This window comes from Zingiber officinale, chromosome 11B (genome assembly GCF_018446385.1).
Source record: "Zingiber officinale cultivar Zhangliang chromosome 11B, Zo_v1.1, whole genome shotgun sequence".
Taxonomy (NCBI): domain Eukaryota; kingdom Viridiplantae; phylum Streptophyta; class Magnoliopsida; order Zingiberales; family Zingiberaceae; genus Zingiber; species Zingiber officinale.
The window spans coordinates 69,272,360-69,344,448 of record NC_056007.1 but is presented as its reverse complement, the minus strand read 5'-3'; the positions used below and the strand labels follow the sequence as shown (position 1 = coordinate 69,344,448).

At 38.4% G+C, this 72,089-nt stretch overlaps 3 protein-coding genes across 4 annotated transcripts; 1 reads left to right on the top strand and 2 right to left on the bottom strand.

Annotated features, from left to right (window-relative positions):
• Positions 1 to 13,987: 13,987 nt before the first annotated feature.
• Positions 13,988 to 25,224, top strand: LOC122034368 (coiled-coil domain-containing protein SCD2-like). Of its 2 annotated transcripts, none has more exons than XM_042593598.1 (17): positions 13,988 to 14,376; positions 16,051 to 16,220; positions 16,455 to 16,533; positions 16,704 to 16,745; positions 16,824 to 16,886; positions 19,474 to 19,523; positions 19,604 to 19,631; positions 20,278 to 20,352; positions 20,464 to 20,574; positions 20,659 to 20,719; positions 21,993 to 22,109; positions 22,194 to 22,315; positions 22,484 to 22,553; positions 22,980 to 23,021; positions 23,754 to 23,794; positions 23,967 to 24,093; positions 24,719 to 25,224. In XM_042593598.1, the coding sequence occupies exons 1-17, from the start codon at positions 14,059 to 14,061 to the stop codon at positions 24,835 to 24,837; spliced, it is 1,635 nt and encodes a 544-aa protein (XP_042449532.1). In that variant the 5' UTR covers positions 13,988 to 14,058; the 3' UTR covers positions 24,838 to 25,224. The 2 variants fall into 2 exon arrangements, with proteins under 2 accessions (XP_042449532.1, XP_042449531.1); XM_042593597.1 differs by lacking the exon at positions 13,988 to 14,376 and adding an exon at positions 14,656 to 15,268.
• A 453-nt stretch (positions 25,225 to 25,677) lies between these two features.
• On the bottom strand, positions 25,678 to 27,910 carry LOC122034369 (B3 domain-containing protein Os06g0194400-like). The gene is made up of 7 exons (XM_042593601.1): positions 27,642 to 27,910; positions 27,365 to 27,463; positions 27,173 to 27,204; positions 26,933 to 27,095; positions 26,616 to 26,822; positions 26,330 to 26,422; positions 25,678 to 25,853 (listed from the first exon to the last, which is right to left on the bottom strand). Exons 1-6 carry the CDS (start codon positions 27,780 to 27,782, stop codon positions 26,384 to 26,386), a joined length of 681 nt encoding a protein of 226 aa, XP_042449535.1. The 5' UTR covers positions 27,783 to 27,910; the 3' UTR covers positions 25,678 to 25,853; positions 26,330 to 26,383.
• Positions 27,911 to 31,944: 4,034 nt separating this feature from the next.
• Positions 31,945 to 34,839, bottom strand: LOC122034367 (G-type lectin S-receptor-like serine/threonine-protein kinase At5g35370). Its single transcript, XM_042593596.1, has one exon. It carries the CDS (start codon positions 34,743 to 34,745, stop codon positions 32,130 to 32,132), a length of 2,616 nt encoding a protein of 871 aa, XP_042449530.1. The 5' UTR covers positions 34,746 to 34,839; the 3' UTR covers positions 31,945 to 32,129.
• Positions 34,840 to 72,089: the final 37,250 nt, after the last annotated feature.

Below are 72,089 nucleotides of genomic sequence, written 5' to 3'. Positions count from 1 at the left end.
ACAACTACCTTGTGCTGACTGGGAATGTAGAAGTAATATCCCTTAGTTTCCTTGGGATATCCAATAAAGTAGCACTTGTCGGATTTGGGTCCTAACTTGTCTGAGACTTGACGTCGAACGTAAGCCTCACAACCCCAAATTCTCATGAAAGACACCTGGGCATCTCTCCCAGTCCATATCCTATATGGTGTCTTTATCATGGCCTTGGATGGAACTCGGTTGAGTATAAAAGTTGTCGTGTCTAGAGCATAACCCCAAAGGTATGTCGGAAGATCTGTGTGACTCATCATAGATCGCACCATATCTAATAGGGTACGATTCCTCCTTTCAGATACACCATTCCACTGTGGTGTTCCAGGAGGAGTGAGTTGGGATAGAATCCCACACTCAGCTAGATAGTCATGAAACTCATGGCTAAGGTATTCTCCACCTCGATCGGATCGAAGTATCTTAATACTCTTGCCAAGCTGGTTCTGTACTTCATTCTTGAATTCTTTGAACTTTTCAAAGGATTCAGACTTATGTGTCATCAAGTACACATAACCATATCTACTGAAGTCATCAGTAAATGTGATGAAGTACCTATAACCGCCTCTAGCAGCAACATTGAAAGGGCCACATACATCACTATGTATGAGTCCTAATAAATCAGTCACTCTCTCGCTGTGCCCACTAAAGGGAGTCTTGGTCATCTTGCCTCGTAGGCATGACTCGCATACCTCATATGATTCAAAATCAAATGAGTCCAGCATACCATCCTTATGGAGCTGGGATAAGCGCTTGTCATTTATATGACCTAAGCGACAGTGCCAGAGGTAAGTTTAGTTCATGTCATTTGACTTGAACCTCTTGGTATTTATGTTATAGATAGGGCTCTCGAGGTCTAGAATATAGAGTCCGTTTATCAGAGGTGCACTACAATAGAACATATCGTTTAAATAGACGGAACAACATTTGTTCTTTATAGTAAACGAGAAACCTTTCTTGTCCAAACAAGAAACTGATATGATGTTCTTAGTTAATGCAGGCACATAACAACAATCGTCTAACTCTAGTACAAGCCCAGAGGGCAGAGATAGAAAGTAAGTCCCTACAGCAACAGCAGCAACCCGTGCTCCATTGCCTACTCGTAGGTCCACCTCGCCCTTTGTCAATGCCCTGCTATTTCTCAGCGCCTGCACATCAGAGAAACACATCCAAGATCTAATACCCATGATGTAGAAATAGATAGATTGACTTCTATAACATATATACCTGAAGTGGAAGTCTCACTTCGCTTCTTCTTAAGATCCTCCAAGTATACCTTGCAGTTCCTCTTCCAGTGCCCGGTCTGACCGCAGTGGAAGCAGGTAGCATCCTTGGCGACCCCTCCTTTAGGCTTGCCTTGCCTTTGCCCTTGGCTTGGGACTTTCCTTGCCTTTGGGCTTGCCCTTGCCCTTATGTTTCGAACCATCGTAACAGTGTTGGGCTTAGCCTTCTTAAGGTTTAGCTCAGCAGTTCTCAACATGCTAAGCAGTTCGGGCAATCTCGTTCATATTGTAGTTTAGAACGAATTGACTGTAGCTATCCGGCAAGTATTGCAAGATCAGGTCAGTGGCCAGCTCTTGGCCAAGTGGGAACCCCAACCTTTGTAGGTTCTCTATGTACCCAATCATTTTGAGTACATATGGGCCTACGGGTCTGACATCTTGCACTGAAACAGTGCTCTTGAGATCTCAAATCTCTCATGCCTCGCTTGACCTTGATATAGTTGACGAAGATGTTCAACCATATCGTAAGCGCCCATTAACTCGTGTTGCTTCTGAAGCTCAGAGTTCATGGTCGCGAGCATTAGACATGACACATCTAATGCATCATCTTGATGCTTCTTGTAAGCATCTTTGTCAGCTCGCGGGGCATTGGCAGGAGGAGCCTCCAGAATGGGCTGCTCCAGAACGTACACTTTACGTTCCTCAGTGAGAACTATTCTCAGGTTCCTGTACCAGTCCAGGAAGTTTGCTCCGTTGAGCTTGTCCTTCTCAAGGACAGATCGCAGAGAGAAGGTGTTCGTATTCGACGTCATGGTAATCTACAACAGAAATAAAAGAAGAAATAAATACCATATTCTAAATCATTTAATTAGGCCTTTAACTAAATGATGCTCCCACTGAATTCTATAATTCATGTGGGACAAGATCCATATCATACTAACCCTTGAGTTAGCTTTGGCTAATACGCCCAAGACTTAGTATGATCGGTAGGTAACGATTACCAATTACATCTCTATGTAACTCTTGTTTATAGGATAAAATCCACATTTATATTAAAACTCGAGTTAGCTTTGGCTAATACGCCCGAGAATCAAAATAAACGTGATTTTGTCCTACCTTTCCAACCATTGGAAGAATGCCTATAGTTGTACTCGATCTAACCAAGTAAACTAGGAATACTCAATCTAATTGAGTTTGTATTCACCCATGCGTTGATAGGCGGGACCAAGATTGTCCCTCCGTACCCTACCAAGATAGTATGTGTTGCTCTACTTTGGCAGATTCAACAACAGCATGCGATCGAGGTAGTGGTAGGTATCACGGCATGGTAGGCATTAGAGTTGATGTAATTTAGATCTAATCTAAACATCGATGTGTATCAAATACACGATAGATCTAATCTATTTGATAGAGTGCATCTTGTACACGATGTAGATCTAATCTAATCGTAAGGGTGCATCTTGTGCACGATTTAGATCTAATCTAATCGTTAGGCACTAATTAATTACTAAATTATGCATCACATACACAAAATCAATTAATTAAATAATTTTTGTGATTTAGTCATGGCCCTACTACGATCTTCTCAAGCCAATGAGAAGATCGGATGGTCAACCTAGGGTCAACAGCTTCTTAAGCGCTTTCCTTTTGACCACCTTGTGTTGCTCGCGCCCTCCTCGTAACTCCGTCTCGAGTGGACCTTCCACCGCTCCAATTTTGTACATTACAATTTTTGAAACTCGAGTTACATTCGAGTCTAAATCTAATTTACAACAAGAATATATAAAAGAGAGGCACGACGCGCAGGTCGCGAATGATATACAGCACACGCAAACACAAATGACGGCGCGCAGGCCGTATTATAAATTACAACACAATTTCCAAATCTAATTTGGGTCATTTGGGCCATGACTATCACAAAATTAATATATAATTCAAAATTATATATTTTTTCATAATTTTCTGTAATTTTTTCATAATTTTACAATTTTATGGGTAAATTTTTCCCGGCGGTCCCGATTAGCGATTTCGGGCGCAATCCTTGCGGGGTTAGGGGAAGTACCCCTACCCGCGATCTAACCATCGCGAGTTGCTCCTAAGCGATCCAATAGCGCCTAAGCCCGCTGTTCCAAAATATTTTGGGGTCGAAACTTCGCCTTTTCGTGAAAAACTTCTCGGTAGTCGAAGCCTACAAGTGTCTAAACACTTGTGCTTCGTTACTACGAGAAAATAACCCATTAAAACTATAAAAACATCAATTTACAGAAAGTTTACAGATTTATATTTTTCATAAAAATATGAAACGAAACTCGTACTCGCTTTGCACGTGGCTCTGATACCACTGTTGGGTTTTTCGGGCCACGAAAACCGCTTTTCGCGTCGCGGAAACCCCGAATCACCCATGCCACCGGATCCGTGCAAAGGAAAAATTCGAAAAATTTTGAGTACGAGTTAGAAAAACTTTGATTTACACTAAATCTACAAAGGTTAAGATGTATATACCCTTGATGCACGCCCTACGCAAATCCCGCTCGTCCAAAATGCCAGATCTCTAGACCGTCAAGCGTACGGTCCTCTAGAAGTATCCACACGGACAACTTAGGTGGAGAATACCTAAACAAAGGTGTGCTAGCACCTTGATAGGCCACGGCAAGAAGAGGAGAGGGAGAGAGCAAGAAGAACTCAAGGAGGAAGAAGAAGGAATGAATGAGAGAATAATTTTCAAAAATGAAAAGTTATTCTTCTCATTCAAGTGGCCGGCCACCATCATGTGTGTAACTCTTCACATTAATGCATTAAGTGTCATTAATGTGAAGCCATTAAAGAGAATGACTTTGTAACTTCCATGAGGTGGCACCCAATGATGATGTGGAGTAACATCATTAGTCCACATCAATGCCAACTCACCAATGAGGTGGCATAAAGTCAAGTCTAACTTGACTTTTCATCTTCCTCTCAAGTCAAGTCAAACTTGACCAAATCTCTTCCATGGTTGATCTAATCTAACCATTTGATTCAAGCCAACTTAATATAATGAATCTAATTCATTAAATTAAATTGATCTAATGAGTCATAATCTAAATTAGACTCATTGTATACATGAATCAACTTGAGTCTAACTCAATTAGCCCAATTTGGATTACTCTTAATCCAATTGGATCCATCAAATGAATCAAGTCCTCTTGGTTCATCATATGAACCTAATCTCCATCTAATTGTCCTTAGTGTGTGACCCTATAGGTTCTTGTAACGTTGGCAATGCCCCTAAACCCATTTAGGAGCATAAGTAATTAGCGGTATCTAGCAACACATCATTACTACCCAAGTTACAAGAATGTTGAGATCCAACATCACCTTGTGACTACTAGTTGTGACTCCTCACAATATATGACAAGTGTCCTTCTATTCTAGATATCTAGATTGGCCAATGTGAGGCATAGACCGTGTCATCCTCTGACTAATCTAAATCTCGAACTCCAAGTAGACTCACTAAATCAAATGAGCTCAATATCCTATATTGACTCATTTGGGCATGGCCATGCACTTCGTGGTCTCACTCTATCAAGAATACCGATGTCTCTCCCGTCATATAGGAGGGATAGATCCCATCTACATCACTCACATCCCTCTGTATAATTTGTTACATACCCAGTAATCGCCTTTATAGTCCACCCAGTTACGGATGACGTTTGACGAAACTAAAGTACATAACTCCTTATGTAGGGAACCATGGTGACTTCAGGTCTAAGGACTAGTAGTTATACTAATAGCCACATGAGAAAGTATATGACACTCATATAATGATCCATGATACTTTCTCATGGCGGGTCATTCAGTATACATTCTCTAATGCATACCCATGTGTTAACTTGATATCTCTATATCCATGACTTGTGAGATCAAGTCATCGAGTTGACCTACATGCTAGTCTCATTAACATTGTCCCTGAATGTTAATACTCGACTAGGAATGATTTAGAGTAGTGTTCCCTATATCATCTCACTATCGGTTCAACTAACCGATTGATATAGGTAAGAACCTTCTACTCAAGGACGTTACTATACTTAGTTTATTTGGCACCAATACAAGTAAGTATAATAACTAAAAACCAAATGCCTTTATTTATATAGAATATGATACAAAAAGTTCAAAATACAATCATCAAATGATTGGCTCTAGGGCTCTAGCTAACAGTGAGACAGGATATCTCAGACCTTCGACATGATCTATCCAGTTCCCGAGAGGATGCTCGGACACGTCACGCTAAGCTGATCAAGATGTTCCGTTCCTTCAGAGCGGACCATCCGGACCACATCCCTCCTCCTCATCTTGATAGACATCCTGACCACTATGTACTCTTTATCATGATCATTGTACCCTGACTTTGATATTGAGTTATGATATCCTGGATTGCACCTACTTAGGTATATATATTAACTTTGAAAATGATAGATCTTGATAGATTAGGAATTTTAAAATTATTTTCAAAAATAGGCATTTTCAAATTCTAAGGTAAAATATTTTTATGTTTTCAAAATTTTCTATTTTTAGAATTTCAAAAAGGTTTTAGCCTTAGACTAGAATAATTCCTTAGAAATTATGTTCCCCTAGGGCTAGTGCTTGAGCATCTCACCAACACCCTAGGATTCCCTTGTTTGTGATTGCTAAATATAGAAAGGGGTGAGATGTATAGGCAGATTGCCTGGACTTAAGATGCTTATGTCAGTGCATCAATATAAGTCTGGACGTTAAATACCAAACAGATATTAATCAAATTAAGTCATTCAGTGTAGTCAAACACTAACTGATGCTTAGACTTAACTTGACTAACCAAGTGAAAGCTGTTATCCTCTGAATAGTCAGTAAGTAGCTAACTGGTTAGACAAATTTTGTATATCAGGTTCAGGGGGAGAAATTATTTTTTTTAAAAAAAAATAAAAGTTTTCTTAAAAATATTTTGAAACTAACTTTTACAAAACTTAGTTCATTTTTTCAATCTTAAAAGTTTTTCTGGTTTTAAAAATTAAACTTAAAAATTGGATCTACCTTAGTTAAGTTTTTGTTGAAAATTAAATTTTACGAACTAAGGTTTTGGAAATTGGAAATTTAAACATTACTTTTGACTTAGTGTTTGAAAATTGAAAATAGAGTTCACTTAATATTGAAATTTTGATTTAAAAGCTAAACTTTTACAAAGTTAGGTTTTAAAAATTCTTTTAAAAATTGGATTTTTCAAAACCTGATTTTACTTAGTTGAATTTTGGAAAACTTTTTACAAACTAAGCTTTCCTTCAAAATAGTTTTCCTTAAACTTGAATCTTTTCAACCTACAAAATTAGTTTGAAAATTCTACTCTTGTAAAATTACCTTTATAAAAATTTATGTTTTAAAGGTTTTGAAAATTTGGTTAACTTTTTCTTTAATAAATATATTATCTTTCTAACTTAACCATTTTTTCAAATCTAGCTAAAGATTGTTAAAAATTACTCCTTCAAAGCTATTTTTTCGAAAAGGTTAAGAAATACTGTTTAGAGTAAATTATTTAATTTAACTCCCCTGAGTCGATCTGATTTATATTTACATTCTTTTTGCAAAGATATTATATTTTAGATCAATATTTATTTTTGATGAATGCCAAAAGGGGAGGGTTAGGTGGTTAAGTTAGCTAAAACAAAATTGAAAATAAAAACTGACTTAAAAACCTGTTAAATGCTTGTTTTACTTGCACTTGACACTAACTTAACCAGGTTGTCATTTCATCAAAAATGGAGAGATTGTTGGTGCGGTTAGCATTAACGGTTTAACCCAGGTTTTAATGAATGACAAATTAGGTTAAGTTAGTTTTATTTTTGATCTAACACTCTGATCGAGTGTGCAGGAGAAGTCCAGACAGGTCAACGGGCGGACCGTATGTCTGGCACGAAGCCCAGCTAGGTCGATGGGTCGACCGGATAGCTGGCATGAAGTCCAAATGGGTCGACAGGCTGATCGGACGTTTGGCACGAAGTTCAGCTAGGTCGACGGGCTGATCGGATAGCTGGCACGAAGTCCAGACGAGTCGAAGGGCTGACCGGACGTCTGGCAAGTAAGTGGAGGTAAGTCACTAGAGGGGAGTGACTGTGAGGACGTGTTCCCGGGAAGGGAACTTAGGCGTTTATCTGACTTAGAACCATCTCAGAACTCTAAGTTGAGATCTTGACTAGATTCCGGTCTCGGAGAGACGGAATCTAATTACTATTTTTCTTATCTATAAAACTGTGCTAACAATCTGTGTTGTAGGGTATAATTGCCTCGGACTAAAGTTTTTCTTGCAGGAAGGAGTCTGCTGGAAAACTTGGGTTCGGGCGCCCGAGAGGTACCCAGGCGCCCGGAGGTCCGGGCGCCCAAAGGCAAATTCTATCATCTTCACGTCGTCGCCACGTGGAGCCTCCTGGTTGGGTCGGCTACGTCATGGTCGAGGTGCCCTGAAGGTTCCAGGCACCCCGAGCCTCCTATATAAGGAGGGTCAAAGGCGGAGCTCTGACAACAACTGACAGACTGCTCTCTTGTGCTCCTACGACGCTGCGAAGCTACTCCGACTACGCGCTATTTTCTTTTTCCTTTTTGTCGGTATTATTATTGTTTTTTTATTAGCATTCTTGTACTTTAAGTTGTAATCAATATTCGAAGTGCTAGTGGATTGCCCATCAAAAGCACCCTTGTGTGCGGGCCTTGGAGTAGGAGTCGTCAAAGGCTCCGAACCAAGTAAAAGGTTCTCGTGTTAGCGTTGTTTCATTTTCATACTTTCCGCTGCGTACTCTTGTTGAAAAGTTTTAAATCGATATTCACCCCCCTCCCTCTATCAAAATTCACGATCCAACAAAAAGTTTATCCCCCCAGGCGTCTGGAACCCTTCCAAGCGCCCTGACCAATGCTATAAATACAATCCTGGTCCCAGAAGCTAAATAGAACACTTGTAATCATTTCTTTTTCAATTTAGCTTTGTAATTAAGTGTTTCAACTGTTATAAGAGGCTTCTCCGCCTACGCCTAAAGGAGAATTTGATTAGTGTTTCAGAGTTAACAACATTCTCGATTGTAACCAAGTAAAAATCGTAGCATTTTCCTTTCTTTAATTAGTCCCTTATTTTTTATGCAAGTGTTAGATTTATTAAAGATGTAAAAGTTCGAGAAAGGTTTTTTTTATTTTCATTATGCAGGTGATTCACCCCCACTAGTCGGTCGCCAAAGGGACCAACAAGTGGTATTAGAGCCCAACAGCTTCAGGAGGACTAATAGTCGAACGAAGCACATGAGATGGTCAGACCGAGTATCGATCTATCCACCAAAGTTCAAGGGAGAATTCGCGAGCTGGAAGAAAAGGATAGAGGTATTCTTTAAAACATATTTTGATTTGCTTTTAATAATGAAATTTGATTTTGCAGCACCTGAGGGTAAAGAAGAATACCAGTGGACAAAGAAGGAGCAGGCCAACTTCATGGCAAACGACAAAGTAGAGTTCCATCTACTAAGTGTCTTACCGCCACAAGAAGTCAACCGGATCGGAGCCTACGAGTCAGCAAAGGAGCTTTGGGAGAAATTCCTAGAACTACACGAAGGGACCTCAGAGGTGAAATTTGCAAGACGGGATCTGCTCAGGAACTAGATCAGTAACATCAAATTAGAAGAAGGAGAAACTGTTGGACATCTTCACTCAAGAATAAAGAAACTCATCACCGGACTCACGAATCTCGGAGAAAAGGTAAGCAACCAAGATTTGCTAAGGTACGCACTTAATGTGTTTCCTTAGACTACTAAATGGGCATCATTAATAGATGCTTATTATATATATAAGGATCTAGAATCAAGTACTTTAGAAGAATTATTTTCAACATTTAAAGTCCATGAAACAAGATGTGTATATCTGAAAAAGGAGTCAAAGCACAATATTACCTTAAAGGCAAAAACTGATGAATAAGATTCTGAATCTATTTTTAATGACGACGAAATGACACTCATGGTAAGAAATTTTAAAAAAATTATTTAAAACTAATAAATTTAATCAAGTACAGGATAATAAAAGGAAAAGAAAGATAAGATGCTACCACTGCAATGAAAAAGGGTACATGAAAGATAACTATCCTAAATTGAAGAACAAGGAGAAGAACAAGAAGCCAGTGTAGACCAAGTATAATCTAAAAATGACGTGGGATGAAACATCGTCCGAATCGGAGATAAAAACCCTCACTGGACATGCTCTAATGGCAAGTCACCAAGAAGATGAAGACAAAGCAAACTCATTCGAAATGAGCATCGAGAGCATCGATGAAGGGGAAGCGACATCGGAAGAAAGAAACACTTCAGGGGGAGCTTCAGATTACAGGATCGACAAGGTAAGTCAGGTACAGTCTCTTCCTCCTGATAAGTTATTTCAGTTTGTAAAAATATTATCGAAAAATTATCGTAAGTTAGAAAAAAAATAAGGAATTAAAATCAACCTTAGCTGGTTCTTGTCAATTATAAGACTTCGACAAAGTAAAAATAGAAAAATGACAAATTAAAAATAAAAATAAAATATTTGAAAAATCGTGCATGCTCAAATGATCAAAATATTAGAAGATATGATAATTTAAACTAGTATTCTAAATACCATAAGGACCAAATTTAGGAAAATATCACAGAAATACATTCCTAAGAAATTTCTGATTAATCCTGCAGGAAGGAACCTATTTTAGGTTTCAAAATCATATTTAGATTAAATTTTTTTTTTGGCTTTCAAACGGAAAGTTAATTATTTAATTTCTTTAAAAGGCTTTGTCTAGAAAGGCTTTATCACTTAATTGTAAGAAAAATTTTAAATGTTAAAATTTTCTGAATGTTAAATTTTTTAGAAATTTTTTTAATGATAATTTCAACTTTATATGAAATTTTTTTCTACCTTAAATATGTTAAAAAAAAATTTCAAAACTTAAAGTTTAATGTTTTTTTAATTGCCCCTTAGACTTTTTATTGTTGTTAAGTAGAATTTTTTAATGTACCCCATTTTTAATGTGATCAAAAGGGGGAGTAGTAAAGATTAAGTCTAGGGGGGCGGTTGTACAATTTTTAATTTTTGTACTTGTAAAAATCTAGATTAAGTCTATGGGGAGGGTAGTATAATTTTTTATTTTTGTACTTGCAAAAATCTTATTTTATAACTGTTACTTTTTTATGGTTTTACCCTAACTTAACTTGAAGGTTGTTCACATCAAAAAGAGGGAGATTGTAAGTACCCCGTGGTAGTTTTGATGTGATCAACCAAGTAAAATTAGGTCCTCTTGGTATTTAACCCCTGTGTCTAAGTGTGCATAAACTTAGGAACACGGGAAGTCGAACGAAAGACACAGCTAGCGAGAAGGATGACATGGGAAAGAGCCGACGGGCTCGGTGTATCCAAGGTACGAGGTGCTGTGGAAGAGTATAGGGGCGGACGAGAAGGAGGCGAGCGGCATTTCGAGGGACGATAAACCGGAGCAGAAGTTTGCTCGAAGGCCAGAAAATGAATTTGGGTGAGCCCTATTCCGAATGGACAAAATCACCTAAGTAAGCAGAGCCGAAGCAGAAGACCCGAACTAATGTGAGTGGAACTATAGCAGAAGGTCCGGATAAAGAGTCAACAGAATGTTGACTATCTGAATCCGAGCACCCGGACCTGGTCCGGGCGCCCGGAGCAGGATTTTATCTGGAACATGACGTGACATGTTTTGTTGTAATGGGGATAAAAGTTTATCCCTCAGGTGCCTGGAACCCTTCCAGGCACCCCGACTAAGGCTATAAATACAGCCCTAGTCCCAGAAGCTAAAATAGAACACTTGTAATCATTTCTGTTTCAATTTAGCTTTGTAATTAAGTGCTTCAACTGCTATACGAGGCTTCTCCACCTACACTTGAAGGAGAATTTGATTAGTGCTTCAGAGTCTTGGATTAACAACCTTCTCGGTTGTAACCAAGTAAAAATTATAGCCTCTTCATTTCTTTAATTAGTCCCTTACTTTTAATGCAAGTGTTAGATTTATTAAAGTTGCAAAAGTTCGAGAAAGGTTATTTTTTTATTTTTATTGTGCAAGCTATTCACCCCCCTAATAGCCGGTCGATAAAGGGACCAACAGTCTACCCTTGGTAGTGTTAAAATGACCAAGTAAAGGTCATTTACCTCTTCGATCGAAATGTCAGCAACCCACTATTGATAGTGTTGTTTCACTCGGCGGTTATGAATTCTTACATTAATCACATATTAATGCATCCGTTTAAGTATTTAGTAAGAAAAAGAAGTATTCACGTGATAAAATACTATTGGTTGTTGTTCCACTTGGGCAAATTATCCTTACCAGTCAACATTCTACTCAACATGTCATGCTTGCACATGAATCAACTTGGTTTAATATAATTTCAACCTTGAATTTGTACCCTTCTATAGACCCACACGTGAGAAAGTGTCTCTCTCCCTATACTTGTTCTTAATATCAATACTTATGAATCAACATAAAATAACAAGAGCTTTTTACTGAACTGCGTAGGTAAGTTTTCAAAATTACCAGATCGCATAGGATAGTTTTAAATTAGTAAATCATGTACTCATTTCTAATTTTACCCCTATCAGTTGATTATTATTTTTTAACAGTCGAATCGATTGTATTTTATATCAAAACATCAAATTTTTAAGCAAATCAGTCGACTGATTTTTTTAATCAGTCGTCTGATTTGCTTTTTTTGTATTTTTTTTATAAAAATTAATTTTAAGTGAAATTAATTGAAGAACTAAACGACCTCAGATTGATATGAAACTAATTTCTATGTATTCATCTACCTCTTCTTATATTCATCCCCTCAAATACCAATATGACCCAATATATTAAAAGTAATAATTTTTTAATAAGAAAATATTAAAAAATTTAATTCATGTTTAAATAATCATTGCTCTCAATATATTGTGTTAAATTAGTATTTAAGAGTATGGATATAATCAGGAGAGATAGATGAATACACAAGAACTAGTTTCATATCAATCCAAGGTCATTTGATCCATCAGTTGATTTTGGATAAAATCGGCTGATGGACTAAATGACCTCAGATTGATATGAAACTAGTTCCTTTGTATTCATCCAACTCTTCTGATTATATCAATGTTCTTAAATACCAATTTGATCTAATATATTAAGAGCAATGATTTTTTAAACATAAATTAAATTTTTTAAATATATTTTTTATTCAAAAAATCATTGCTCTGAATATATTATATCAAATTAATATTTAAGGGTAGGGATATAATTAGGAGAGATAAACAAACACATAGGAACTAGATTCATGTCAATCCGAGGTCATTTGGTCCATCAGCCAGTTTTGGGCAAAATCGGCTGATAGACCAAACGATCTTAGATTGACATAAAATTAGTTCTTATATGTTGGTCTACCTCTCCTGGTTATATCTATACTCTCAAATACCAATTGGGTCACCCAATATATTAAGAGTAATAATTTTTGTTATACGAATGTGTTTGAAAATTTTAATTTGTAAATCGACTGATGGATCAAAAAACCTCATATTACTATAAAACTAATTCTTATATGTTCAGTTATCTCTCCTGATTATATCCATTCCCTCCAATGTCAATTTTAATTCATGTTAAAAAAAATATTGCTTTCAATATATTAGGTTAAATTGGTGTTTGAGAGCATGAATATAATCATGAGAGGTAGATGAACACATAGGAACTGGTTTTATATCAATCCGATCACATTTGGTCTATCAGTCGATTTTGCCCAAAATCGACTAATTTTGGTCCATCAGTTGATTTTGGGCAAAATCGGTTGATGTACCAAATGATATTGGATTGATATGAAACTAGTTCTTATGCGTTTGTCTATCTCTCTTGATTATATACATACCCTAAAATATCAATTTTTTGACCCACTATATTGAGAGCAATGATTTTTTGACTAAATAATCTCAGATTGACATAAAACTAGTTTCTATGTGTTCGTCTATATTAAATTCATGCTCTCAAATACTAATTTGACCTAATATATTGAGAGAAATAATTTTTTAAACATGGATTAAATTTTTTAAATATTTTCTTATTAAAAAAATCATTGTTCTCAATATATTGAGTCAAATTATCATTTGAGAGCATTGATATAATCAAGAGAGGTAAATGAATACATAGAAATTAATTTCATATCAATCTGAGGTTGTTTCAACTTATTTTACTTAAAATTAATTTTTATAAGAAAATTTAAAAAATAAATCAATTGATTGATTTAAAAAAATCAGTCGACTAATTTACTAAAAAAATTAAATGTTTTTGATACAGAATATAATCGATTTAATTGATAAAAAAAATCAATCGACTGATAAGTATAAAATTAAAAATGAGTATATGATTTAATAATTTTAAAATTATCATAATAATTTTAAAATTTTATCTACATGATTCAATAAAAAAAATAAAATAATAAAAAAATTTTAAAACCCTTAGTATGAGATTAATCTCATTCATAATGACTCATCTTCACTCTCGGTATCTTTTTCATTAACATATATCCAACATTTCTCCCTGAAAGTAAATTGGACTTGCTCAGCCAACACCAAATACTTTTACTGGAGTAGGAAAGGTGATTGGTTTGACCAAGTCAAGGGCTTTCCAACGTCGGATTTTTGTTGACGTGAAGATCATCAACCTCCTCATCAAAACTCACCTCCATATTCATCCAAGTCGCCTTCGTTGATAAGTCCGATCCCTTCTCCTCTCCGTGCCTTCTCCATCCCTTCAATCAGAATAGCTCGCAAGGCGATGGAAGGACATAGGAGAGCCGATAGCTCCACAGCCAACAGGCCCCGGAAGTACATCGACGACGATCAGGGAAAGTCGGCGGATGCACAAGGCGGTTTGGCAAACGGCAGGCCGCGCGCAGCCGCCGCCGCCAACGCCCGCCTCGCCCAGATGATGATGCGAGTCAAACCCGCAGCAGAGTACGACGAGGAGGAGCAAGATCCCATCCCCTCCATCGTCGGCGGCGGAAATTCTTACCGGAACGGATCACCACGGCTGGCCTCCTTCAGGGGCTCCGGCGGCGGTGCTTCGACGCTGGCAAGGAACCCGTCGTCTCTGGTAATTTACCTCGTCAACTCCTGTTTCTGGTTTTTATATATTTAATATTAAAATTGTAATTAATGTGTATTGGTAATAATTAATACCAAATTCTCGATATAATTTAAGTATCGAATTTTCGGTTGGTACGAATGAGTCGGCTGTGAGGGACAGCAAACTTATCAAGTCCGTTCATAGCTGGACTTGAAGACCAATAATCAAGTCTTGCTGTCCCTCCCAAGTCACGGTTCGGCTCATTCACCTACGTGTCTCGTGTCAGTGAATCTGAATCCGACGCCCCTTGGCCAAAGCAGTAGCGGATGCCCCGTCTGATGCACCCAATCCCGCAGCCCGCCAAGATCCCGTTCCGTCGTCCTCGGTTATCCCGATTCCGCGTTTAATACCCCGTCGAAGTCCCGACCCTTTGTATCGCTCCCGTTTCTTGCTCCGCCGCCTTCAGCGGTTCCGCCCCCTTTCTCCGATCCAGCCCCCTTCAACTCTAGCCCCCGGAAATTCCCGTCTTCGTTGGAGTGTAGCGGTGATGGACCGGATGCGGGCCGGCAGCCCGGCATACTCGCGGCAGGGAAGCGGGGCGTCAAGCGGGTCGGGATCCTCTTCGCCGGGCTTCTCGCCTGGGCACAGCCGTTCGGTCTCTGCATCCAGCTTATCCGGTATCAGGCGGACCCAGAATCTTGCAGCAAAGGCTGCCAGCGCTCGCCTAGCCCAGGTCATGGCGACTCAGGCAACCGATGACGAGGATGAGGATGACCTTGTCTTCGCCTCCGGATCCGGCGTTGTTTCGGGGATTCGGTATGGCTTGCCGAGGCAAGTGGGAGGCAGTAACGGCGGCGTCGGTGCGGCCGCAAGTAGCCCCTCGTTGCTTGGGAGATCGGCCAGGTCACCCTCGCCTGCGGTAATTATTGGTCTTCTCGATCAAATATTCATGCAATTTCTTTGCTTAGGTGTTCAGTTACATGATCGACTCCACCCAAATCTATATTTTCGATTATTTCTTTCTTGGATGGCAAATTCAACTGGATATTTTTCAGTTTCTCTTGGGTATAGGAGTTGTTGGACGATTTATCTGATTCCTAATTTTCTCTATCTCTGGATCCACTATGATTCATTTTTGGCAATTATTTTCTTCTTTTCATTTGATAAGATGATCAATTGGCTACACTTTGCCTTTATACAAATTGTCTGACTTATCGAATGTTCTTGAATGTTGTAAAATTGTTCATACGGTCTATGGATTTAATATTCTTAAGGATAAGGAAAGAAATATTCAGATAGATAATAGTGTTGAACAATAGTAATGTTTACTGAATAACACTGGATAATGTTGCAGGTTTGACATATCGTTGCCATTTCAGTCATCATCTTTTTTGATAATTATTATATGCATAAATGAAGTATAACTAGTAAAGTTTGGAACTGTAAATTTGATTGCTAATTATTGGAGTCCAAGGATAAAGGTTTTCTAATCTTCCAAAGAACTGGACATGAAATCAGTGTTTGTATTACTGAATGCTATTGTAAACTGTTGGATGTAGTATAGTTACATTTACAAATTTGTTAAGAAAGGTGGCTATTCTGTAAGATTGTGATAATAAACTTTGATGTTTTGGAATTCTTTTACTTAGATACTTATGGATCATATCATATGGCTAATTTTGTGTTTCTACAACTTAATAGTTAGGTAGGAATTTTGTAGAGTCTGTCTCAGCAAATCGCTCTTCGTCAGTTGGGAGGACAACATTACCAGGTCGTATGACACCAATGGTGCCCCCAGCCAAAACATCAGCAAGGAGCCCATCTCCAATTCCTGCCATAGAGCCTCCTGTGAACAAGCGAATAGGTAAAAGGTAAGAATAGAAAGTACATGTTGTGAATGACATCTGTAGTTATTTTGAAAAGTTTCATCTACTCTTACCCAATCAATTTTATCCATTCTTATGCACTATCTTACTGCTAATAATCGCTTTAGAAAATTGTCATGTAAAAATCTTATCCGTGACTGTGCATTATCTCACTGCCAAACCCAGAAAGTTTATTATAGAACTCTTTTTGGTTCTCTTGAACTGTTAACATATTTACAGATTCCCAGAGATGGGGATGGGGACTCGGAACCCTAGAGAACCAAGTGATCGGAGTGAGGCTTTTGCTCTTCAGGACAAGGTGCTTCACCTTAATTGTTTATAGCATTTCAGTTGATGACATTTTTAAATTATTTCTTGAAGAGGACATTGCTATAAACATATTGAGATTCCCTCTACTCTTAAAATCCTTAATCCTTATATCAAAATTGGAGGTCATTTAGTTAATAAACTCACTTTTACTAAATGCAGCTTGACATGGTAGAAGAAGAGAATTACAGCCTTCTTGAAAAGGTTTGCAGTTTGGTCAAAGTTTCACTAAAAATGTTCAGTTTTTCATCTACTTTTCTGATGTTCCGTATTGTCAAACAGCTACAACTTGCTGAAGAGAGATGCCAGGAAGCAGAAGCCAGGTCTAGGGAGCTAGAGAAACAGGTTTGTAGTAAAATCTGCTGCTGTTTTCATTATTGATTAATTGACATTTCTGCTGATATATGAGTAAGGTTTAAAATCTTGACCCGTAATAAGGTTTTAGTTCTAATCCGGAACGATACGATTTCAGTATCGTATCATGCTGTGCCGATACGATTTTGGTATTTTTTTTATATATAATAATTATTAGATAAATATGTTTATGATGTATAATTTAAAAATAAGTTGTATATTGATTTTATATAAGTTCTTCATTATTGAACAACTTAATATCGTTAAAAAACAATTAAATATAAATTTCTTTAAAGAAAATTAATCTATCAATAACTCGAATTAAAATTGATGTCATAATATGTGACCATACTAATACCAAAAGGAGTGGCGTGAATCAAGCTTTGGCTCTTGCAACTCTATAGTTCTCCAACGCCCAAATTAAATAATCATAATTATATAAATTATTACAAAGATGCTATTTTATATATAACAATTATATAAATTAACTATTTATTTAATTAATTATTTTAAATAATATATATTTTAAACAGTAAAAAAATCAGAACATCGATTAAGCAGTAAAACAAAAAAAATAAAAAATAATAAAAAAATATTAGAATATAAATCTAATTTATTAGAATTTTTTAGAATTTAAAAAATTAGAATATAAATTTGAATTATTATAATTTTTTAATTTAATTATTTTTAAATGAAATTTAAAATATTAAAAAATAATTTTTCAGAATATTAGTTAATAAAATTTATTTTTAAAATAATTATAAATATAGATTTTTATATATTTTATTGGGATAATTTAATTAGGATTTATAAAAATCTCTTCGAAATATCACACCTAATTGGAGAATTGTTTAAATTAATTAAATTGAAAAGGGAATTTTGGAACATTGCGGGGGGTTGGGGCGTCTGGCGGGCGCTGAAGGTGTCACGGGCGGTGTTTGGCAACACTGAAGGTGTGGGAAGCTTCCGATAGCGCTAGAAGCGTCCCGCAACCCCTCCGGCACTGCTTGCGATGTATCTGGATGTGGTCCTTGTGCGAAGTGTGGTCAGATGCATTCGGGACGCCTTCGGGCCGTTTGCGAAGAGGGAAAGCATACCTATCCGGAGAGTGGTCGTCGTGCTACCTCGTTGCCACTTGCCATCGCCTCGCCATCACCTCCCTGTCACCTCGCTGCTACTCGCTCAATTCCTCTGTCGCGCGTGATGCACGCGAAATTATCGCCTGTGGGGTGCCGGTTTTGCTCCCGTGACGGAAGTAAAAACTATCCATGCCGCCAAGCACGGAACGGTATTTCACTCCTTGTATATGAGTAACATGGTTGTGAATTTCATTTCCCTAAACTCCTTTTCTTTTTATGCCAGCTATATATAAGTTTGTTTCTTGATTAAATTGCCAGTGACCTTTTATGTTATGTTCTTGCCATTGTTGAGCATGAAGGCTATTTGTTAGTGTTGAGCCCTGCCACAAAGCTCATGCTTTTGGGATAACCACCATGACAACAGTGCACAGATGCTATTGCTCTTATTTTGTTTCACTGGCCATCCACCCAGTATGTCCTATTCTGTAAAAACCATCTATCTTTAGTTTGCATCTGCCATATCTCCACAGTTTGATCTTAATTTAGTTTGATTCTAAGGAAACATATGACGGTAATTCAATTCTGAGGGATGTGCACCAGCCCTTGTCTGATTGTATTTTCCATACATTATCCACATCATTTGGTACTTAATGAGATTCAGAATTATGATACAATAACTTACTAGATTCACCAAAATTGGATATCTTAATATATATTTCACAGAATTTGGTAAAAATATCCAATATAGGAACTAATCTAGGTAGGTCTTTCAACACCTTATTTCCTAAAATATGTTGGCTAATGATGGTGTTGGTGTTCCACTCATTATCTCAATGTTTGAGTACCACACGTGCGTCACTTCTTCTGGAAGTAGATGAAGGGTCCAAGTAACACTGATCTTTAATAAACACAAAATAATTGAAATAAAATATCAAAGTGCTTGAGTTTGGTACAGGGTTAAGCTAGTCTATTTTGATGATCCAGCTTTTCATGGATAATGAATCTGTGATCATGTAGGAGGTGATTATCAATCATTAGGTGGTGCAGATCCTTTGTGCATTGGACTGGCGGTGGATTTGATCTGCAGGTCTGCAGACCGGAGTTGCAAAAAAACAGCTCTTGGTTTTCAACTTTGATCTGAAGAATTTTTATCCACTTCAAAGAGCATCACTTAAAATCTAAAGAATAGAAGTGGATATATTTTTTTTTATAAAAATAGACCTAATGACTTGAAAAATGTTGGCTATGTGGTAATGGAACTCCATTGAGTTGACCACCAAATAGTTGAAGATACTGCTCTTGTGGCTTGTTGTAAAGTTAGCACTGCTTAGATATATCTTTGCATGCTGAATATTAACATTGATTGTTGCAATTTTTTTTCTTGAAAAAGTATGTTCAGTCCTCTCCTGTTCAACCTTTCTCTCCTAAAATATGCAAGATTGCATCTCCCATTTTCTTTTCTCAACTGTTAGTCATACTAGTTATTACTAAATATGTAGGTTGCTAATCTTGGTGAAGGGGTATCTTTGGAGGCCCGTCTACTGAGTAGGTAAAAGTTTATCAGAGATTAATTCAATTTCAACTATATCCTTTTCTTGTGCTGATACTAATGCCTATTCTATCTTTCAGGAAAGAAGCAGCACTGCGCCAAAGAGAGGTAATTGTGGATTGTGATTTTAGAAACTATATCAAATGTTGAGGCAAAAATAGGCTCATATGAGCAGTATTTTTATGTGTACAGATGGTAACGCCTTTTCTATCTCTAGAAAAGTTCTTATGAATAAACTTAGGCTCATTGTACATAAATGCTTCATTAGCTATGTGAATTACATACCAATTAGTTGACACAACTCAGCTCTTAGTGCATATATTCCTTAGAACATGTAGGCATTTAGTGCTGTCATTCTAAATAAATTGGTAGTCAGTTAAAGTTGATTGGATAACTATTGTTCACCAAAACTTGAGCCATTAGAAAAGGGACCAATGTATATTTGTATTGTTAACACTCATCATGTGTGGTGACTGGTGAGGTACTTGACTTGATCGCTGTGCCCCCAACCCCCATATAATGAATGTAATTTTTTTTTTTTTCTGTTAACAGCTCCTGCTATGATGCCATTTGAAAATTGATTAGCTCTGACCAATTTTCCCAATTATTATGGTAGAGTATAAGTTAGTAAACCTGTAAACTTGGACAGCAGTCCTGAAAACTCAATAAAGATTCTCTCTTTGGTACCTACATGCGTTTACTGCCTTGTTAGAGTCTGATAAGCACACTAAAATGCTTGATTTGGTGAATTCAGGACGCTATTAAGTCTGCAATAAGAGAGAAGGATGAAAATAGCGAGGAGCTAACTGCTCTTAGACAGCAAGTGGAGGTTTAAATAGAATTCTCTTTTGATGTTATATGTAGTTCTTTTTATACTGATTTTGTTAGCCACTTCATTTTTCATTTTCTGGTGTTCTGCCTGATATGAACTTTGAAATAGTCTGCAAGGGATGAAGTTGCAACCATAATGGATCAATTCAAGGGTGCGGAATTGGAAATAAATGCATTAAGCGCCATGACACAAAGAATGGTCTTAAGCCAAGAAGAAATGGTTTGCTTTTTAGTACATCAGTTTTCCTAAGATATTGCCAACTGAATCAAATAAATATTATCATATGTGATTGCTTATTTATAGGAAGAGGTTGTTCTCAAAAGGTGTTGGCTTGCTCGATATTGGGCCTTAGCTGTTCAACATGGTGATTACGATTTCTTATCATATTTAATATTGTGTGCCAGCTTATTTTTAGTTTTGTATAATAATATCTCATGATGGGACTCTCTCCAATATTGGTCATGCATGTTTGTTAGTTTATTTTTTTGAGGTGCGTTATGCATTTGTTTTATTGGTTGGTAGGCACACTGTTGGGCAATCATTTGTCATCACATTTAGATTTATGCTTTAATCATTGCCTCAAAATGTATCTGAAATCTATGACCCAAAAAATTTATCCGAAATCTCAAATTTAAATCAGCTTGTTGAACATGATCTATCAAATCATGTTTCCTGAAGGATTCTAGTTATGCATCAAGTGGAGTGAAGGATGATTAACCTTGAAAGCCGAAAATATATATTGATACTAGATAGACATTAACCTTTAGTTTTAAGTGATATATCACAGTAGCCTAGGAATTAGACAATAGTAGTTGGCATGGATATTTGTTGCAGATATTTGTGGTCATTGCTGATGATCTCTACATAATTTGAATTTGTTATGTCAACTTAAACAGTTTGGATGATCGGTTTGGAGAATCCATATTAACTTAATGTTATTAAATAATTAGACTAAGGCCTCAAATCGTCCTTATATGTTTATAGTTAGACTCCACCCTGTATATATGATACACACTGAAATGTGCACTCTCTATGAATTTGATATATCTTAGTTATGCCTGTCTTATTAGGTCAATATCATCTTCCATCATCAAAATGCCATGCTAATCCTGATTATTTGAGGTCATTCCAATGGATCACTTCATTAAATTTTATGAAATGTTTTATCACTAGTAACATTCATTTCTCTTAAATCACCTTCAATCATGTTAAGGGAATTTCTTTGGTCTCCTTTTTACTTTGCTTTCAACTAAATTAGATTTGAATGTTACAAAGTTCCTCTCCTGTATCTTTGACTGGATTTGCTTTCCTTACTTTATGAACTGATTGATGGGTTTGCCAAAGATTTCTTTTTGCCCTTCACAATGTTTCATGTTTTGCTCATTATGCAAGTACAGATCATTTTGTTGCAAAACATTTCCATTTCACAAGGAATTAGCATAGTAATCACTCTTTGATAATTCATATTTTATTTTTGCAAAAAAACATTAAAAAACTAATTTTCATTTCCTCATGCTACTAAAGCACCTAAATAGTGTTTGTATTCATAAAGCTTCATTCTCTTAAGATTATTTTCTTTTGGTACAGACTGATCTTTACTGCTTTATTTGTGAATTTTAAGCCTGTTGAACGTACAGGAATCTATCCAGAGATTGCAGCAGCCAAACACGAGTACTGGTCATCATTAGCTCCTATACCTCTTGAAGTGGTCGCCTCTGCAGGTCAAAAAGCAAAGGATGAGTTTTGGAGCAATGGTGTGACAAGATATTATAACCGCCTGAAATATTGTATAGAATTATCCACATAGACCAAGATTATTTATATTTGCTTTTGTCTAGCTTTTAATGACTCTGAGAAGAGAAATAAACTGGGTCGTGCTGCAAGTGATGCAATGGCTGAAGGTAACATAGAAAGCATGCTAGCAGTAGAAAAAGGTCTAAGAGAACTTGCTTCTATAAAGGTCTTATTTCACCTTGAGTCTATTAATTTCTTTATTTTATTTTTTCTTTTAGGAGAGCCTGAGGACTAAGTTCTTTATTATGCATGCAAATCCACTATTGTTTCATTCTTTTCATTTATATTCATACTCATGGATTTGTGTATGATTTTGTGGATAATCAATTTTTAGGTTGAGGATGCTGTCATTCTTGCACTTGCTGAGCATCGGCGTCCTAATTTACTTCGGCAATCAACACCAGGTTTGTTTATGCACATTTTGCATGAGCATTCCTTCAATGGTAAATTTGACTTTGCACATATCTTGTTAGATTAGTTTGCAAATTCTATTGCCTTTTTTTATGTTTATTCTAGCTAAATGTAGATGAGAAATCAGTTCTTTGAATTGTAATGTGAAAATGTATAGAAGGAATCCCTTCATTTTTAGATTCGGTACTATTTTCCATAATTGCTATTAAAATTTATCTTGTTTAAGTGGATAACATTTGTGCATGAATTTTCTACCCATAGCACCTCCAGTGCCAGCTTGTAAGATTTGTGTATGACCTTTTGAAGAAATTGTACCATTACTCTTGGTTGTTAATACTATCTAGTACTCATGATACACTTCCTGAAAATATCCTTTTTCTTCATGGCTAAGACAATCTTTTTCCTTTTTGTATGTGCAGATTTTAAATTACCAGGCAATCCTAAATTCATGGAAGCATTTGGTAGGTTTTAAGTTCTATTGTATATGCAAATGATTCAGAATTTCGACAACAGTACTATTAAGATGTTTTATCTTTTTTGAATTTTATAGGACAAATGCCTTGAAGGCCTTTGGTTCTAAAACATGACTTTTTAAAATAACTGAAGGGGTGAAATTCCAAATTTATTTCTTAAACAACATTAGGATTATAAAAAACAAAGATAAAAAATGTTACAGAAATCATGTAGAACAAGAACAAAAGTGTTCTAGGGATAGTTTTGGAAGTTTGGTTTATCTGGGCATTCATATTGAGTCCTTGAAAATGGGGATTTTAGGGTGCGTTTGGTACGCGCGTTTTTTATTTTCATTTTCTAAAAATCGTGTGTTTTCTGAAAAATGGTGTTTGGTTTGCGTTTTTCGTGCCTGTTTTCTAAAAAAATATATAGCGTTTTCTAGAAAAACAGAGAATGATAAAAAGTCATTTTCTGTTTTTTAGAAAACGCGCATTTTTCAGAAAATGAAAATGAAAAATACGCGTACCAAACACACCCTCAGTATTTTGAAACAAAAGGGATGATTTTGGCATTTTTCCAGTTTCATTTGTGCTTACTCAAGCAATTTCTGTACAATTAATTTGCTGTAGAAGTTGTATAATTTTGATCAAAGTTCACTTAGACATGTTATTTGTTCTGTATACACTTTGCCTACTTTAATTTGTTGGTTTACATGGTAAGATTGCTTTCTTTCTTAACAGAACTAAGCCAAGAAGAGATGGAAGATGTCTTGTTTAAGCAGGTTAATCCATCAACTTCTCATTTATTTTTTATTTTTTGAGCATTCCTTTTCAGTGATAATTTTTTATTTTAACTTCATATTTTGTTACCAGGGTCACTGTTTATTAGATTTTTTTTTGTTCTCTTTCGTTATTATTGTTGTTTAACCAGTGGTATTTTCTAACTAATTGCAGTCATGGCTCACATACTTCTGGCGAAGAGCAAAAACCCACAGTGTAGAAGAAGATATAGCAGACGACCGGCTGCAATTTTGGATAGATCGCATGGGCCAATCACCAACTTCTCATGACGTTGTTGATGGTACAATTCCACAGGAGCTGTTTCTTTTCAGTTAAAAAAGTACACGTATAGTTGGGCTTATTGCTTCAAACATAACCTAGCAAAGCTAATTACAACAACAAAGATCAATTAGGCTAGATGTCACAGAGTTGAGTTTAGAGATTGTTATTACTAGTGCAACAGTTTTCATTGAATATCCATGTCTAAAGAAGTTTAGGAAAATATTATCTTATGGTCCTCAAAGTTGAACTATCACACCATATATAAAGATTCATACGTAACAGTCGACAATTAAATATCCTTCAGGCACTAACCACTAGTACAATTCTATCAACTCCTGGCACTCACTCATGCTGGTATACAGGTAAACATAAAATAGAAAGAACCCGCCCATAAAAAATGAAAGGACACCAAGAGAAAATTTTGATGTTTTATTCCATAGGGGAGAATTATTACAACAAATGACCAAGCCAAACATGAGATTAGTAACTAAATACTTCACATGGAATGGAATTATATCTGATACAGAAATAGTTATAACTCGTATTCAAGACAATGCATCATTAATCATATGAATTTGATAATCCTTTGAAGGTTCTTATTCAACTTATTTGCTTCCAACTTTTCTTCTTCCTCTCATGTCCAGTGGAACGAGGATTAATAGAGCTGAGGAAACTGGGCATTGAGCAGCAGCTATGGGAAGCATGTCGCAGGGAAATTGATGTCCATCAAAAGCCACCAGCTGATGCGGAAGAAAACTTGTAGCTTGTGATGAATAACAGCATACTTTTATCCAATTCATTTCATGGTTGTTTTTCTCATTCAATCGGTTCGCTGAAATTGATAATAGATGCCATGCTGCCTTTTAATACTTCAAACTGCATCAAGATACCTATCATTCGCACTTCATATAGTAAAGCTACTGTGTACATAGCATGTGGCATGTGGCATGTGGCAAAAGACAATTACACTCGTCCCCAAGACCCAGGATACTGTGTACATAGCATGCTCATATAGTTGTGTTGTGTGCTTTCTATACAATGTGTACGTGAACTTTTTTTTTTTTGGTGTATGTGAACGAACAGTATACAAGTTGTCAACGTGTAATTTCGTTTGTAAAATGGGGTCCAATATGTAAAGCATTTGATTACAGAGGCATCGTATAATCTCCTGGTGAATGAATGTCCACTCGTGTCAGATATATCTCCGCTCGTGCCGTGATTTTGCATTATGTTTGAAATAAACAAGCTTAAGCTGAATTCAATACAGTCGAGCTCAATATCCTGCACTCGAGCTTGTTTATCAAAAGTTTACCAAGCTCAGATCTATTGGAGCTTTATCAAGGTCAACTAGTCGTGTCCTTGTCAATGAATTAAACTTGATCAGTAATATAGAATTTGTATAATTTAATATAATTAGAACCATAAACTTATATTATTTGAAATGATTAAGAATTGTTAAATTATAGAATAAAAAATAATAAACACAAAAAATATGTGTGCATTTGTTTGTATTCTTGACATATTTGAATAAAAATGAAATAAAATTTTGGCATTCATATTTTTCTAGGTGCTGTTGGACCTTGGTTCTTTCGGCATACTGATATCATCGTAACTGAAAGAAATTGCAGTAACTGACAGTATCAAGCATACAATCAAGCCGATTTAAATACGTTTCTAAAAAGTTTCAATGTCTGTTACAAAGCTGTTTTGAACCTCCTAAATACTTAATTCTGAAATAGATCAGAGCTAGGCTTGTTTCAGTTCAATAAGTCCACCTACCTGCAAAACCAAGAAAAAATGTCTGGTCATTTCCAGGTGTGGTAGATTAGAGAACCTTCAATTACAATTTTAAACAATGAATTTATATCTTCTTTAAAATTTATTAATCCAATCTGACATAAGGAAGAAGTAAATTATTTTTCTAAAACATAACACTAACATATGCTCTAGTAATTATTCTTCGAGGTGTGATTGAAATTCCTTTCTGCAGCTCATCCATGGAAGAAATGATCAGAAGTTCATTCAGGCAATATAAGTTATGGATAAAGTGCTGAACATTATTACATCAGACAAGAGAACCTCTGGTTGAAATGTTTCTGAACAATCTCTATGTGCAAGAAATCAACTAAATACAAAATGCCACAAATTGTCAGATTAAAAAAATTATTTGTATGGTGAATGATCAGATATACAATTTCATATTAACTCTCAAAAGAAATCAAGAGTATATATATATAAAGTAGGATCTTATTTACCCAGTTCTACATCTTCAGCATCAAAACACTTGTTTGGAGAACCCAAGACCAGCATCAGCTTCCATCATATTCGCTTGCCCTAGTTATATAGACCTAAACAGTAGTAAATCGTTTCAAGTAAATGATCAGAAGTGGAAGCTTGCTTATCAGGAACAAGAGCCACATATGACTAACTACAATTCATAAATGAAAGATAAAATCATTGTATGTAAAATAGAAGTATTCACAGTGGAAATTATTAGACATCCTAGATAGTGTTTGGAAAGTACACTAACTGAGCAATCACCTTGAAGGTTGTTGGCTCAACCAATTGGAATACCAAGGCATCACCATCAACCAATTCATGATATATAGAAAATCCTCTCCATCCTGCACTTAATCCCTTTTTGTGAGCAAGGTATGTAGTGTCGTGTTCTTCTCCATTTTCATCTATCAAAGTAATTGTAGCATCTTTTTTAGGTAAGTACATGTTGCAAAATTGATTGGGAAGGCCCTGTTAAGAAACATTATCCAAAATATTTCAAAACAGCTTCTCGGTGTTTCATCTAGAATCTGATTAAGACACGAATAACAACACAAAGTGTCTTGGAAGATGACAATTACCAGCCAAAATCCACCTGTGGTGTGAGATTGAAGCATAGGCTTCACAAAAGAAGGGAACTTTGAATCGAGTCCAGCTTCAACTTCCTCCGCCTTTGTTTGGGCATACTCCCTGGCCTCATCTGAAGCGTATACTCTGTTATCTAAGTCTCTACGCTTAAAAAGCCTAGCCATCCCAATAATGAGATACATTAGGGAAAAAGATAGTTGTCAATCAAGGGATATAAACACAAAATCACTAACCTTCTTGGCCTCGCCACAATGTCTGCAGTCACCTATCCAGCCACAAAATGGAAGTTTAATTTGTTTGGAGTAGAACAAAACGAAAATGACAAAAAAAAAACAATCATTCTTCAGATAATATCAAACATAGGACAATGATCAAGAAGAGAGAGTTGACAACGGGAGCAAATACAATGAACCGAAGAAACCTACTTCCCGATAGTTAGCCTCAGGCAGGTTAGCGACCCTGAGAGACCGGCGTAAGACAGTAGGAGTGCCATCCTGAGAGATCTTTCGCTTGATCTGCTTAGCCTGATTAATGGTGAAGCAGGATCATTCAAAAACAACTTTTTGATCATTTTTTTTAAAAGAGGAAACTGAATCTCCCAAAAGAAACTATTTTACCAATCACAAAAGGCGGAAACCGAATCGCCAATAAGAAAAAGGGAAAGTTGAAAGCGACGGAGAGGGTAGTGCTTCGGAGATGTACCGGGGAGGTTTTAGGGGAAGTCGTCGCGTTGCGGAGGGAGAGGGAGAGGTGGGGAAGGTTGAGCTGCTCCAGCTTCTTCTTGTTCTCCTCGAGCCTCTTCCTCCGCAGTTCCTCGTAGGACGCTGCCTCCGCGGCTCCCATCTCAGCAACGGCTGGAGGTTGAGAGTTGAAACCTGAGAGAGGCGGAGCAAGCGCCCGGTTCCTCGGGAAAAGAGAGGCAGAAAGACCAAAGAAAGATTGTGGAACGTTGCGAGAGAGGGGGAACCAGCCGAGGGTTTTTCACGTTTCAAAATCAAATCCAGCGTGTTTCCTGTCTCGACAGACACATTCCCAGGTTTCCCCGCTTCCCTATCTTTAATTTTCCATTTTATCCCTATGGGCCTCTGCTCTGGTTAAACTTCTTAATAAGCCTTTGTTTTTTTTTAATACCATATCAATACCACATATAAAAATATATTATTTTCTCTGCAATAAAAAAAAAATCTTCATACAACTTTTTATGAGCCCTACATTATAAATAATATATTTTTATTTATTATTTTTTAATTTAATCTCTCTATATAATTTTTATTTAATATTTTAATTAATTATAATTTTTAATTTAATTTATTCATAATTTTTAATTAATTAACTTATGATTTTTAATTTAATTAAATTTATAATTTTCATTTAATTATAGTATTTTTTTAATTTATCAAATATATTTATTTCAAAAAGGAAATAAGTACAACTTTAATTATTATTAGTTATTTATGAAATAAAATATTATAATTAAATGTGTGATAATATAATATATTTTTTAATTGGTTTGAAAGGTCTAATATCATCTTATCATTAATTATTGGTTCCAAAAAAAATTAGTTTGATTTTTTAAATCTATTCTTGAACAAAAAATTCCAAATCTTACATAGGAGTGACCATTTTTGACCCGACACGAAAACACGACCCGAATCGAACACGAAAAAATCAGATTAGGGTTGGGTAGTTTCGGGTTTGGGTCAAAATTGGGTCGACCTAATTGACCCAATTAATAAACAGATCGGGTTCGGGTCAACATGAAATGACCTAATTATAATCCGCGAACTCGTTTATAATTATAAATTTAAACTAAAATTATAAATTTAAAAAAGTTAAAAACCCTAAAGATATATATGTGTTATTGATTATAATATGATTTATCATTTATGATATGGATTTTCAATTTATGTAGATAAATGTTATTTTTAATTTAATATATAAAATTTCTTTATTAATTCAAGTCATGCTCGGGTCAAACGGGTCAAATAGGTCAAACGGGTTAAACGGGTCAAACGGGTTAAACGGGTCAACTAGTTAAACAGGTCAAGTGAAAATAAACAGATCAGGTTCAGGTTGAATAGTTTGACCCGAATTCATAATCAGGTCAGGTTCAAGTTGTCATTTCCCAACCTGCCAACCTGTCAATCCAAACCTGTCAACCCGAATCCGAACCGAATTGCCACCCTTATCTTACATCCACAGTCCTTGAAGGTTTTTTTTATTGAGGTATTTTAATTTTATAAATCTTCTACAAACTTTACATTAGAGATACTCTAAATGAGCCACTATTTTAATATGACATGGATCAATTTTAGGCATAGGCATGTCATCAGAGAAAAATTCATTTCATTCTTTAATCAATTCATGGTCGATTATAAATACTATGAAAATATAGGAGAGAAATATAACTCTTTTACTATATCATTTTAGAAATTATTAAGAGTGTAATTGAGTCGAGTCGAGTTGAATTATTAAATCTTTGAGTTTGACTCATTTATAATTGAGTCAAGCTTGAGATTTATTTAACGACTATATTTATAGCTCACGAACTTATTCAAATTTTTATCAAACCTAAACGAACTTAATAAAAATAAATTTTAAATTTAAATATTTATTAAAAACTAAATTATATATTTAAAGAAAATTATAATATTCTTATTAAAATTTATAATTTTATTCTAATAAATAAATTTAATATATTTGTTTATAAGTAGAGTGTAGAATCTATAAATTTAATATTAAAATTATTATTTTTTTCATTTAAAAGTTGAATTATAAACTTACTAATGAACATATTCATGAGCTAATAAATCGAATATTGTGTAGTTTAAATTTAATTTGTTTATTCTAATGAGTCTTATAAAATAAACTCAAATAAATTTTTATCAAATCGAACTTCGAATAATTCATGAACGATTTATTTTATTTACCTTTTAGAAATTATCAATATTCAGAGATTAATGGGACAAAAGTCAAAATGACACCTTTTTCAAATCATCACTATTTTTTTTATATAAAAAAGAGTATTTCACATTTCGAGTAGTATTCTTTAGTAATGTTCAATACTTTTTACATTATTATTTTGTGTTTAAATTTTCTATCTAAATTACGAGTCGATCGGATATAATGTAGCAGCGAAAGTTTTATAAATATTATAATGCATATTTAATATGTTAAAAAAAATTATATTATAACAGCTATTATTCATATCTGTTATAATATGGATGCAATATTATTCAGTTATTATTCAAGTTATAGTAATTATAAAACTATAATTATAATAAATATTATAATAATTATTAAATTATAGACGTACTCTATTAATATTCATATTATAGTAATTCTAAAATTATTTCTAAAATTATAAAAGAGCTGTTTTTCCCCCTCCTCACTTACGCACACCTCCTCCACTTCTTCTCTCTCCTTCCAAAAGACGCATGTAGCCCTCTCTTTATTTATTTTTTATTTTTTTATTTCATTTAATTTTCATTTAGTTTTAATATTTTATTAATTTTATTTAAAAATAACTCTCATACAATTATATTTTTAATTTTATTTAATTTTTTTTTTTAATTAATTTAATTTATTATTTTTTAACAATACTTTATTTTTCAATTTTATATAAATTTTATTTAGTTTTTATTTTTTAATTAATTTAATTAATTATTTTTTTCATAATACTTATATTTTTTCAATTGATTTTTTTTTAAAAAAAAATTTATTAATTTTTTTTATCAATTTTTTTATTAATTTTTTATCAGTTTTATTTTTTTCAATAATTTTTTTACATGTTTATAATCTTTTATTTATTTTTAGTTTATATTTAAAACTAAAAAAAAATACTACCAATTAATAATGAACACATTCATAACTTAGAAACAAACATATTTTTTTTCAAATGAAGAGTACATGTAATAATACAAAAAAAACATAAAAACATATAAAAATAGAAATCTTAATCAATATTGCCTCCAAATTCTGCTCCCGATACGTTTGGTGGTGGTGCACCTATTACTTCGTACCACAAATGAGCGCGTGTCCTGTAACGAGTGACCCATTTAAAGGTAGAGAAGATTATGACATGTGTTAATAGTTGGATGCGGGTAATTTAAGTATCAAATTAGGAATGTAATTTAAAGAAAGGGAGTAATTTAAAAATTATATAAAATAAAAAAATTTAAAAATTTGATAAAAAAATAATAAACAAAATTGATTAAAGAAATAAAACTAAATAAATATTAAAAATTTAAAAAAATAATAAATAAAATTAATTAAAAATAAAATTAAATAAAATTAAAAAATATAAGTATTAATGAAAAAATAATAAACAAAATTAATTAAAAAATAAAACTAAATAAAATTAAATAAAATTAAAAATATATATAAGTATTAATGAAAAATAATAAATAAAATTGATTAAAAATTTAAACTAAATAAAAATTTTAAAATATATAAACTAAATAAACTAAATAAAAATTTTAAAATATATAAGTATGAATGAAAAAAATTAAAAATAAAATTAAATAAAATTAAACTAAATAAAAATTTAAAAATATATATGTATGAATAAAAAAAATTTTAAAAAATAAATAAAAATAAAAAATTAAAATTAATTAAAAATTAAAAAAATATAAGTATGAATTAAAAAAATTAAAAATAAAATTAAAAAATAAAAAAAAAACAAAAAAGATAGAGGGTAGAATGGTCTTTTGGCAGGGAGAGAGAGAGAGGGGAAGGGGGTGCGCGTGTCAGGAGAGGGGGAAAAGCAATTTGCAACTATTAATTGCTATAACGTCATCGATCGATTTAAAATTTAAACTGACGATAATAATGAAAACAGTATTAAACGATGGTTGTACAAGTATACACGGTGGAACAGTCGAGTGTGACCTAATAAAAAATTAAAATAAAATATCTTTTTAATATGATTTGGAAAAAAAAACATAGTCTTTTAATTTTTGTCTAAATTTCTTTGAAGTCTTCCCTTCACAAGCCATTTAATTTTTTTTTTTTTTAAAAAAGGATATGAAACAATTTTGCACCTCACCAAATTATACATGAAACAGGGCGAGTGGAATATTTCCACGATCGTTTGTTTTTTCCTTCATTCACAGGAAGCAATCTTAATTAGATTAAGAGCTAGTGTACAATCATCAGCTTGCACAATTGCCCGACGATGCTACGCCTGTGCTATCTCGGCCCCGATACCTCCTGCGACGATATGTAGGAGAGCAGCAGCGGCGACGCCGACGACCCAGCACTCGTGGAGCTCGTCGCCGATCCCCCTCGCCGCAGGTTCGGTCCTCGGGACCCGCGTCCGTACAGTCTCAGATAATACAGCGACTGCGACCGCGGCTCGCCGACCGGCACCGTGCCCTCCAGTATCGCCACCACCGCCGTCATGCTCGGCCGGCTCACCGGCTCCTCGTGCAGGCAGCACAGCGCCACCTTCACTACCCTCTCCAGTTCCGCCCAGTTCACCTTCCCCTCCAGCCTCGGGTCCGCCAACTCCTCGTACGTCCCCCGCTCGTGCATCTCCAGTGCCAGCATCGGGAAGTACGGAGAAGGAGAATCGGTCAACTCCTTGCCACTCTCCTCGGCGCGATTTTTCCGCCCCCGAACGATCTCCAGGAGTACCATTCCGAAGCTGTACACGTCGGTTTTGTCGGAGATGGCGGCGTTGGTGAGCCACTCCGGCGCAAGGTAGCCGCGAGTCCCTCGCATGGTGGTGAAGAGCCCGGACTGCTCAGGGCTCATCAATTTGGCCAGCCCAAAGTCGGCAATCTTCACCTGGTTGTTGTCGTGGAGCAAGATGTTTTCCGGCTTCACGTCGCAGTGGATGATCCGGTGCTCGCATCCGGAGTGGAGGTAAGCGAGCCCCCGCGCGGCACCCACCGCTACGTCGAGGCGTTGCTTCCACTCGAGGACGACCAGGTCGGGGTTACGGCTGAAGAGAACGCGGTCGAGGGAGCTGCGGTTCATGTACTCGTAGACCAGCAGCCGCTTGCGGCCCTGGGCGCAGAAGCCGCGGAGGCGGACGAGGTTAACATGGTGGATGTTGCCGATGACGGCGATCTCGGTGCAGAATTCCCGCCGCCCCTGCTGCGTGCTGGCGGCGTTGATCCGCTTCACGGCAACAAGGGACTTATCCAGGAGCTGCCCCTTGTAGACACAGCCGAACCCGCCCGAGCCGATCGGCGTCTGGAAGTTGTTGGTGGCATCTAAGAGCTCGTCGTAGGTGTAACGGGTAGGCAGGCCCGGGATCGCGATCTCTTCCTCTTTTTCCACTTCCTCGTCCTCGGACAACTCGGCGGGCGTTGGCCACTTCAGCCCGCTCGAGACAGATTTGCTCCGCGTCACGTCGTTGCTCCCGCGCTTGTTCCTCCTCCATCTTTCAAAGCAGATGATGGCAATCGAGATCACCAGCAGAGTCGTGGCCGTTGATGGCAATAAGACGATGAAGAAGCGGACGGAAGAGGAACTGCCGGAAGGCGGCGATGCTTGGCTAAGTGTCTTCACGTAGCCGACGGCCGTGGCGCCTCCGTTGACCGTGCCGACAGAAATGAGGGAACCGATTCGGTATTCAAGGAAATAACACGACTTGGATGAGGCTCTGTAGAAGAAACCAAGACATGAGCAATTGGCGGAACAGAGATCTTGGCAAGTCGAGATGTTCGTTCCGAAAGTGTTAGGCGCCGAGAATTTGGTTCCATAGTAGCCAATTTGATTCCCCAAGATCATAAATCTCGCCGTTGATCCGGCGACGCCCTCACCAGGGCATGAGGAGCTAGCCGTAACAGAGCCGTCGACGGGGGAGCATCCGCCGCTTGGCAACGCCCCGAAAGATGCTGGACAGCTGCAGGTGGAGCTGTTTGTCCCTGGTGCGCAGATGCCCAGTGGGCCACATATGTTTGGGAGATCGCAGTCGTTGATCGGCGCCACGAAATCGGTGTTGAAGATGGCGGCCGACAACGACTCATTCAGTGGGGAACTTATGATCCGGAACCGACCAGATGGATCCAGTTTCGCCATGTAGAACTCGTCGGAGAAGGACGAAGCCGATGGGGGGAAGATCATCCTAAAGACGGCAGTTTCCCGATCGCTAGCAAGGAGGTAAAGCCCGGTAGCGTTGACGGAGAAGTAACCAACCTGCAAATTGGAATCTTTGGCGGAGCGAGCGTCAGACGAGAGCGACCAGTAGAGCCGTGAGGTTGGATTCCACTGGAGCACGGCGTCTCCGGGGGTGACGAGGAGGCGATAATCGCCAGGGGACGGGTCGTTGCCGGAGACGGCGGAGGTGAGGGAGGAAGAGACAGGGAGGAGCTGGTTAGGTAGGAGAGTGTCCGTGGGATGGTTGAAGGAGGACCAAAGGGATGCGTTGGCGTCGTCGAGGAGGCGGAGCTCACCAGAGGGGAGGAGATGGAGGGCGAAGACGGGGGCAGAGAGTCCCGGGGTCGACCAGGCGAGTGAACCATTAGCAAGGGAGAGGGCGAGGCCGGAGGCGGTGAGCGAGAGGGTAGCGGAAGGGGGCACGGGGGAGGCGGCGTTGGCAGTCCAGACGGTGGCGCCGGAGAGGGCGTGGAGGACGACGATATAGTGTGGAGAATCCTGGCCGTCGGGGTTATGGAAGGCGACGGAGAAGGCGGAGGATGAGAGGAAGACGCCATCGCTGTCGACGAAGTGGAAGTAAGTGGCGGAGAAGTTGGGGTAGAGGAACTCGGTAGCGACACGTCCGGCATGGCAACGGAAGGGAAGGAATAAGAGGAAGGAGAGTAGTTGGAGGTAGGGAGAAGCAGAGGAAGCCATGACGAGAGAAGAAGGAGAAGAAAGAATGGCAGGAACAGATCAAGATTAGAAGAGTTTGGAAGAAGGCCGGCGCACGTTGACCTGAGAAATTAAACAGATTGCAAGTTGTTACTGAAAATGGCAATACAATATTAATTCCTTCAGTTCCGAATTTTGATGCTTATTCCCTGAATTGATTTGATTATTTTAAAAGGGTTGAAAATGACATTCCAAGTTTATCACTTGCCTTCCATCGCTCAGATTGATTGAACCTCTTCAATCTTCGAGTTCTAAATATAATTTTTTTTATGATTTAATATGAGATTAGAGTTCTAAGAGAACTTTTTTTTATCTCAAACCTTATGGTAAACAATAGTTCAAGTTTTTTTATTTAGTTATTTGATTTTATAAATATCTCATAAATCTTATATTTGATATGTCCTTAGATTGCAAGGTCGACGTGTGCACCTACGGTGTATATATAGATATCCTACACACCCTTTATGGGTGACAGTCTATGTGACCATATGATACAACTTTGATTCAAATTTTGTAATCTCTCTCATTTGTATGAAATAATTCTCCTATCTCTCTTGTATGTAAAGTGATATTAGTTATTAATTTTATTCTCTTTTGTATGTAAAGTGGTGTTAATTTTTACAAACTAACACCAATGATTTACCCTGCACAATGGTGGGCAACATTTAACGTGGATGCTCTGACGCGGTCAATAATGATTTTTTTTTCTCTCTTAACACATGTAATTTTCTTCTTTCTCCTACATGTAAATTTCTCTCCTACATGCAAGGTGGTGCTGGTTTTTACAAACCAGCACCAAGGTTGGTGCTGATGTTTAAAGATCAATACTTGTGTTGGTTCTGGTCTTTAAAGACCAGCACCAACGCTGGTTTGAAATCAACACCAGCCAACATAGTGATGCTAATAAGCACCATTATTGGCACTAGTTTATGTAAATCAACATCACATTGATATTGACTTACGCAAACTAGTACCAACATTGTATTGCACTAACCAACATAACTTTAGTACTGGTCTTGGATAGGTTTATTTGATTAATAATGAATTTTGCTCCCCTATTTTTAAACTAAACATATTTGATACGACGATAAGGAGGGGTCCACCCTGTAGGGGTTAGCTGCCACGGTGGAGGTCAAAGTTAGGGTGATTAACGTTCAGGTATTATATGACCGAATGGATGATAACTGTATTGGTTGGTCGGACGATATTACAAAATCCTAGCCGAGCAGCTACCCCGCTCGACCCGGCAACAGGCTTGGCACGGGCGTAACAAAGTTCTGGCCGAGCAGCTAACCCCGCTTAGCCTGGCAACAGGACGCGACATAGGCGCAGTGGAGTTCCAGCCGAGCGGATGCCGCACAGGAGCAGCGAAGTTCCGGTCAAGCGGCTAACGCACTCGGCCTAGCAACGGACCCGCGGTGTTATCTCTCGACATCCATTTGGGAGTTAATGCCGCTGACACCAGGCATGTTGACAAGAAGATCGTACGACGGAAGCTTCCACTGTCACATCAGAGATATACTCGGCTTGTTAAGGTATTGTGCCAGAGACACTTTATTGACAAGTCTTTTTAGGAGAAACTTTGAGAAGTGTGCTCGCTTGGGGAAGCGTGCACACGCGCTACAGGAACGCTATATAAAGGGTGGGGGTGTGTCGCGTGCCCTCACACCGCCGACACCTCCTCTTTCTTCTTTCTTCCTCACCACCGACTAGCGGCCACTCTTCCCTTACCTTTACTGCCGCCGACTGACCGACCCTTTCCACCTTCTCTTTTTGATTCCTCTCCAGCGAGCGACAACAGTCTCTTCCAGGAGGCGGCAAACAGCGACGACGACTCTGATCGTGCTCAACTCACCAGAGAGGTTTCTCCGGTGTCTTCATCTACTTCCCTTGCTTCCTCGAGTCTCTATCGTAGTGGTTGCAAAGCAAGGATTCAAGAGGCAACGGAGGTAGCGAGCTCCGGTCATCTTCACCTCGCCGGAGAGGGTTTCTCCGGTGTGACCTCCATCTTCTGACTTCCTTCCGAAGCTTCTACCAACTGGGGTTCAGGCGGCAGAGCAATAAGGAGCGGAAGTTCATCCCATTCACAGCACCTTCATTTCCGGTCAACTTCCAGCGAAGGGGTTCTTCGGTGGAAGATACGTTCATCATCGTTGTTGTCAAAGCAAGTTGCCCAATAGTTCTTCACTGTTGTCCACTGACTTTCGAGGTTCGATCGCCGAGTCTTTCGTGTGACGACGAAGGGTAGTCGTTGGTACTTGAAGTTAAAGGGCGAATTGTGGTTGAATTAACTTAGGTTTATTCATGTTAATGTTTATTAATTTTGTCAATTTGCTTGTATTGATGCTTCTTGTTGAATGCTTGTAGTAAATTTGATCTTCCATGTTTACTTTGCACGTATTTAGTTCAACTTAATTCATGCCTACAAAGTGTTCGATGAATTGCTTCAACCATTAATTATGTTTAATTTGATGCATTTTAGTTTGTTTAATTCTTGCTTTGTCTTGTTCTTTCAATTTCGTTAAGTTCTAGTTTTGATTGAATGTAATTATGTTAGGTTAGATTAGATTTCTTTAATGCTTTAGGGTTTGTTAAATGCTTACTTTATTTCATGTTGCTCTTTTATTTTCTACAATTATAGTTAGGTTAGATTTAACGTTATTACTTGCATTGTTTTCATTTATTAGATTAGGTTTTATTTAATGTTTTTCTATTTCCTTCCTTAGTTTAATTGTGTTGGTCGTTAAACCATAACGTAGAGTGACAATATGTTGTAGATTAATTGTAGACACTTAATTAGATTTCATTCCAGCACTAGATTAGTTTCCTACTTGCTTTGCTTTTCATTTGTTAGATTTAGAATCAAAATCCAAAACCCCCATTTCCATATTAAAAATCCCCAAAATAGAAATATCATATGATCTTAAGTTTATCACTTACTGTTACATTCGTTGGCGGATGACATTAGTGTAAGAGGGGTTTGGTACTTCATTGTTTGATGCCTATTTCACGATAAAATTGGGTCATAATCAAATTGGCGACGTTTCCAGGGATTTAAGAGAGGATTTTTCCTCTTTGAATCTGGGCCATCCATCTTGATGAAGAGTTGATCTTGACCATTTGATTAAAGTGATGAAGGGGATCTTCATTTAAGCTATTCATTTTGATGAAGGAGATGGATGAAGACCTAGCCATTGATCTCGCTGATGAATAGTTTAGATCAAGTTATCTTCTTGCTTGGATCCAATGGTCCATATCATTTCAGATCTAGATCAAGGGTAGGATACTTAGATCTAAATGAAAGGGGAAGATCTCTCTTGATCTGGATCAACGGTTCATATTGATTCAGCTTGATCTCCTCCGTTTGACCTCCAAATCAAGCTAGATTCGATCTGATCTGACCCTAATTCATGGCTCTTTGAATTTCCTACAAAACCAAAATAGCAACATGTGATTAAATTCCATAATTGTAGAAAATTTACATTTAAGTCCAAAATAAGGTCCTACTCACAACACAGTATAAACACCAAATTAAGTATGTGAGAAGGTAAAAATGTCAATAATAAGAGCCAAAATAATGTACAAAAATGCTAGTCATCAACTCCCCCACACTTATTCTTACTCGTCTCAAGCATGTAAATAAAATAAGAAAATAACTAAGATGCATTCCCTTAGCAATTCTCAATCATATATAGAAAATAGTGAAAAGAAAGTTACCTAGGATTGTCTAATTCAAATGACCCAAACAATCATGAATTCAATTCATACATTAATTAAAAAATATGATAACTTCAATCCATAATAGATAAACTGAAAATGATAATAGCATAACCTCACAAGGAAAGTAATGGTGGCTCTCCTCTCATATAAATGCAATAGTGGAGCTCACTCAAGCTATTCATGATTTATGCACTACCATATGCTTGCTTTGCTTCTAATCTCCACCACTATATACATAAGAGTGCACAATAAAATAATGAAGGCATTATTTGAAATGTAAAGAAAACATGAATCAAAGCAAATGATAGTGTAAGAAAAACAATAAGAAAGATTAAGCAAGGTAATGGTGGAAGACAATATTGGAATGTTACATAGATGAGTACAAGTAAACAATGCCCAAAAATATTTCTCATCCAAACTTCCAAGCTAGCTCTCACAACTCCAATAAACATGTGAACAACCTCTACTCTAGCATTTCAATAAAAATCTACTCATAATATACAATAATATCTAAATGTTGCTACAATAAAAATTATCACTCACAAAAATTCTACCATAAATGAATACAAAATATCACATGTCAAAATTTTTCATAAATCCAATAAACATGTAGACAACCTCTACTATAGCTTTTCAATAAGAATATCACTCATGATATACAATAGAATCGAAATATTACTACAATAAAGATTGTCTCTTCTAAAAATTCTATCACAAAGGAATATAAAATAGCACAATATGTCAAAAGCATTTTTCTTTTTCTATTTTTTTCTTTTGATTCTTATGTTTTTGATTTTTTTTTTCCTTTTTTTCTTGTTCTTTTTTTGTTTCTGATTTTTTTTTTGTTTTCTTTTTTCACTTTTTTTTCAACATGTTGTGCATCACTATACAACATCATCAATAGCTCAAATAAAAAGACAAATAACATGGTTTACCTATGATGATCAAGCATGTTTTACCTATACTTCCCCTAAATTCAACTAAGCTATTTCTCTCCCCCCACACTTAAATTTTTGTCCGTCTCGAACAAAACACTCATCATGGAACATCCAAAAATATCCACATACAAAAGTGAAATAGAGAGTGAAATAAATGGAAATAAATGAAGAGAGAAAATAATGATATGATAAATGATATGGATTTTATTCAAGAAACATGTTACAAAAGGAATGAATAAAAGAAAGTAAGATAACCTTCATAAAAATTATGCAATCCTATAATAATGTGGTCTCGAAAGAATTAAGCAAGTTCTAGAGTAACATTAACCACGAATGCATCACACATCAATAGGAATAATAGGCTTAAAAATTCTCACTAGGTATATAAAAAATTATCATCTCAATCTATCAACATAGAATTCATCACCAAGTTGTAACTATATGTAATCCAAGAATCCAATCATGACAATAAATCATCAAATTTGACAATCAAATTTAACTAACTTTCACAATTTCTAGATGACAAAAAGAATGTATAGGGAATTTATTATGAAAACCTGACTAGGCAAGATAAGAAACAAGTACCATGCAAAAACAAATAAAGCAGACAAAGCAAAGAAATATACACAAGAAAATAGAAAAGTGAAGTGAGATGGAACCAACTCCCCTGAAATGAATACGGACTAGCCAATAATCAAGCCACGTGGTTTATCTATTTGAGAAGAACTTACAGTGGGGTTAGGCTCTTCGGAAATGAATACGGATTCATGGCTTCTCTCAGGCTCTGTTTCTGACTCGCTCTCGATTTCAGACTCGTTGACTTGTTCTCAGGCTGTAAGTATGAGGAAGCTTATTTGTTCGAGCTCTTCATCAGAATCTTCTGAAGATGACTCATCTCACGTCGCCTATAGTGCTTTCTTCTTCTGTTGCTTCTTCGTTTCCTTTTGGTTCAGATAGTTGGCTTTGATGTGTCCCTTTTTGTTGTAGCCATAGCAAGTTACTTTGGACTTGACTTTTGGACTCGGTTGCACTATCTTTGACTAAATCACCTTCTTGATGTCCTTTTTGGTGAATCCTTTCTTCTTCTTGTAGAGTTTTCATACAAGGTTGATGAGTTCGACAGTTATCTCATCATCATCGTCTTCTGAGTCTGGTTCATCTTCAGACTCAGGTTTGGGTCGACGCTTGGTTTTTGGTTTTCGCGTTTTGTTTGTTCTTGCAATCAAAGCAATACCTTTCTTGACTCGACTAGTATTAGTTTGTTCATGAAGCTCAAATTTAGAAAATAATTCATCTAATTTTATTAAAGAAAGGTCCTTAAAAACTTTGTAAGCATCGACCATGGATGCCCACAAAGTATTCCTCGGAAAGGCGTTGAGTGCATACCTGATGACATCACAGTTTTCCACCTTCTGACTGATTGCATGGAGGCCATTGAGCAGGTCTTGAATCCACACATGAAGTTGGCTTGCCAATTCACCTTCCTACATTTTTATATTATACTATTTATTTAATATCAAATCACGTTTGCTTATCTTTGTGTCGGAAGTTCCCTTGTGCAGATCAATCAACTTTTCCCACAGCTCCTTTGTGCTTGAGAATGTGCCAACTCGATTAAGCTCTTCTTTTGTCAGGCCGCATTATAGAGTCTGAGTAATCTTTGCATCAGCCTCGATCTTCTTTCATGTTGGTGCATCCCATTTTTCGCACGGGACGAGGACTCCATCTTCAATGGGATATGCAAATCCCATCTGGATGATTATCTACATCTCGACTTGCGTCTTGAGGTGGTACTCCATTTGTCCCTTCCAATAGCTGAAGAATTCGCTAGAGAAGAGGGGAGGATGTGCAGTGGTATAACCTTCTTGGTGTACCATTATGGAAATCTTGCATACAATTAAAAAACAACTTATACTAAGACTGAGTCTTGGATTAGTAGTGTGAGATAAAGAATTTAAATAAACGAACTCGAGTGGTGTTGCACCAGCTTCAAGAAGGAAGAAATCTCGATTGCAATAAAACTGATCGGAATAAGGCAACTGTGCCGATTCCGATCGACTCCGAAAAAATAAAACACTAATACCATGAAAAAATTACTTGAATGGTGGTTTCATCGATTCGAAGCGACCCCGCTCTGATACCAATTGTAGGATCATTGCGCTAGAGGGGGGGTGAATAGTGCTCGTGACTAATCCGTTTCGAAAAACACGATCATAGATAATACAACGGAAAGAAAGACAGAAGATAAGACAAACACAACTAACACAGTTTGTTTTTACTTAGTTCAAAGTCTGTGACGACTCCTACTCCAAGACCTATGATCGTTGGCCGCTTTCGTTAAGAATTCACTATCAGTTTGGCAAATCTTTACAAAGACGAATACAATGGATTTATAATTTAAGTGCAGTAATTAAAAGTATACCAACAACTTCTAGGGATTTAGAAGGTTGTGCTTTCAGTTGTTGGAGTTGTTAGAGTGTATACTAAAAGCCTAGCTTTTGTATAAACATTTATTTAGAAATAAAGAATCACAATGGTCAAATACCTACATTTATTTGTTAAGTGTAGTTGTTCAATTAATTTATATTGTAGATAACATGGTGTGTGGTGTCACATACAGAAGATCATGTTATCAGTTCTTTATAAATTATAAACAGTTGCTCACAACTAAGATGGAAAGGAACAAACCATTGGAATAGTCGTAGTGTAATTAGATATTAGTTTATCTTGACTAATAAATTACACTAGTACACTCTAATTGTATTGAGTAGGACCATTTTAGGTAAGTTCTTTTTATACTGACTTGATAAAAGAACTAGACCTTAGTTATTATGGAAGTGTGTGCTTTTAATCCTAATATAATAACAAACACATATATTTAGTATTTATTTCTTTGACTTATCAATGAGTGAGATTTAGCTCGATAAATCAATAAGCCCGATAAGTTGGGAAATGATATTACTTATAGTGTGTGTTGTTGATTATAGAAGGAAACTGTGTCCTAGTAATCTAGGTTGAGAATGACCCAAAGAGGAGCTCATAAGGATTGTCATGTTAAACCCTGCAGGTGGACTTAGTCCGACATGACAATGAGGTTGAGTGGTACTACTCTTGGATTAAGATATTAATTAAGTGAGTTGTCAGTAACTCATTTAATTAGTGGACATTCGACATCTTAAACACAGGGAGACTAACACACTCATAATAAGAAGGAGCCCAAAATGTAATTTGGGATTGATGCGGTAGTTCAATAATAATTCTTTAGTGGTATGAATTATTATTGATGAAGTTAAGTTGTGTGCTCGAGGTGAACATGGGAAGCTTAATTTCATCGGGAGACCAAAACCAATTTCTCCTCTTGATCCCTATTGTAGCCTCTTGTATATAGAGATTTATACCTACCACATACCCACTTCTTACCCACCTTTATACCCATCCTAATGGGGCCGGCCAAGCAAGCTTGGAACCCAAGCTTGGGCCGACCAAGTAAATAGGATGAGTTGAGTTGGTGTGGCCGACCCTAGCTTGAACCAAGCTTGGTGTGGCCGGCCACATCATATTAAAAGGGATTTTATTCATAAATTTTTCTTATGTGGATTTCATGGTTTTAAAAGTGAGTTTAAAATTTAAATCTTTCCTTTTATAGCTTTCTACAAAAGATTAAGAAAAGTTTTGAAATCTTTCCTTATTTGTAGATTGAAAGGTAGATTTTAATTTTGAGAAAACTTTCCTTTTTTAACCATGTTCATGATTTAAAAGAGACTTTAAAAATTAAATATTCTCTTTTATAAATTTCTACAAAGGATTAAGAAAAGATTTGATATCTTTCCTTATTTGTAGATTGAAAGGAGATTTTAATTTTTAGAGATAACTTTCCTTTTTGGAAATCATCCACATGTTTAAAAGAAAGATTTTAATTTATAAAATTTCCTTTTTACAAACCACCATGAAGGGAAAAATTATTGGAAATTTTTTTATAAATTTTCGGAAACAAATTAGGAAGTTTTAATTCTTGTGAATAAAAACTTTTCTTGATGGAGAATTAGAGGTGGCCGACCATTACAATTGAGAAAAGGATTTTAATTTTAATTAATTAAAATTTTCTTTTCATGACAAAGTAATAAGGAAGTTTTTATTTAAATTTTCCTTATTTGCCAAGGCCAAGGATTATAAAAGAGAGGGTAGAGGTGCCTTCAAAGGTGAACAACTCTATTCTTTTTCTTCCTCTCTTTTCCTCCTTGGTGTGGCCGGCCCTAGAGGTTCTTCCTCTCCTCTTCTCTTCTTCTTTAGTGGCCGGTTTCATCTTCTCTTGGAGCCCTCGTTGATGACCGGTTCTAGCTAGGAGAAGAAGGAGAGAAAGAAGACTTTGTTTCTAGCATCCCTTGGAGCTTGATGGTGGTGGCCGGACCTCTACTTCTCTTGGAGAATTGTGGTGGCCGAATCTTGCTTGGAGAAGAAGGTGGCTTAGGTGGATTCTCATCTCGGTAGAACGTTGTCCACACAACGTCTGGGATAAGAAGAGGAATACAGTAGAAGATCAAGAGGTTATTTGCTTACAAAGAAATGTATAACTAGTAATTATTTTCCGCATCATACTAGTTTTCTTTGTATAGTTATTTTTGGAAATACCAAACACAAAAGACATATGATTCTAGAGTTTTCGGATTTGTTTTGAATTTGTATTTCTTTTGTTTTATTTTTCGAATTTGTGATTCGATTGTTCATTTTGGTTAAACCTAGAGTTATATAAGGAAATTAAATATTAGCTTTCCTTAAAAGACTTTGTCTAGGCGGTGGTGGATGCTCCCATACCCAAGAAGGTCATGCGCCTCGCCATGCAGTCCTGGAAGCTAATTTTGGAAATTAATATTTAATTAAATTTATAACATAAGTTGATTTGGATCAATAGTGTTAAGTTCCGCTTGCGATCCATGTTTAAACCATTAAGAACAGATAAATTAAATTTGGAATCAATAATGTTAAGTTCCGTTTGCGATTCCTAATTTAACTTCTAAAGAACATAATAGGTTGTTTAGGAAATGTTTGACACTTGTACAAATTTTTTGTACAGTAGAACCGGTACTATCTTCCTAGGACCAACCAACAGGAGTGGCGGCACTCTATCGTCGGAGTTGTGTTGCTCAGTCGTCGGAGCAGCGACACTCGATCGTCGGAGTCATGTTGTGGAGTCGCAGGAACGTCTTTAGAGCAGTGCGCAAGAAAGCAATCGCAGATGCAAGTAGTGTCTCTGGCTCTTGGTTGAATGCTGCTTATATACGCTGTTCCGGGCGCTTGGATCCCTTCCAGGCACCTGAACCGTGATGTCAGCCCATCCAATCAGCGCGCTCTAAACTGGCGATGAGATAAGTCTTGGCATTCCAGGCGCACGAACTAGATCCGGGCGCCTGGACCAACTCTGGGCGCCCAGACCAATTTTTTCCAACACTTTATTTTCTGTAAAATAAAGTTCGTCCAGGCAATAACCAATATCTAGAATATGAATTTTACTATGAATTTGACAACCTCGGACTGTCTGGTTCTGACTTTGAGTTTCGTTGAAACACTAGGCTGAACCGACGCCTACTGTTCCCTCCTCGGGGGAATGAGTCCTCACCTACTCCTCTAAAGAGAGTTTACCTTTAGCTAGACCGGTCCTCGAGATCGTCTGGACTTTTGCTTAGCGTCCGAGACTTTAGGTCTTCATGCTGAACGTCCGCTCCACGACCCGTCCAAACTTACACTTGGTCCGCGACCACCAAGATTTTCACCTAGAGTCTCCGACTCTAGGATTTTCCCCAAAGTGCTTAACCTGTCAAGACTTCGCCTTGCCTAATCGTAGTTAGGAATTTCCACCACCTAGGGTTACCTCCCCCTAGAGTTTTCTACTTGCGTAGAATCCATTAGGTCTTTTATCTAAGAATACTTAGGACTTTCTTGCAAACTCATTCAACCTTATTAGATAACAAGTAATCTTAACTTTGGACCTTTTGTCATAATCAAAACTTAGGTTCAATCGTCTGGTGCTCCCTGCGCCAACAGTAAATGAGTCTTTAACCAACGTTTTTTTTATAAATATGTTTTATTTATATGAAAGAATATTGAGGTAAATAAATTTGATCCTTATTGAACTTTATCATGGTACCGTGCCGATTTATATAAATCAACACCAACAGTGGTGTTGGTTAGCACCACTATTGGTGTTGGTCTTGAAAGGTCAGCACCAGCGTGGTGTTCATCTTTAAGACCAACATCAACGTGATGCTGGCTGGTCCTAGCTTCAAACCAGCACTAGTAATGATCTTTAAAAACTAGCACCGATATTAGTGTTGATCTTTAAAAACTAACACTAACATGATACTAATTAGCGTAAATTAATGTTAGTGATGATTTACGTAAATCAACATCAACGTGATGCAGTTTTGCATAAATTAGCATCAACGATGATATTGATATGTACAAATCAGTATCAATAGTGGTGCTATTCGCCTTGGTATCAATATTAATATGATGCTGATTGATGCTAGTTTCAAATTAATACCAATGTTGGTCTCTAAAAATCAATACTAATATTAATATTGATTTTGTTTTGATACTGATTTATATAAATCAATACTATTTTAATACTGATTTATATAAATCAATACTCATCTATATATAGGAAGAATATATATATATATATATCTAAAAATCAACGCTGCTACTGTTTCGCACGATATCACAAAAACCATGCAAGATTCAAGCACGCTACCTTCCCTCTATTTTTTTAATTATATTTGTGGATCCTCTTTGATTCTTCTACACCGTCGATGAAATAGTATGAGTTGTTAAACGAATAATGTTGTGGCGATAAGGAGAAAGATAGAAATAGACAAGTCAACAAATTCAGTTTTTTTTTTTTTTTTAAAGAAGATAACGTGCAAGCAACATATTTTGCACATAAGAATGGACTACTAGGCCTTCGAGCCACCACTAACACTTAACAACTTTAACAATTGTATTCTCGCTGGATCCCTTTAGAAAATGAGACGGTTGATGCAGCCCGGGTTTATCCGACAATAATCATGTGTGAGTATTCACCTCCCTTATCCCTTGTCCACATGGCCATCACCATCTGCGGACCATAAAGGATCCTCACCGAGTCAAATCCTATTCGGCCTCGACCTCTAATATCTCATGGCATCCTCATTAGGCTATGTATTCCGAAGGTGATGATTGACAACTCGACAATGTCAGAAGTACGATCATAATCCTAGATGCTCCACCTTCATGCACGCAGCTAATCAGTACATGACCCTCAACCCATGCGGTCGTCTTCGTGACTAGTTTAGAACATACATGGTGGCCTAGTGAAGATTCTCTCTCATCGGTAAGCCCCAAGGAAGATAAGTCAAGATACATGATTTTCTCTCTCACGCAAAGGATATTCTTTTCTTCCTTAAACAACTTTAATTTACTGCAACAAATTATTAAAATAGCAACAAAATATTAACGATGAATTAACAATTCTAGTTAAAAAGTGGTGTTAACGACAAAATAACGGATTGTTGCAAATAAGCGTACTAAAAAATATTATTTCATTAGAAATGGAACCATTTGCGATGAAATATGTAATATTCGTCGCTAAGTTATAAACTTTTAGTGACGATATATAATAATTTGCCGCTAATAATTAAAACTCGTATAATTTTAAAATGTTAGTGATGATTTTAATTAAAATCGTCGCAAATAATAATTATATTAGTGACGTTTCGGGATTAAAACACTGCTAAAATATTAACAAAATATTTGTGATGATTTTAATTAAAATCGTCCCAAAACTATTATATTAGTGACAATTTTTAATTAAAAATCATCACTAAAGTTATTATATTAGCGACGAATTTACCTTAAAAATCATAGCTAAAATTAACAGAAAACCCTACCCCACATAGACTTTTCTTTCGGAGCGATTTTCTTCTCTACCGTGGCTTTTGCTCCGATGATTCCTCTCCTTGTTCGGTGAATCTCCTGCTCTTCTCCTCTGACGATTCCTCTTCTCTTAATTTGGTGATTCCTCTTGCGATTCCTCTTATCCTCCTATGATGTTGTTCTTAAATACTTGAAATACAGACACAAAAATCGAAACTTGTAAAACTTACAATGACTTGCAGATGATCCTTTGTTCTTCGTGTGCAATCAGCGATGACAAAATGCTATCTTCATGCTTATTGTCGGAAGAACAATCACAGAATCAAACAGCTCCTTAAAGGTTCACAAACCAAATCTCAACTTGATGATAATGGACGAACCAAAACTTATGATTTGTTCTTGCCTCTATTTTTTTTTAGATTGCTTTGGACGACCTTATATAGGTGTAGAATGTTGGAATGTATACTAAAAGTCTAGCTTTTGTAAATATTTATTTAGAAATAAAAGAATCACATTGGTCAAATGTCTACATTTATTTGCTAAGTGTAGTTGTTCAATTAATTTATATTATAGATAACATGGTGAATGATGTCACTCACAGAAGATCATGTTATCAGTTCTTTATAAATTATAAACAGTTGCTCACGACTAAGATGGAAAGGAACAAATCGTTGGAATAGTCGTAGTGTAATTATGTATTAGTTTATCTTGACTAATAAATTACACTAGTATACTCTAAGTGTATTGAGTATGATCATTTAAGGTAAGTTCTTTTTATACTGACTTAATAAAAGAACAAGACCTTAGTTATTATGGAAGTGTGTGCTCTTAATCCTAATATAATAACAAGCATATATATTTAGTATTTATTTCTTTGACTTATCAAAGGGTGAGATTTAGCTCGATAAATCAAAAGGCCCGATAAGTTGGGAAATGATATTACTTATAGTGTGTGTTGTTGATTATAGAAGGAAACTATGTCCTAATAATCTAGGTTGATAATGTCCCCAAGAGGAGCTCATAAAGATTGTCATGTTAAACCCTACAGGTGGACTTAGTCCGACATGACGATAAGGTTGAGTGATACTACTCTTGAACTGAGATATTAATTAAAATAAGTTGTCAGAAACTCAATTAATTAGTGGACATTCGACATCTTAAACACAGGGAGACTAACACACTCATAATAAGAAGGAGCCCAAAACGTAATTTGGGATTGGTGCGATAGTTCAATAATAATTCTTTAGTGGTATGAATTATTATTGATGAAATTAAGTTGAGTGTTCGGGGTGAACACAGGAAGCTTAATTTCATCGGGAGACCAAAACTAATTCCTCCTCTTGGTCCCTATCGTAGCCTCTTGTATATAGAGAATTATATCCACCCATACCCACCTTTCTACCCACCTTAAGGTGGCCGGCCAAGCTAGGGCCGGCCAAAGCTAATGGTGGAGCCAATTTTAGGTGGCCGGCCAAAGCTTGGGTCTCAAGCTTAGGTGACTGGCCACTAGAAAATAAAAAGGGATTTTTATTTAAATTTTTCTTATGTGGATACCATGATTTTAAAAGAGAGTTTAAAATTTAAATCTTTCATTTTATAACTTTCTACAAAAGATTAAGAAAAGATTTGATATCTTTCCTTATTTGTAGATTGAAAGGAAGATTTTAATTTTGATAAAACTTTCCTTTTTTCTAACCATGTTTATTGATCCGGTTGTAAGAACAGGGGACCCCCGTCCGGTGGAATCAACGCCACGTGGAAGTCAAAGTGGCAGGTGTCCGGCCGGAGAGGGGTGGGTCCGGCAGGCCGGCCGCCCGGTGTCTGGTTGATGGTTAAAGGCGCCCTGTCGAAAGCCAGGGTTCCGGCGCTCAGTGGACAAGATCGCAGGGCCGAGCGGACTGCACGCTTGGCCAAAGCCATAAGGTAGCATACTGCTAATAGTCTCCACAAAGCGCGTGATTGAGAATCTCCCCAAGTAAACCACCGTATACGTCCGGCCGGATGTCGCGGAAGCTGGCCGGCCGGACGCCAGATCGGGAGCAAAGGGGAAAAGGACATCTTTTCCTGACAGCGGGTATGTTCCACATGTAGGCCATACTCCGAATCTTATGACAGGGGGTTCCGCTGTCCCATCGAGGACATGCTTGGACCGTAGCAGTATGGGTCAGGTAAGCTCACTGACAAGCCCGTACTGGGTATGGGCCATGGACACGTGTACACCTCGGTATGTGTACACTCGCTTCTCCGCTGCCCTATATAAACGCCCTCATCCTTTGTCGGAGGTACGCATTCAACATCTTTGGGGCCACTTTTTTCACTGCTTGCTTGCCTGATTTGAGCGTCGGAGGGTCGTCGCCGGGGACCCCTCCCTGGCCCGACTTCTGTGCAGGTTCGCCGGAGCGCCGTACGACCCGTCGGAGATCTACGTCAGCAACTAGGAGAGCGCCACGTGCCCAGTGTCCGTTGATTCAGCGTTCGAACAGGATCAATTTGGCACCGTCTGTGGGAACGCACCTGCATCCAACCGGAAGCAATGGACAAAGCTGGACGACCGCATACGGTGATGCTCTCTACGGAGGAGCTCGACACTCTGATCGAGGCAAGAGCAGTTAAGCTTGTGGAGCAACAGAAACAGAAGGTGCAAGCCGAGCGGATGGAGCAACAAGCGACGTTAGAGTCAGGAGGCCGAGCGGAAGTCGAGTTTCGACCGGAGAACATCTCACCAAGGGGCCGAAATAACGATCCGATCGACATTCAAGGGGAAAGAGGATGGCCGAACGAACCACCTCCAGCCGTACCGAGTTGGGTGAAAGGTGCGCCGATGTAATTCATTTTATGTGTGTCTTGGTCGCCTATGTATGCAGGAGGCAAAGTGATAAAACACATTTTGGAATTATTGGCCGAACGACCGACTACACGAAGACCACGTGCCGCTCGGACCGTGTTGAAATTAGCCTTGAAGGCCGTCGAGCTCCGACGTTAAAAATCGAGAGACGAGCCGGCGTCTATAAATGCTCCGAGCGGAAGACCGTCGAGCTCCGACGTTAAATATCGAGAGACGAGCCGGCGTCTATAAACCTCCGAGCAGAAGACCGTCGAGCTCCGACGTTAAATATCGAGAGACGAGCCGGCGTCTATAAACCCTCCGAGCGGAAGACCGTCGAGCTCCGACGTTAAAAATCTAGAGACGAGCCGACGTCTATAAATCATCCGAGCGGAAGACCGTCGAGCTCCGACGTTAAATATTGAGAGACGAGCCGGCGTCTATAAACGTCCGAGCGGAAGACCGTCGAGCTCCGACGTTAAAAATCGAGAGACGAGCCGGCGTCTATAAACGTCCGAGCGGAAGACCGTCGAGCGCCGACGTTAAATATCGAGAGACGAGCCGGCGTCTATAAACCTCCGAGCAGAAGACCGTCGAGCTTCGACGTTAAATATCGAGAGACGAGCCGGCGTCTATAAACCCTCCGAGTGGAAGACCGTCGAGCTCTGACGTTAAAAATCAAGAGACGAGCCGACGTCTATAAATCATCCGAGCGGAAGACCGTCGAACTTTGATGTTAAATATCGAGAGACGAGCCGGCGTCTATAAATCATCCGAGCGGAAGACCGTCGAGCTCCGACGTTAAATATCGAGACGAGCCGCCTATAAACCCTCCGAAGGAAGACCGCCGAGCCGACGTTAAAATCGAGAGACGAGCCTATAAACCCTCCGAGCGAAGACCGTCGAGCTCCGACGTAAAAATCGAGAGACGCGGCTATAAACGCTCCGAGCGGAAGACCGTCGAGCTCCGACGTTAAATATCGAGAGACGAGTCGGCGTCTATAAACGTCCGAGCGGAAGACCGTCGAGTTCCGACGTTAAAAATCGAGAGACGAGCCAGCGTCTATAAACGTCCGAGCAGAAGACCGTCGAGCGCCAACGTTAAATATCGAGAGACGAGCCGGCGTCTATAAACCCTCCGAGCGGAAGACCGTCGAGCGCCGACATTAAATATCGAGAGACGAGCAGGCGTCTATAAACCTCCGAGCAGAAGACCGTCGAGCTCCGACGTTAAAAATCGAGAGACGAGCCGGCGTCTATAACCCTCCGAGCGGAAGACCGTCGAGCGCCGACGTTAAATATCGAGAGACGAGCCGGCGTCTATAAACGTCCGAGCGGATTAGAGCAATAAAAAGTACGGCAAGTGTCCCGAGGCACGCGATTTCGATACCGTTCGACCGTCTCTACGCTCCGATTGGCCCAGTATCCAAAGGTACTTGGCATTTTGTAAACGAGCTCTACCATCAAAGAGAAACATGGTATATTTCGCCGAGCGGGGAGATCACGATGATTACTTTGTGAAAATCCCTTTTGGGAGCACGAGAAGTAATAATGGGCGAGCGGATAAACACACATTTTGGTTATGTAAAGAGACAGCAAATACAAGGAAAACATTGCATTAAAGTTAAAACTTTAGGCCGAGCGGCCTAATTACAAAAAAGGATGATATCCAGTCGAGTGGCCGAGTTACAGAAACTACTCAATATAATCATAAAGGGTCTTTGGGATGTTATCCAGAAGCGCCACCTGAATATTAGTGGACTCCGGAAGAAGGCCATTCGACTTCAGATAGGTCATGGTGGCGGTCATAGCCAAATCGAAGGCGGTGTACATCCGCTCGTAGATTTTTTCCGAGAATTCGGGCGAGCGGATGTAGCCCTGTCTTAGAGCTGCAACCCGACTCGGCTCGGCCTCTTGGTACTCTTTGAAGGCCAATTGAGCTGCAGCAAGGGATTCTTGCAAAGTGGTCAGCTCGTCCTTATGCTTGGTGGCGTCGGCCGAGCGGCTCACTTTCTCTTGGTCGAGCTGCTCCATCAACTCCTTGACCTTCAGCTCCAGGCCTCGAGCCTCCACATTCTTCTTCTCCAAGTCAAAAACGGTCGTATTCTTCCGAGTGGTAGCCAGGGTAAATTTTTGGTCGAGCGACTTGACTTGCCTCTCGAGCTCGGCCAGATGGTGAGCTTGGTCGGCTGTTTTCTTCTGTTCGGCCGCCAGCATATCTTGAGCCTTCTTAAGCTCCTTCTGCAGCTCGGAGTAAGACGGGCCTTGAGAGCCGGACGGACCGCACGCCGCCTTCAGTTGCCTTAACTCCTTATCCACCATGGCTATGCGGTTGGAGACCGCAATCTCCTCCACCCATCTCTGATGCAAAAGGAAAAATTGTTAAGGGCCGATCGGAAAAAAATGCATGAAATACTTCGGAGAAAGTGAACTTACCCCCGTGGCCTCCTGCATGTGGCTATTGGCCAAGTTTCGGAGGGGGATCAACGCGATGCGCGCCTGAGCATCGGCCCACATCTCAGCTAGGGGCCCTTTCAAGGTAATGGTGTGCTCGGGTGCGGTCGGTCGGTCGGCCTCTGGAAGCAGCTCTTCAGTCGGGAGATGAAGAGTGACCCGGATCGTGCGGCCATGACCAGGGGTAGTCCGACCGGCAATCGGAAGGGGATCGGAAGCCGGCGCAGAAAACTGCGAATGAATGGTCGAGCGGTGGATTGGGTGACGAGCAGGCGGAAGGGTGCTAACTGGAATTGCCTCAATTGGCGCGGCCGGCTCGTCCCATTCAGAAGGCGTCCGGTCGGACGAAATGGCTTCGACCTCTGGCGCCTTGCCTTGAGCGGTGGCAGTGGCTCGCTCGGACGGTTGGACTGCTGATGTAGCCGAGCGCAGGGGAGTCTCCACTCGGCGCCTCTTTTGTAGAGGCTACTCCTCCTCCCGGACAGAACCTTCCTCGGGGGGGGGGGTGGCTCTGCTGGCCACGTTTTGTTGAGAAGCTTGAGCGGCCGACTCAGCCTGAGTCCCGCTCTCTCCTTCATGGGATCCGACCGGCTGGATACCCAGCGCTTCCATCTCTCTGGCCGCCGCGGCTTCTAACGCTGCCGCCTTTCTCTTCAAAATGCCGGCCATGACCGAATCCATGACGATGTCCGCTGCAAAGGAAAGAAAAGAAATCAGTTAGCAATCAAAGCAAATGCCCAAGTAAAGTTCTTACCAAAGCCGGTCGGAAGAGGAGTCTGTATAGGACTCAGGCCGAAGATGTACATCACTCCTTCGTGAAGAAGCTTATTGATGTCAAGTCGCAGACCGGCTAGCATATTTGCAGCATGGAGGTAGTCCGGTCGGGTCTTGAATTTCTTCAGCTCGGGAGTGGGGGGCAAGTTGACCTGCCACTTGGTCGGGAAGTTGGCCTGATCGGGCATACGGATGTAGAAAAAATAATCCTTCCAATGTTTATTGGAAGTAGGAAGTTTGTTGAAGAAGACTAATCCGGGCCGAGCTTAGAACATGAAGGTGCCCGGCTCGGCTTGCTTGGGGTAATAGAAATAAAAGAAGACCTCCGGTCGGAGGGGGATGTTGTGAATCTTGAACAAAACAACAACACCGCAGAGGAGACGAAAGGTGTTGGGTACTAGACTGCCGAGCGACACACCAAAAAAATTACAAACATCTATGATGAAATGATGTACAGGGAAACGCAGATCAGAGGTAAACTGGTCGCGGAAGACACAGAAAGCTCCGCGCGGCGGCCTGTGCGGCCGAGCGGAAGGACCGGCTAAAAGAAGTTCAAAATCTTCGGGGATTTCGAAATTGTCTGTCAGAATATCAAAATCACGCTGGTCGAATCGGGACTGCATGGTGGTGTACCATGGGCCTAGGGACTGGTCTTCAGGGTGAGAAGAGCTAGCCATTGGCCGAGCGAATGAAACTAGGAAAGATGACAGACAAAAACAAGAAGAGAGCACCGGAACAGTACCCGGGAGCAAAAATGGGAGAAAGAAATGCGGAGGAAACACCGGAAATAGGGAAGAAAAGATATAAAGCCTTACAGCGAGGAAAGAGATCAAGGAAAAGGTGTCGGAGAGCGTCGGAGAGCAGAAACGGGATCGCCGGAGCTCCAAAGCGCTAGGGGCAGGGCTTGAAATCGCGTAGGCAAATGAGAGAGAGAAGGAAACGAAGGATTTATAGGGTGGAGGCCGGGCGGCCTCCACCGTTGGATCCAGGTCACGGGAATCAAAGCGTGCATCGTACCGTCCATTTCGAATCGCTTCGATCACATCAAAGCACCATGCCACCGCCGCTGTACGATGATGGCAGTGCGCCACGTGGCATTCGACCATTCGAAGCATTTAATGAACGCATGCTCAGCTTTAATGTCGAAGATTGGCGCAGAACACGAGGGGATCCGGTGAGTGCCATGGTTGATTCACTTTCATGGCAAAGGTATTAAGGAAGTTTTTATTTAAATTTCCTTATTTGCCAAAACCAAGGATTATAAAAGAGGGGGTAGAGGTTCCTTCATGAGAGAGAACTCTATTTTATTTTCCTCCCTCTCTTCCTTGGTTGTGGCCGGCCCTAGAGGTTCTCCCTCTCCTCTTCTCTTCTTCTTTAGTGGCCGGTTTCATCCCCTCTTGGAGCTCTTGTTGGTGGCCGGTTCAAGCTAGGAGAAGAAGGAGAGAAAGAAGACTTTGTTTCTTGCATCCCTTGGAGCTTGGTGGTGGTGGCCGAAATTCTACATCCTTGGAGGAGTCTTGGTTTGGCCGAAACTTGAAAGGAGGAAGAAGAAGGGTTTGGGTGATTCTCATCTCGGTAAATCGTTGCCCACACAACGTCCGGAATAAGAAGAGGAATACGGTAGAAGATCAAGAGGTCGTTGTATACAAAGGAAGGTATAACTAGTAATTATTTTCTGCATTATGCTAGTTATTTTTCTTTGTATGAATTCCAAACACAAGAGGCATTAGATTCTAGTTTTTTTTTTTGAATTTGTTATTCGAGTTTATTTTATTTTTATTTTTCGAATTTGTGATTTGATTGTTCCTTTTGGTTAAATCTAGAGTTATATAAGGAAATTAAATATTAGCTTTCCTTAAAAGGCTTTGTCTAGGAAGTGGTGGTTGCTCCTATATCCAAGAAGGCCTAGTGCCTTGCTATGTTTAACCTGGAAGCCAATTTTGGAAATTAATATTTAATTAAATTTATAACATAGGTGGATTTGTGTTAGAACTTTCGAGCCGCAAACACCGCTTTTTGTGTTGCGAAAACCCCAAAGTTCTTGCCACGGATCCGTGTGAAGATAAAAATTTTACATATACTTAGTTTTCTCCTAGATCTACACTAGATCTACATGGTAGAGATTATACCTTTGTAGCGAAGCCCTTCGCTTATCCCGCTCGTCCAAAAGTTGCCGGATCTCGTAGAGGGTCAAGTGAACACTTCTCTACAAGTATCCACACGGACAAAAGGTGGAGAAGAACCACTTAGAGTGTGCTAGCACTCTTGGGTGGCTCGGGAATGGAGGAGAGGGAGAGAACAAGAGAATGAGAGGAGGAAGAAGAAGACTTCAATGAGCATACAAAATGCTTAATGCACACCATTAAGTGACCGACCACCTTATAAGAGCTTATATACCTCCATGTAATACCTGTTAGGACCAAAAGTAGCTAGAGGGGGGGGGGTGAATAGCTTGTCGCGTTCGCTCGGTGCGCTTCGTTGCTTGGCGTTGCTTGTTTCTTCTTGGATGTGCAGCGGAAAATACAGAAACACACACAAAACGCTAACACTAGGATTTTACTTGGTATCCACCTCACAAGAGGTGACTAATCCAAGGATCCACACCAACGCACACACCCTCCACTATGAATAACACTCCTTTATGGTAACTACCAAAGGCGGAGAAGCCCTACAACACTCTCAATACAAGAAGAAGAAAGGGAAACACAGATTAAGCAAAAGCTTACAAGATGTGCAGTAAAAACCCTAACCCTAACTTCTTCCTCTTGCAATAGATCCGCCTCTTGACTTGGAAAGCCTCCAAGAACCTTCAAGAACTGGCGATCACGTGCTTGTAGAGAGCTGTGGAGGAGCTGGAATGAATCTGAGAAGAGCTTGTGAAGAGATGCCGAAGACCACGCTCGCCTGCGGCTTTAAACCCCACGGTCGGATCCCGATCGATTCAAATGTTCGAATCGATCGGAGGCTTGGATCGATCCACGGATCGATCCGACCATTGTGAATCGAACTCCGATCGATCCACGGATCGATCCACGGTATCGAGCGAAGATCGCCCGATCGATCGGCCGATCGATCGGGACCTCGGATCGATCCACGGATCGATCCGAGCTTCGATCATTGAAGAATGGATCGATCCACCGATCGATCCACATCTGGATCGATCCACGGATCAATCCAGACTTGGTTTTGCCCAAAACCAAGTCCCAAACCTCCTAACCAACATCCGTCAACCTTGACTTGTTGGTACATCATGCCTCGCATCCGGTCACTCCCTTGACCGCCAGACTCCCCACCAGTGTCCGGTCAATCCTTTGACCCACTTGACTTTTACTCGTCGTGCCAAGTATCCGGTCATCTATTGACCTACTTGACTTCCCTGTCATGTCAACCTTGACCCATCTGGACTTCCTTCCTTGCCAAGTATCCAACAATCCTTTGACCTACTTGATTCCCAACACCGGATGTCCGATCATCCTTGATCCATCCGGATTTCCTTGCCTGGCTTCACTCACCAGGACTTTCACCTAGCTTCACTCACTAGGGTTTTCCATCTGCCTAGCTTCACTCACTAGGACTTTCACCTGGCTTCACTCACCAGGATTTCCTTCTGCCTAGCTTCACTCACTAGGACTTTCTCCTGGCTTCACTCACCAGGATTTCCTTCTGCCTAGCTTCACTCACTAGGACTTCCTTCTGCCTAACTTGCCAGTTAGGACTCCCCAGTCAAGTATCCAGTCAACCTTGACCTACTTGACTCTTCTTCAATCAATATCTTATTGTCAAACATCTAAACCCTAACCAAGACTCATCTTGGTTAACCAGGTCACCCTTGACCTGAGGGATATTGCACCAACAATCTCCCCCTTTTTGATGTTTGACAATACCACAATAACACTTACAATCCCCCATGTAAGTTAGGCTAATCCTATAGCCTCCTTCTTCATGCCACTAGGTAATGAACCCATAAATTAAGCTTTCCATTCTCCCCCTAAGAGGGCAAACTCCCTCTAGGTAATGAAAACCTAACTTACTTCCTTTCATTCTCCCCCTATTGGCACACATCAACCCCCTACAAAAAAAAACATCAACCCGTCTTTGGACACACATCAACCTATGCTCCAATTTTGGGCACACTTCAACAACTCCATTTGTTGAAGACTCTCCCCCTGAAGATTTGCTCATCGTGATCACAATTTCACTCATTGTGATCAACTCAATATTGAAGATCCCATACCCTTCATTATCCTTAACTTCTCCCTCAATGTTGACAAATACCCAACCTTGAGCATTTTCAACCACTTGAGTTGCCACTTGAAATGATGAGGATATCCACTCCCCATTTATCCCCATTTCAAGTTTAAATGCTCAACCTTGAGCAAGTTCACAATAGAAGGTTAACCACCTTCCAAGGTTCATGAAAAATAATTTTCATGTCTTTAAAGAGTCCCTCCCCCTAAAGACATGGTGGTTACTTCTGTCATTGCACCAACAATGACTTGGAATCCCTAAACCTTTAGGAAACCCAGATTTAGAAGTTTTGAGGTTCAAATGTTCAATATTTGAAACAAACCTCAACCTAAACTTCAATGAAGTCTTCCTTAACCATTCCATCCTTGTTTTCAACACGAAAACACCCTTTTTATGTATACAAATGTATTTTAAGGGTTTGGAATGGTTACCTAGACTAAAATAGGTTCAAAGTGCTGAAATCAGGCTTTCCCAGCCAAAATCAGCAACTTGGATCGATTGGAGTTGGGTTCCAATCGATTGAACCTTTCTGAATCGATCCACTGATCGATTCAGACTACCTGGATCGATCGGCTGATCGATCCAGCGAGCTTCTGCTCGCGGGAAATGCCTTCTGAATCGATCCATGGATCGATTCAGGCACTCCAATCGATCCATGGATCGATCGGAGCTCTGATAGTTGCTGAAATTCCATTTCAGTCAACTTCAGAAACCCCTAGAAAATTCTACAAAAATCCAAAAATTATGAAATTTCGTGTAGACATTATTTAGGGTATATACTATCAAGGAAAAATAGTTTTCTATGAAAATACATCATATTTTCAAAGATTGACACAAACTTGAAAACTTGCAAAAACTTTAGTGTTTTCTTCAAGTTTGTGTCTAACTATTCAATGGTGATTACTATCAAAAGATAGCCTTCACCAAGGTTTTCCAAAAACATTTTAAAAACATTTTCAAAACCAATATCCCATCATGTTCCTTGGGCATAATGCACATGACTTGTACATTAGCTTTCCCAATGATGGGAAAACACATAACTATGTGTTTTGATGAACCTAAAACTCAAAAGAATGCACTAAATCAACATCTTGAGTTTTGTTCATCATCCTAACATCTCACTTGTATCTAATGTGTACTAAAACACATACAAGTCATCTTATAGGTCTTTGTGAGATGTAGAGATTTTGGTTTTTGCCCTAATCTAGGGATCATGCATATCTATCTAGGCATTTTGGAGATATTAGACACCCACCTAGGATGTCACTTGTTAATAAGTGTTGTTAAATGCCATTTATCCTTAATTACAAGAAATTAAACTAATGCATGATAATGTTATGGCATACATCAAAAGGAAATAATTTTCAAAAGAAAATATCCTATAACTACATGATGTATGAATGTCATGACATGGTATTTTTGTATTTTTCATAATAAGTCATGAATGCAAAAGTAGACATGATGTCATGGCATATGATGGGCAAACAATCATGGCAAGATTTAGCATAAATAAAATATACCTAGATTAACTATCTAAGTATCCTTAAAACCTTAGCTAAACTTACAACTTAAACCTAGATTGCCCTTAAGTGCGTCAAGAAAACGCCAAAACCTAAATTGGCATTTTTAATTCCCTTGATTAATTTATGCCAATTGAAATTAAGCATATTCCTCAAATGTTGGCATATTTCATTTTTCCACAAGAGTAGCACTTTAAAGTTAAGGCCCGGATTGCCTTAAATTTCCTAAGAACATACCAAAATCCCAACTTGGTAGCTCTTATGAATTTCCCAATATGTGCCTTTTAAGATTAAAATCAAATTTTCACCACTAGGCACATTTTACTCTTTCAAGGAGTAAATACTAGTTCCATTTCATTTTCAAAGGTTAATAAAAACCTTGAAAATGCTCCTTGAGTGTCAATTTCCTCAAAGTTGGGTTAACTACCCTTCTAATTGGAGTTGACACTCTCTAACCCATTTATGGGGTAGAGAAGATGCTCCTAGGAACCCAAAACCTATTGGTGCTCCTTGGATGCTCTAGGTACTCACTAGGGATAACTTCCCTAGATACCTTCCTAGTGACCTTGTTGGGCTTCTTAGAAGCCTTGGTCACATTTTCTAGGTCAACCCTAAGGATAGCCTCCCTTGTGACCTTGTTAGTGACTTTCTTAGACTTCTTAGAAGTCTTAGTCACTTTGGTTGCAAAAATACTCTTAGGGATGACTTCCCTAGTATTCTTGACTTGACCACTAAACCTAGGGTTTGTTCCATAACTATATGGAACCCTATGATAACTAGGCACATCCTTCTTAGCCTTTGGTTTGTATCCCAAACCTCTATGGCTATTTGATGGCTTTGACTTTCCTAGCCCTAGGTTTTGCTCATTTTGCCCTTTTAGGATATTTTCCATCCTTTTTAGGGTCTTTTCCATTTTATCAAGTCTTGATCTCAAGACTTGATTTTCTATCATTAAATCCTTAGAATTTGGTTTTTCATTAAGTCCATGAGCATTTTGGTTTCTAGGCTTGTATCTAAAATCCTTAGAGTTATTGCCTAGACTTTTACCTACATTCCTAACCCTAGGAGTGATAGTCTTAGCATGTAAGGCCACATGCTTTTCCTTAAAGCCCTCATGCTTTCTATTCTTATGGTAAATTGCATTAAAATGATAAAAGTTAGACCTATCATGCTTTTTACCATAATGTAAAGGAGTAGGCTCAATAAATGTTACCTTCTTCTTTACCTTGGAGGCTCCCCCTTGACTAGTGCCTCCTTGAGCCTTGACCTTCTTCTTCCCCTTGGGGCATTGACTACGATAATGCCCCTTTTGATTGCAAGAGAAGCATATAATATGCTCCTTGCTCTTCTTTGTGTTGGGGATGGTCTCCTTGGGCTTCACCTTGCCCTTTTGTGCCACTTGGCCCTTCTTCTTGGCTAATTTAGGGCACTTGCTCTTGTAGTGCCCATGTTCCCTACATTCAAAGCATATAATATGATTTTTATTATTAATTGAAATATTTATACCTTTGCTTGTAGGGGTGGCATCTTTTTCTTTGGATCCGGAGGTAGAAGCTTCCTCTTGATCGGACCTTGATTCTCCTCCATTTGATTTTTCTTGACTTGTGGAGGTAGAAGCTTCTTCCTCCTCTTCTTCTCTTGACCCGGATGTAGAAGCTTCTCCTTCTTCTTGATCCGGCGTCACCAAGGATTGCTCCCCCTCAATCCTAGAGGTGGAGGCTTCATCATCTTGAATATGAAACAAGGAGTATGCTCTCTCCTTGTTCCCTTCGTTGCATTCCCTTGAGGATGAAGCTTCTTGGATTTCCTCTTCTTCGGAGGTTGAGCATCTCTCAACCTCGGAATCCTTCTCTTGGTCTTGCTCCAAAGAGTCTCCCTCTCTGGATTCTTCTTGATCTCGTACAGTGGAGGGGATCTCTTCATGAAGCTTGGCCAATTTGCTCCAAAGCTCCTTGGCATCTTCAAATTCTCCAACTTGAGCCAAGATGTGGCTAGGCAATAAGTTGACCAAAAGCTTGGTCACTTTGTCATTTGCCTCGCCCCTTTGAATTTGCTCCGAGCTCCATCTGCTTTTCTTTAGAAGCTTGCCCTTGGAGTTCGTTGGAGCTTTGAAGCCTTCCATTAGAGCAAACCATTGCTCTATCTCCATCATAAGAAAGTTTTCGATTCTTGATCTCCAAGAATCAAAACTTGTGGAAGTGTATGGTGGAGCCACCCTTGTGTCAAATCCAAGTCCATCTTGGAATTGCATCTTGAAGTTGAGCTTGATGAAGTCTTGAACTTGAAGAGTTTGCTCCAACTTCTTCACCCTCTAGCTTTTCTTGATATGCTTGACCCTTCCGGCGATGATTCCGGTGAAGAGCGGCCTCGCTCTGATACCACTTGTTAGGACCAAAAGTAGCTAGAGGGGTGAATAGCTCGTTCGCTCGGTGCGCTTCGTTGCTTGGCGTTGCTTGTTTCTTCTTGGATGTGCAGCGGAAAATACAGAAACAAACACAAAACGCTAACACTAGGATTTTACTTGGTATCCACCTCACAAGAGGTGACTAATCCAAGGATCCACACCAACGCACACACCCTCCACTATGAATAACACTCCTTTATGGTAACTACCAAAGGCGGAGAAGCCCTACAACACTCTCAATACAAGAAGAAGAAAGGGAAATACAAGTTAAGCAAAAGCTTACAAGATGTGCAGTAAAAACCCTAACCCTAACTTCTTCCTCTTGCAATAGATCCGCCTCTTGACTTGGAAAGCCTCCAAGAACCTTCAAGAACTGGCGATCACGTGCTTGTAGAGAGCTGTGGAGGAGCTGGAATGAATCTGAGAAGAGCTCGTGAAGAGATGCCGAAGACCACGCTCGCCTGCGGTTTAAACCCGCGCCAGCGGTCGGATCCCGATCGATTCAAATGTTCCGATCGATCGGGAGGCTTTGGATCGATCCACGGATCGATCCGGAGCGCCTCCGGGAACTCACCGGATCGATCCACGGATCGATCCCGCGCTGCGAAGATCGCCCGATCGATCGGCCGATCGATCGACCTCGGATCGATCCACGGATCGATCCGAGCTTTCAACGATCACTGATCGATCCACCGATCGATCCACATCTCGGATCGATCCACGGATCGATCCAAGACTTGGTTTTTGCCCAAAACCAAGTCCCAAACCTCCCTAACCAACATCCGTCAACCTTGACTTGTTGGTACATCATGCCTCGCATCCGGTCACCCTTGACCTGCCAGACTCCCCACCAAGTGTCCGGTCAACTTTGACCCACTTGGACTTTTACTCGTCGTGCCAAGTATCCGTCACTCCCATTGACCTACTTGGACTTCCACCGGATGTCCGGTCAACCTTGACCCATCCGGACTTCCTTCCTTGCCAAGTATCCAACAATCCTTTGACCTACTTGACTTCCCAACACCGGATGTCCGATCATCCTCGATCCATCCGGATTTCCTCCCTGCCCGGCTTCACTCACTGGACTTTCACCTAGCTTCACTCACTAGGGTTTTCCATCTGCCTAGCTTCACTCACTAGGACTTTCACCTGGCTTCACTCACCAGGATTTCCTTCTGCCTAGCTTCACTCACTAGGACTTTCTCCTGGCTTCACTCACCAGGATTTCCTTCTGCCTAGCTTCACTCACTAGGACTTCCTTCTGCCTAACTTGCCAGTTAGGACTTCCCAGTCAAGTATCCAGTCAACCTTGACCTACTTGACTCTTCTTCAATCAATATCTTATTGTCAAACATCTAAACCCTAACCAAGACTCAGCTTGGTTAACCAGGTCACCCTTGACCTGAGGGATATTGCACCAACAATACCAAGAGTCATGACTCTTGGTCTCCCTCATGAGGTGGCACACACTTGATGTAGCCTTGATAATGTGGACCATCATCATTGGCTGACCCTATACCAAGTCACAATGAGGTGACAATTGGTCAAGTAAAACTTGACCCTTCATCTTCCCTCTCAAGTCAAGTCAAACTTGACCCATTTATCTCCCATGGTTGATCAAATCTAAACATTGATTCAAGTCAATTTGATTTAATGAATCTCTATTCATTGAATTAAATTGATTCAATTAGTCATAATCAAAATTAGACTCATTGGACACATGAATCAAATTGAGTCCAACTCAATTAGTCTAATTTGGATTACTCTTAATCCAATTTGGTTCATCATATGAACCTAATCCTCTTGGTCCATCATACAAACCTTTTCTCCATCTAATTTCCCTTTGTGTGTGCCCCTATAGGTTCTTGTAACGTTGACAATGCTCCTAAACTCATTTAGAAATATAAGTAATGAGCGGTATCAAGCAACACATCATTACTACCCAAGTTACAAGAATATTGAGATCCAACATCACCTTTGTGACTACTAATTGAGACTCTCACAATATATGACAATGCCCTTCTATCCTTGACATCTAGATTGATCAAATTGAGGCATAGACCGTGTCATCCTCTAATCAATCTATATCTTGAACTCCAAGTAGACTCACTCTAAACAAATGAGCTCAATATCTTATATTGACTCATTTGGGCATGACCATGCACTTAGTGGTGTCACTCTATCAAGAATCATGATGTCACTCCCGTCATATAAGAGGGATAGATCCCATCTACATCACTCACATCCCTCCGCATAATTTGTTACATACCCAGTAATCACCTTTATAGTCCACCCAGTTATGGGTGACGTTTGACGAAGCCAAAGTATGCAATTCCTTATGTAGGGTGTTAGAGTGTATACTAAAAGCCTAGCTTTTAGTATAAACATTTATCTAGAAATAAGAATCACATTGGTCAAATATCTACATTTATGATAAATGTAGTTGTTCAATTAATTTATATTGTAGATAACATGGTGTGTGGTGTCACACACAGAGGATCATGTTATCAGTACCTTATAAATTATAAACAGTAGCTCACGACCATAATGGAAAGGAACAAACCATTGGAAGGTCGTAGTGTAATTAGGTATTAGTTTATCTTAACTATATAATTACACTAGTACACTTAGAGTGTATTGAGTAGGACCATTAGAGGTCGTTTCTTTTACTGACTTTATAAAGAAACAAAGACCTCGTTATTATGGAAGTGTGTGCTCTTAATCCTAATATAATAACAAGCACATATGTTTGATATTTATTTCTTTAATTTATCAATGGGTGAGATTTAGTTCGATGAATCAATAAACCCGATAAGTTGGGAAATGGTATCACTTATAGTGTGTGTTGTTGATTATAGAAGGAAACTGTGTCCTAGAGATACTAGGTTGATAATGTCCCCAAGAGGAGCTCATAAGGATTGTCATGTTAAACCCTGCAGTGGACTTAGTCCGACATGACGATAAGGTTGAGTGGTACTACTCTTGGACCTAGATATTAATTAAATGAGTTGTCAAGAACTCACTTAATTAGTGGACATTCGATATCTTAAACACAGGGAGACTAACATGCTCATAATAAGAAGGAGCCCAAAATGTAATTTGGGATTGGTGTAGTTCAATAATAGTTCTTTAGTGGAATGAATTATTATTGATGAAATTAAGTTGTGTTTTCGGGGAACACGGGATGCTTAATTTCATCGGGAGACCAAAACCAATTCCTCCTCTCGGTCCCTATCATAGCCTCTAGTATATAGAGATTTATACCCACCGATACCCACCTTCTTACCCATCCAATGGGGCCAAGCCAGCTTGGAACCCAAGCTAGGGCCTGCCAAGACCAAGTGGATGAGTTATGTGGTCGCCAAAGCTTGGGTCCCAAGCTTAGGTGGCCACTAGAATATTAAAAGGATTTTATTAAAATTATTTCTTATGTGGATATCATGATTTTAAAGAGAGTTTAAAATTAAAAATTTCCTTTTATAACTTTCTACAAAAGATTAAGAGAAGAGATTAATCTCTTTCCTTATTTGTAGATTAAAAGGATGGTTTTAATTTTGGTAAAACTTTCCTTATTTGTAAATCATCTACATGTTTAAAGAGAGTTTAAAATTTAAAATCTTTCCTTATTTGTTGATTAAAGGAGGATTTTAAATTTTAAGAAAACTTTCATTTTAACCATGTTCATGATTTAAAGAAAGTTTAAAATTAATAATTCTCTTTTATTAGTTTCTACAAAAGATTGAGAAAAGATTTGATATCTTTCCTTATTTGTAGATTAAAAGAGATTTTAATTTTAGAGATAACTTTCTTTTATCCACATGTTTAAAAGAAAGATTTTAATTTATTAAATTTCCTTTTATAAACCAATCATGAAGGGATTAAATTATTGGAGAAATTTTATAAATTTCTGGAGATAAATTAGGAAGTTTTAATTAATTAAAACTCTCCTTGTTTATAGCTTTGATGGGCTGGCCATGTAAATTGAGAAAAGGAAAATTGTTTTAATTAAATAAATTTTTCCTTTTCATGGCAAAAGAATTAAGGAAGTTTTTAATTAAATTTCCTTATTTGCCAAGACCAAGGATTATAAAAGAGGGGTAGAGAAGGCTTCATGGTGAACAACCTCTATTATTTCTCTCCCTCTTTTCCTTGGTGTTGTGGCCGGCCAACCTCTCTCCTCTCTTCCTCTTGTGGTGGCCGAACCTTCTATTTGCTTGGAGCTCTTGTGGTGGCGGATACTACTTGGAGAAGAAGAAGAAGAAGGAGAGAAAGCTTGTATCCCTTGGAGCTTGGTTGGTGGAAAAGATCTTCATCTTTTGGAAGCTTTGTGCTTGCAAACTTGAAGAAAGGAGAAGGTGCTTTGGTGGATTCTCATCTCGGAAGATCGTTGCCCACACAACGTCCGAGGTTAGAAGAGGAATACGGTAGAAGATCAAGAGGTCTTTCTAAAAGGTATAACTAGTATTTTTTCTTTCCGCATCATACTAGTTATTTTTGGAAATAATACCAAATACAAGAGGCTTACGATTCTAGTATTTCGAATATGTTTTTCGAAGTTGTGTTCTTTTGTTTTATTTTTCCTTGTGATTTGATTGTTCTTTTCGGTTAACCTAAAGTTATTTTAGGAAATTAAATATTAGATTTCTATATAAGGTTTTGTCTAGTCGGTGGTGGTTACTCCCATATCCAAGAAGGCCATGTGCCTCGCCACGTCAGTACTGGGAACCAATTATGGAAATTAATATTTAATGGAATTAATAACTTAAGGTGATTTGGGTCGAACGTGTTAAGTTCCGCAGGAGATCCAAGTCAAAACCTAAAAGAACAAATAGATTAAGTTTTGGATCAAACGTGTTAAGTTCCGAGGCGATCCAAAATTTAATTTAAAAGAACACATGGTAGCTAGGAAAATGTTCAGACCTTTGTACAAAATTTTTGTACAGTGGAACCTCTAGGCTTTCCGAGTAGAAACCAACAATTGGTATCAGAGCTAGGGTTTTGCCTCTGTGTATTTGGTATTAGTTTAATTATGCACATGTCATACATAATTTAGGCAGATTAATAGTAGGATGTGCTAACTTTGTGGATACAGGATCCAACTATTATGGCTTATAGTTATTATGTGTGTGATTGGACCCTTGGACATGTCAAGGGTATTTTATTGTGTGTGCATGATTGTATTATAAAATACAGCAGAGTATTTAGTTTTATTAGGATTTTATTTTGATCTAGATACATGTACATTCCTTTTATGGAATATAGGATCAAAATGTAAAATTCTATTTATGTTATGGATCTAATCTTGCAAAGCGTGGAACCTTCCGAGGACCAGAGGCGCAGCGGAACTAGGAGCAAGATGGATGCGATACTAGACCCTAGCGGTGGCCAAATATGGCAGCTTGGGATGACAACACACGGAGGACAACTAGAGATAAAAGCCATAATAGTTGAAAATTAGATTTTCTATTTATTGCTTTTATATTGTGTGTGCATGTTGGTTTACATATTTAGTAGGCTAGCATAGTTAAAATTCCTCATTTATAAATAACTAAGTGGGAGAGGGATTTTAAGTAAATCCCATGGTCTCCATTACTGGTTTGTAAGTGATGCAAACAAGCTTGCGTTGGCTCGAGTGCCTTCCTCCATAACGGATGAGCTTGTTTGTGGATCACTAGAACAGACTTCCATTTTGGATGACTATAGGAAGTTAATTAAGAGCGTGTGATCTTCCCCAACGGAAGGGCATAATCTTATTAATGGACTTAGTGTCAAGTAATGGTATACACTTAGACACATCTAATAGTATCCTCCCCATCGAGTCACCGCTATTATTTGTGTGACCAAATGAAACCAACTATTAATTTGTCATAAAACTAGGTTGACAAGATAATAAAATTAAAGGGTTAAAACCCTCTTACAAATGATTGATTTTGTATACGTCCACACTAACGTGGCATACAAAATTAACGGTGTTTGAGATAATTTTATTTGTCATAAAGATACGCTGACAAGATAGTTAATGGGTAAAACCTCCTTTTACAAATGTTGAATTTGTATACGTCCACACTAACGTGGCATGCAAAATTCACGGTGTTTGAGGTGTTGGTAAATTTAAATAATATTGTTTGAGGAATCAATGTTATTTTAAATTCAAAGAGTTTTGACCAAATATTTGATCAAAGATGATCAACTATTAATTTTATTCGTCATAAAGTAAAGTTGACGAGATAATAAAATTAATGAATAAAATCTCTCTTCGATTTTGTATACACAAAATTCATGGAGATTTTAAGGAGTTGATCTTGACCAAATGTTTTTGTGATTCTTAGGATGTTTGTCAATCCCTAGTAGTCATACTATAGAAAAGACTTAGTAGTCCCAATTGTAATGATTGGAAATAGGACTTGGACATTAAGGTAGACTGCCTTCTTAGAACTAAGAACAATTTAGGTGTATTTAATTCATTAGTTGAAACATGTCTAGTGGTGTTATCTACCGTAACCCGGAAGTGTAGATACAAGATGCCATTAATCATGTCTCAATTCATTGCAGGGTTCCGGAAACCCGACAACTAAATGAAAGGTAAATCACCGTCCACATGGGCACTACTGTAAAAGCTATTGCGATGGGAGATGTTTATCCTTTGATAAGAATAAAATATGGATTTTAAGTAATTGTCTTTACGTATCAAGTTTAGAAAGAACCTGATTTCAGTTTCTAAACTATTATAGATATTATGTCTATTTTGATAACAAAGTTGTTATCAAGAAAAATAGGAAAGTTATCTATTCTGGTATGATGGTTGACAATTTATAATCCAATAAACTCCCACGATGCAACAAATGGAAATTAGTAACACATCTTCTAATTTTAAGAGAAAGCAACCTTCGGAAATGAACCAATTATATCTTTGGCATCTAAAGCTAGGTTATACTTGAGTAGGATTCATTGGTAGCTGATGAACTTTTGGGTTCATTGGTAGTGGAAATCTTTCCAACCTACGAGTCTTACTTGGAAGGAAAATAACCAAGAAGCTTTTAAGTCCAAGGGGTATGGAGTCAAAGATATGTTGAAAACGGTTCATTCTGATTTGTGTGATCCTATGACTATCCAGACAAGAGGTAGTATTGAATATTTTGTCTATTTAATAGACAACTATTCAAGATACAAATAAATTTACTTAATGTACCGCAAGACTAAGTACTTTGATTAGTTCAAAGAGTACAAGGTTGATGCGGAGAAATTCACTATGGAAGATCGTAGTCGCAAGTACCTCTTGAGAGATTTTAGGAGTCACTTATCAGAAGTTGGATTTCAATCCCAACTAACTGCATCTGGTACACCCCAACAGAATGGTGTAGTAGAAAGAAGGTAAAGGACTCTTATGGAATAATTAGATAGATGATGAGTTATTCAGAAAATTACCAAATTTGTTTTAAGGATAAACTCTGAAAACGAAAGTGAACATAGTACCTTCCAAGTTAGAACTCTCTACTCATATAGAATTGCTGAATAGGTGAAAACCTATTTTGAAGCATATTCGGATTCGGGTAATCCAGCACATATGTTAAAGAGAGACAATGATAAGTTGGATAGGAGTTCACTTGTTTGTAAGTTATCCTAGATAAACAAAAGTAGGTTTATAGTCTTAAAAATCAGAAGGTCATTGTTAGCATCAATGACTGATTTTTAGAAAAGGACTATATAATGAACCAAGTGCTCATAAGTAAATTTGTTCTTAAGGAAATAATAAAGGACATGTCTAACCTAGTACCAACTGTACAAGATGAGATACCACAAGAAAACTGCAACACGTATCACAAATGATACACAATTGCATAAAGTGTCTTGTCATAGTGGGAGGGTTGTTAGGCAACCTAAATAGGTTCATGTTTTGGGAGAGTTTTTGGACTCGATCCCCGAAGGACATAAACCTGATCTCCGGACATATGACGAAGCACTCCAAGATAAATATGCAAGATCTTGGCAAAGAGTAATGAATAATAGAATTAGAATATATGTATTCTAATAAAATCTGGAAGCTTATAGAACCACCAAGTGGTGTAAAAGCCTTTGGGTGTAAAAGGTCTATAATAGGAAAAGAGGGATAGACAGGAAGGTTGAAACCTTCAAAGCAAGGCTTGATGAAAAAGGAAACTTTTTTCACTGGTAGCCATGCTTAAGTCTATCCGGATTCTTTTATCTATTTGGCAAGTGGATGTCAAGACATCATTCCTTAATGGAAGTCTTGAAGAAAGCATCCATATAAAGCAACCAGAAGGGTTCATTGCAAAGGGCTAAGAGCATCTTGTGTAAAGCTCAATCAGTCTATGGACTGAGGCAAAGCTTCAAGGTCTTGGAACATCCGGTTTATCAAAGTAATTCAGACCTATGGATTTATTTAGTAATCGGATAAATCTTGTGTATACAAAAGGTGTGATGGAAGCGTGGTGGTATTTCTTGTACTATACGTAGATAACATTTTTGGTAGTTGGAAACAATATCAAAATGTTGTCAGAAGTAAGGATATGGTTGTCCAAACAATTAGATATAAAGGACTTGGGAGAATGTATATATTCTTGAGATCAAAGTAATAAGGGATCGCAAGAAAAGAATATTTTACTTATCCCAAGCTTCATACATCGAAAAAATCCTTGCTCGTTTTAAAGCATGCAAAACTCCAAGAAATGTTTCTTACCTTTTCAGGATGGAGTAACTTTATCTAAAGATATGTCTCTGTAGACATTAAAGGAGATAAAGGAAATAAAGGCAGTTCTTTATACTTTGGCTGTCGGAAGCCTAATGAATGCTATGCACGAGATAAGAAATCTGTTTTGCCAAGGGCATAGTTGGCAGATATCAAAGTAACTCTGGACAAGGATAGTGGACTGCAGTAAAGCAAGTACCTTAGATGCACTAGAGATTATATGCTAACTTACAAGGCAGTTAATTTGGTCCTTGTGGGTTGCATGGATTTTGACTTCCAATCGGATAGGGACAATAATAAGTCAACCTCGGGGTTTTGTGTTTACTTTAGGAGGTAAAGTCATAACTATGGAAGAGTGATAAACATAGGTGTTTTTCTGGACTCCACCATAGAAGTTTAGTATATGGCAAGCCTCTGAGGTAGCCATAAAAGCTGAATGACTCAATAACCTCAAGATAGACTTAGATATGATTTTTGGTTTGTCCAAAGATTATTATAATTTATTGTAATAATATTGGTGCAGTAGCAAACTCGAAGAAACAATAAGTCTATAAAGGCAAGTAAACACAATAGAGCGCAAGTACCACCCAATACGAGAAATCGTATAAACGAGGAGAAGTTGTTGCCGCCTAGATTGCATCAGATGATGACCTATAGATCTTTTCACTAAGGCCCTTAAGGCAAGAGCTTTTGATAGGCATGTTGAAGGGTTGGGAATCAGATGTATGGCAGCAGATATGGCAGCTTAGTCTTTTAGTATAAGTGGGAGATTGTTAGAGTGTATACTAAAAGCCTAGCTTTTGGTATAAACATTTATCTAGAAATAAGAATCACATTGGTCAAATATCTACATTTATGATAAATGTAGTTGTTCAATTAATTTATATTGTAGATAACATGGTGTATGGTGTCACACACAGAGGATCATGTTATCAGTCCCTTATAAATTATAACTCATCACCATAATGGAAAGGAACAAACCATTGGAAGGTCGTAGTGTAATTAGGTATTAGTTTATCTTAACTATATAATTACACTAGTACACTTAGAGTGTATTGAGTAGGACCATTAGAGGTCGTTTCTTTTATACTGACTTTATAAAGAAACAAAGACCTCAGTTATTATGGAAGTGTGTGCTCTTAATCCTAATATAATAACAAGCACATATGTTTGATATTTATTTCTTTAATTTATCAATGGGTGAGATTTAGTTCGATGAATCAATAAACCCGATAAGTTGGGAAATGGTATCACTTATAGTGTGTGTTGTTGATTATAGAAGGAAACTGTGTCCTAGAGATACTAGGTTGATAATGTCCCCAAGAGGAGCTCATAAGGATTGTCATGTTAAACCCTGCAGGTGGACTTAGTCCGACATGACGATAAGGTTGAGTGGTACTACTCTTGGACCTAGATATTAATTAAATGAGTTGTCAGTAACTCACTTAATTAGTGGACATTCGATATCTTAAACACAGGGAGACTAACATGCTCATAATAAGAAGGAGCCCAAAATGTAATTTGGGATTGGTGCGGTAGTTCAATAATAGTTCTTTAGTGGAATGAATTATTATTGATGAAATTAAGTTATGTGTTCGGGGCGAACACGGGATGCTTAATTTCATCGGGAGACCAAAACCAATTCCTCCTCTCGGTCCCTATCATAGCCTCTAGTATATAGAGATTTATACCCATCGCATACCCACCTTCTTACCCATCCAATGGGGCCGGCCAAGCTAGCTTGGAACCCAAGCTAGGGCCGGCCAAGACCAAGTGGATGAGTCATGTAGGTGGCCGGCCAAAGCTTGGGTCCCAAGCTTAGGTGGCCG

What these genes read in the sequence shown, in the direction of transcription:
- LOC122034368 (XM_042593597.1), top strand. Translation starts at nt 14,897, where the DNA reads ATGGACCGGATGCGGGCCGGCAGCCCGGCATACTCGCGGCAGGGAAGC. An exon ending in GGATGAGTTTTGGAGCAATG is followed by an intron (nt 22,110 to 22,193) that starts GTGTGACAAGAT and finishes GCTTTTGTCTAG; the next exon opens with CTTTTAATGACTCTGAGAAG. An exon ending in AAGATGTCTTGTTTAAGCAG is followed by an intron (nt 23,795 to 23,966) that starts GTTAATCCATCA and finishes AACTAATTGCAG; the next exon opens with TCATGGCTCACATACTTCTG.
- LOC122034369 (XM_042593601.1), bottom strand. Translation starts at nt 27,782, where the DNA reads ATGGGAGCCGCGGAGGCAGCGTCCTACGAGGAACTGCGGAGGAAGAGG. An exon ending in CTTCCCCTAAAACCTCCCCG is followed by an intron (nt 27,464 to 27,641) that starts GTACATCTCCGA and finishes ACCATTAATCAG; the next exon opens with GCTAAGCAGATCAAGCGAAA. An exon ending in CTGAGGCTAACTATCGGGAA is followed by an intron (nt 27,205 to 27,364) that starts GTAGGTTTCTTC and finishes GTGGCTGGATAG; the next exon opens with GTGACTGCAGACATTGTGGC.
- LOC122034367 (XM_042593596.1), bottom strand. Translation starts at nt 34,745, where the DNA reads ATGGCTTCCTCTGCTTCTCCCTACCTCCAACTACTCTCCTTCCTCTTA.